Source organism: Panicum virgatum, chromosome 2N (assembly GCF_016808335.1).
Source record: "Panicum virgatum strain AP13 chromosome 2N, P.virgatum_v5, whole genome shotgun sequence".
NCBI classification, from domain to species: domain Eukaryota; kingdom Viridiplantae; phylum Streptophyta; class Magnoliopsida; order Poales; family Poaceae; genus Panicum; species Panicum virgatum.
The window spans coordinates 49,942,624-50,012,509 of record NC_053146.1 but is presented as its reverse complement, the minus strand read 5'-3'; the positions used below and the strand labels follow the sequence as shown (position 1 = coordinate 50,012,509).

Here is a 69,886-nt window from a genome sequence, read left to right as displayed (position 1 = left end):
TCCTTTTCTTGGTGTCTGTCAGGGCACATCTCCAGCTTCCTTTTCTATGCCCTTTCTCTCCACAGTTTTCACATTTGACCTGCCTTTTAACCTTGCCAGTCCTCTCAAGACATGAAGGTATTCTGTTTTTCCTCTGTCTACCGACTCCTCTCTTTTTGCCAATTGGTGGATACAGCTTGAATTCTCTTGGGACTTGGGGCCACTGGCTTCTGTCAGTAATATTTGGCCATCCAAGTTCATATGCTTGTCTCAGTCTTTGCACAGAGTAGGCCATGTCCACATATTTCTCATAGTCAGGCTGCCTTTCAGTAGTAATCACAGCCAAAGCATGGGGGCAAGGTTTGCCTATAACCTGCCATTGCCTACAGGTGCAGCTTTGTTCATTGAGGTAAACAACATGCCTTCTGACCTCCTCATCTTTGTAGATCTCAGTGACCTCAACTTAATCTGGCAACCCCTTGGTGACCTTCAAGTGACCTATGCCTTCGGAAGATGAGTTCAACTCATGGATGACAGCAGGGAGGATGACTCCAGATAAAGCTCTAGAAATCCTTCTTCTCTTCTCAAACATTATGACACCCTTCTCTCAGATTGCATCCACCATACAGTACAATGGCAGGTCCTTGAATTCCTTTATCCATGCATTCCATGACTTAGCCAGATTGTTGTTAATGTAATCACATTTGATGTCAGTAGAGAACTTTGATCTGGCCCAAAGCAATTTGTGATGCTCTTGAAGCCATGGGCCAACTCTAGCACTGCTACCAAACACCTTATCCATGAAATAGTTGTATTTACCAGGGGCATATGCCCTGGCTGCTGGCCACATGTTTGCAGCATACACATCTCCAGTGAACTGTTTCTTCATGTTCTCCATCAGGTGCCTGAAACACTCCCTCTGTTCTGCCCAAGGAAAAACTTCATTGACTGCACCTTCCAAGCCCTTGCAGGCATCAGTACATATAGCCAATCTTGGAAGACCTTGTCAGACCCGAGACAGCGGGACTGCTTATAGATATAGAATGTTCTGGAGTAAGGGATAGCTCATGGATGTATCTTACCTCTTTTGTAACTACCCGAATAGGCATAGAACTAGCTGCAGTACAAAGAAAACTACCCGATTGTGTTGTAGTAGGACTCCAACTGTACTCGGCTAGGACTTTTCATGTAACCCTGTCCCCCCGGATATATAAGGGTGGGCAGGGACCCCCTCCAAATAATCATCAACACCTAAGGCAATACAAACCACACAGGACGTAGGGTATTACGCAAACTCGCGGCCCAAACCTGTCTAAATCTTTGTGTTCCTTGTACCATCGAGTCCTAGAGCAGTCGATCCCTACCTACAAACCCTACTGCTAAGGGTATCCCTGAGCAGGCTTGGCGGTAAACACCGACAGCTGGCGCGCCAGGTAGGGGATTCGGCGAGTTCACCAACGAATTCGATGGCTGGATCAAGCAACGCCAACAGCGTGCCAAAAGGCACGACTTTCATTTTCGGTTCCTGGGGTTGCACGGCTGACGGAACGGGAGGCTTTTCTAGCCACCTTGTCACGCCTAACTCGCCTAAATGGAAAACCCGCTCCCGACTCGCTGACATCCGCGAGTCCGCGGGTCTCGATGAGGAAAGAGTTCCATCCGAACTCGACTTGGACAACCCGGAAAACATGTCAACTCAAAACCGAACTCCTGGTTTGGTCGAGTTCGACATAAATTCTGATTCCAAAAAGCCTCACTTTTCCAAAACTCTTGGAAAATACCTGGCTCATCTCAAGACAATCAAATGCCCTAAGATCAAAAACCCAGAACTACTCGCCAGAGTAGATCAAGTTTCACGATCAATTGAGGGCTGCATCAAACTTGCAAAAACCGCTCTCAGCTCATCTGCGCCACAGCAGAACCCTAAAGCACTAAACCCACCGCAGAAGAGGTCGGGCGATACGCTCTCAGGGGTCGATCGGGTAAATCCGAAGCTTGCCAACTACATTAAGGTGGCTGAAAGCATTCTGCAAAACAAAGAGCAGAAATCGGAAGGAGGAATCTGCGGGGGAGCTGGTGAGACAAACCCCCTGCTTGTTCGGATGGGACCGTCTATCTCCAGGATACCTCAGAGCCCTTCACCGAAACCTGCTCACACTTGGACTCCGAAACCAGTCGAGTCCGAGTTCGATCAGGACTTTGATTGCTTCATGAACGGTCTTGAGAACTTTGAACCATATGACGATCTTGAAGAGTGGTCAGACAACATCGAGTTGTTCATGGACGCTATGGCCAAACCAACCGAGCATGCTGACGCTCTTCGGGAACTGGCCAAGCTTAAAAAAGGAAAAGCCCAGGCCCCAGAACAATCCAGCGACTCAATCTATGACAAACCCTGGATTAAGGAGCCTGAGGGCACTCCTACTCAATCATGGCTACACTGGATGAACGAGAACGCCCTCCGTGTAGAGATGGGCATACCGCTTCTTGCTCACCCAAAGCATACATACTCAAAAATCGGTGGGCTAACCAACTCAGAATCCGAGTACTCCTCCGATCCGGAGAAACAACTGGACGACCTAATCCAGTATAGTAAACAAGTCGAGTCCAACTCAGCTAAGAACCTCAAGTCCGATCAGGACTCCCTCCCTAACCTGATTATATATGCAACGCCACAAGGACGGACGGTGCACCTTAGGAAGGCACAAGATCCCAACGCTTCTACCTCACAGCTAGCAGATCTGCCTTACCAACAGAGCACTCTTTAGACCCGTCCTCAAGCAAACAAGACCAAGAAATTCAAGACCTCTGCCGTGAAATCCTCATGGTTCGTATCGCCGAAGAACCTGAGAGCGATCCCACGGAGCGTCTCAACCTCGACGACTATAATTCTGATGATTTCAACGAGTACCTTTCCGACAACATGGAAACTACTCCTCCTACAATCACAGAAGCCCAAGTCACTACCAAGGAGGATCTACCCGCTCCTACCCCTCCCCCAGCAGTGACCGTCACCGCCCAACTAGATAAGCAGTATCCAGCTGAAGATCTCTACGAACGTCGTCGCCAACTCAACCAGAAGAGGGCGTTCAGGCGTCAGCGCCTTGCTAACAGCCTACAGGAACAGCAAGGCGACAACTACGACTACTCCAACTGCAACCTCCGCAGTGTGATCAACGTTGGGCGCGATACGCGCAACGTCATCATCTCAAGAAGAAAGGAATGGGAGGAAGTCGAGGCATATAGTCCTTCTTCCAACTACCGCATCCCGCCAAAGGCTTCCGCATCTTTCAAGAAGTACAAGCCAGCAACCACCTGTACCCGTCCTCAGGGTAAATCACGCACCCAGCATCAAGCTGAATCGTCTCAGAACAGAAACAGGATCAACAAAGTACTGCTACGCAATTGCTTTATCCACCCAAAGAGTTCTCACACGATCTTCCAGTGTGACTCACTCCGCAAGGCTCTTGGGGCACCTCTCCTGAAGGAGACCCCACCAATAAATCTAGTCGACCTCTACATCGACTAGCTCTACCCCAAATCTAGTCGACCCCCATATCGACTAGTACTATCTTCGAATAAGTTTTATTCAGTTACGTAAACCATTGCTCATGTCCAATGAGCAAGGGGTAGATCTTAAGAGTCAGAGTCTGTCACTTTACAGTTATTGTAATTTCGACAAATCCAAATAAAGTTGATTTCTTCTATATCGACTACTTGGCTCTTGCTCACACAACCAATACCCCACCTCGAAAGTCTTGCTCAGCATTAGAGCAGCTATCGAGTAGTTTTTATGGTTCTCACTCGAGTGCTTTTTTGACATTCACGTCTTGGCAACCCGACGGGGTTCGTACCTAACAGTTCTGTCCTAAAAGACACTCTAGTCCTCCGGTAGGACACCCTACTTGCCCTGCTCGAGTAGGTCTTGGATACTCTTTCGGCACCTTCATCTTGGGCAACCCGACGGGGTTAGTACCTAATAGACTTGCCCTAAGAGTTACTCCAGTCCTTGGTTAAAGGACACCTTACTCGCCTTGCTCGAGTAAGTTTTGGATATCTTTCTGATATTTACGTCTTGGGCAACCCGATGGGGTTCGTACCTAACAGTTCTGTCTTAAGGATTACTCCAGTCCTTGGTTAAAGGACACCCTACTCGCCCTGCTCGAGTAGGTCTTGGATAGTCTTTCGGCACCTTCATCTTAGGCAACCCGACGGGGTTAGTACCTAACAGACTTGCCCTAAGAGTTACTCCAATCCTTGGTTAAAGGACACCTTATTCGCCTTGCTCGAGTAAGTTTTGGATATCTTTCTGACATTTATGTCTTGGGCAATCCGACGGGGTTCGTACCTAATAGTTCTGTCTTAAGGATTACTCCAGTCCTTGGTTAAAGGACACCTTACTCGCCTTGCTCGAGTAAGTTTTGGATATCTTTCTGACATTTACGTCTTGGGCAACCCGACGGGGTTCGTACCTAATAGTTCTGTCTTAAGGATTACTCCATTCCTTGGTTAAAGGACACCTTACTCGTCTTACTCGAGTAAGTTTTGGATATCCCTTCGACATTTACGTCTTGGGCAACCCGACGGGGTTCGTACCTAACAGTTCTATCTTACGGATTACTCCAGTCCTTGGTTAAAGGACATCCTACTCGCTGGCTCGAGTAGGTCTTGGATACTCTTTCGGCACCTTCATCTTGGACAACCCGACGGGGTTAGTACCTAACAGACTTGCCTTAGAGTTACTCCAGTCCTCAGGTAGGACACCTTACTCGCTCTGCTTGAGTAAGTTTGGGATGTTTCTAGAATATTCACGTCTTGGTTAACTCGACGGAGTTCAATCCTAACAGTCCTATTCTAGAAATCAATCCAGTCCATTAATAGGACATACTACTCGATACGATTGAGTAGTTCGGGCCATTTTTGTAAACAACTACATACTATCTGGGTAACCAGACAAGGTCTATCCTAAATGGTCAACTACAAAAACCCCTCAAAGAGTATAGATAAGCCCTTAATACTCTAAAATAAGTTGACACAAGTTTCCCGCTTGCTTGGTTTACTATGGGAATCTCCGTTACAGAATCTTTTTGCCTCGAATACTTGACGGGTACTACTCGCTTACTTGAGATACAAAAAGAACTCCTGTTTTCGCTTAGTACTCTGAGTAGTTATCGAGAGCTGCCTGTCTTCTTATCTATCAAGAAACTTATTATACCTCCTAAAATACTCAATAAGAGTTCTCCCCCCAATTGGAAAATAAAGTTCATATTAGCCACGTGCTAATTGAAAATTTTTCCTTTAAAAAGGAAATTCATACTAAGCTACAGCTTCTCACACCTTTAACTGCTATTCCCTGGTTAATCCTGCGGGATTCAATCCTAACCGGTCAGTACTATGGTTATGATTCAGAACCATACAAACTCGATTTGATTCGAGAATATGTTGCCTCCTAAGGCACCCATGGATACAATGCATCATATCTACTATTATGACTGAGTGGGCCCAATGCTGCCTACACTCAGGACCCACGAGTACAACTACTTGACACATTAAGGGATTCCACAATCCTAACAAGTACTTGACTTTACACAAACATGCAGCATTTGTTCAAAGTACTTCTGGCTCACACGCCAACTCAAATACAAGAAAAGCTTAAGGAGACTCTGCTCTGCTCAAGGCTTCTACAATCTGATCAGCCACCCCGGAAGTTTCCACCAAATACTGACGGAACTGATCATCAGTACAATCAGCCTTGGCTCCTCGTCCAAGAGCATCTAGACGAGTGGTTGGCCAATAAGATTTCATCAACCCAAGTACGTGACCCACGTACTGGCGGGTGATGGTTGAAACAAACCTCTCAAAAGCTCCGGGAACTTTGCGAAGCCTCCTTACCAGTGTGAGCGGTTCATCTCCATCTCTAACTGGGATATACATGGCCTTAGCTACCTCCAGGGCGGCATCTCTAACTTCTTTCAGATCCACGAGCTCACGCTGCATCGAGTCTCGAGATTCTGACAAAGTCTTGATCTGTTGCAGCACCGTCGCTGCCTCACGGTCAGAGTCCTCCTTGATCTTCTTGAGCTTCTCTATTTCATCTGCGTTTCGGTACATAAGAATCTTTAAATCCAGTACCAAGCTTTCCTGAATCTCTAAAGATTTGGCACAAGCTGCGTACTCGATAGAAAGAAAATTTTATAAACACTAAGCAGATCTACTAGTCGAGTGCATATCAAATGCAGATGACTAACCTTTCTTAGATTGGGAAAGCTTTTTCAGCTTCCCTTCAAGAGCAGTCTTCTCAAATGAGAGCGTCTTAACCCTCTCCTTGAGAGCATCTAACTCTGTCTCATCTGGCGTCTGGACACCCCTTCGTCCTAGTGCCTCCTACAAAACAAAAAGATCAGCATACTACTCGATCTAGTATAAAAGTACTCGAAGCATTCGACTACTTACCTCCAGTAGCTTAAAAGCATGCTCCACCTTCTCTCGCGACAAGTCACTTCCCGATGTGACTTGGGAAGTACTCGCCACAACAACAGCCTTCTTGGGCACTTCTTCAATCCTTCCTACGGTATTCCCCATATTTTGGGAATCTAAAGGAAGAACATGCTACTTAATTACATTAAGAGCAAACAGAAGGATACCTTTCTACAAGACACTACAAGCTTACCCGCAGGGGTCTCTGCAGGTTGTTTATCATCGCCTCCCTCAGGAAGTTTCTCGCCTTCTTCTTCTCTTGAAAGCTTGATGACTCCACCATCCTCCGGGATCTCATTGGCCCTCTCAGGATTGGGCAATGGAGAATCCAGAAGCATACTATTGGCCATCACCTCTGCATCATGAGTACTCATCTCAGGAGTACTCGGGGGCTTCTCCAGCCCCGGTTGAGAATCCGAGTGGCTCTTAGCCCCCACGTCCTCTCCCAGGACTGCATCTCTGCAAAGACAAAGTAGTTACAAACTATTAGATTCAAAACAGATCCTACACATACAAGTTCTAACGAACTTGATAGATATGAATGAAGCATAAGTGTTCATCACACCCACAACCATAGATGAGATAACACAACCAAGGAGGTAGGGCCTATCGTCTCTAGGTACGGTTCTAGTCAAAAAGGTGATCAAAACATAGATTGCATCTCAACTAAAGGTACACGGAATCATCTCTCAGAAAGGCGGCTCACAAGCGGCCTACTTTCCCATGGTCGCCGGTGCGAGGTGCATGTTGACGCCTAAGGTTTCCCAAAGCTTTACCCCAAACGCCCACCAAGTGCTCTTACTCAAAGCTCCTCCTCTTGGTGGCCGCACAACAACTCCCATGGTACTCTCCATCGATCCTATTCCACATCATGTCATCGCTAGAACTTTTCCCTCCGCCATGCTGTCACCACACCGGGGTAATCAACCAACTAGCTAAAACACACTACCTCAACGTATCCGCAAGATATAGACTAATCACCACGAATAGATCTAATCTTACTATGAACATATGGATGCATCACATATGAGAAAGAAAGCATGCATTGAAGTAGACCAAAGTCGAGACAACTAGAATAAAGAGTATATTGATATCACCATCGTGTGTGTACATACCCCGACGAATGTTGGGGATGACTCCCGAACTCCACCATGGCACAACCTCGTAGGGAGGCCATGGCGGCTAGGGGTGGCCTAAGCCATCTCTTAGGTACACTCCAAGACTCGCGGCGGCCGTTAGCCTCCTTCGGTGTTGGCCCTAGGTTTTCGTCGAGTTCTGGGTGGATGGATGCCACGAGTTGAATAAGGTGCGAGCTATTTATGAGCCGAGGAAGCCACCGATCGAAGGGGAGGCTGAACCGCCTCAAAAACGGGCTAGGCCGGCCGACTCATGGGCCTAGGCCGGCCGGCCTACCCTCTTTCAGGCCCACCTCGGTCTCATCTTTCGTGTGTAGACTCCTCGCATCTTCTAGAGTTTATGTCCTTCACGATTGCACCCCTTTGGACGTCGTTATCTTAGAGATATCTTCGAGGAAAGGATAGGATAGAGAATCCTTCCTTAAATCTTCATTTGCTTTGCTTAATCCTGAAGTATCTTGATCTCATCTTCGTGGGCTTGGTCCTTTGGGCTCTCTTGGAGGATGGATGTGCATGAATGGGCTTCGAATCAACATGGGATTTGGTCCTTCCTTTGGGCTTTGGCCTTCGTCTTTCTCCGTGTTAGCACTCGATCACGGGCCTCATCATTTCATGCTCCAAAATAGGCCAAAAACCTGCAAAAATGAAGTTCCTCCAAAATATATGTGCAAATGTGAAAATGACCAATAATTAGGCTGGGGTTAGGACGGTTAGTGATTTTAATATTAAATTCATGCCATTATCAAGGATAAACAAGGGATAAAATGGGTACTTAAGGAGCGCCAACATTCCCCCATGCTTAAACCTTGCTCGTCCTCGAGTAAGTCCAGGAGCTTTGATTATAAAGAAATCAGTGTTGCCCCTCAATGTCCTCTCTGCACTTAGTCATACATAACAAGACATATTGCTCTCTCAAGTATTTAGCATTTAAGTTCATGTTGTGACCGGCTACTTTTTCATTATGGAAGATAGACTAGCAATTAAAGAACAAGCCACAATAATAAATAAATGCAATGTTCTCAAACTTAAGCGAACTTCAAAGCTTTACCTTGTTTCATCGTGAAGAGTTTTCAAAAGAATGCATATCAAACATAAGTGAGGTTTTCTTACAAAAGATCATGGAAACACTCGTCTCATCAAGTCGCTCAAGCCTACATTAGATTGTCTTCAACCTATTCTACTCATATATAAAAGTGGAAGGTTTATGTGGAGCTTGGTAGGTAAAAACAATCCTAGCAAAACATTATACTTGAAATATTATCAAACTAAGAGAGAGAGATCTAATGGAATTATCGAGACTAGTCAAAAAGGCCATTGGAAAATAATGTTGGACAGGGAGAAAGATGAAACACACACATTTAGATAGGTGGATATGTGCAAGTGGCAAATGGATGATCCCGAGACACAAATGAAGTTCTCGTTATCGGATTGCACATGGTTGGAAGATTTGAGTGTGGAATAATTCTTCAAAGTAACTTGGAAAATTAATAAAGCCAAAAAGAGCTAAGGAGCATTTTATTCTTCTTTTTTTCTTTCATTTTTCTATTTTTCTCTTTCTTTCTTTTTTTTCTTTTTGCTCCTTAGAACTTTTGATAACATAGAATACTTACCCAGCCATCCTCTCATGCTTGAACGAATGCTCGTCCTCGAGTATGAATAGTGGGAGAACCAACTAGTTAGTGTAAGTATCTCAAATTCACCTTCTTCGTAGAACCGCTTGAATCTCCGGGGAGCTTTGTCTCCCAAAACTTTTCTTTATATAGTGCCCTTAATTCTTTTGATTCCGTCGAAATGATAATCCATACTCAAATTGGGTTGTGGTCAAGGAGGTAATCACAAAAAGATATTTTTGGTTTAGGGTAGATATCCAGCGAGGTTTGCAAAATTCCCGAAATAGAAACTCACAATGCATGGATAAATAGGATAGCAAAAAGAAGGTTACACAAAAAAACGGAATGGCCAACTTCTTAGTCTCATACCAAAGAAATCATTCTTAATCCAACTCATCAAAATATAAGTTTGCAATCTAAAGGTTTCATCATGAAAGAATATGTATGTATAGGCTTTGGTAAGTAGAACTTTGTAAGAGATTCACAAATATAGATAGCATAGGAATTAAATTTTCAAATTAAACAATACAAGATATAAGGTCATCGGTAAACTTAAATCCAAGAGCTACATAGAGTATGTGGGTCTAGAATTTAGTCATTTAACCTCCACAAATAAAAGAACCGGTATTTAGTCAATTTAAGTTTATTTTAAGAGAGAGCAAATAGTCAAGTCACATAACATTGTGTAGGTAAAACAAAGCGGCAACTTTCAACACTTTTCCATAAGCAAGAGCATATAAGAATATCATCGTGGTGAGCTCAAGGTGATGGTGGTTATCATTTATTGAAAACAAAAACAAATCTTGGTTGTACTCCTAGTAGCCATGTTATTATAGGGAGAGATATACAAAGTTTGCATCATGTCTATGGTCGAAGGCTTATATACACAGGCATTTAGAAAGAGATGGACAAGAGAAGGTGTAGGAAAGGTTTACCTTTTGATGCTTATGAAGAGTTGTAGCACAGCCTCCCCCATGCTTAAGCATTGTGCTTAGCATGGAAGAAGGAGAGTTATCATCTTCTAGCGATCGTGATCTTCTTCTCATCAATTCCCCCATGCTTAGCATTGTGCTAGGCACGGGAGGAGAGGATGAAGCTTGTTCTCCGTATCCGGAGCTCGTCTTTATGCATCTTCACTTTTGTCACCTTTATTGTCCTTCAATTTCTCCTCTTTTCCTTTCATGAAAGCGTATCGTCATGCCTGCAAAACAATTCAAGTGCACAATCTACCCCCAAGGTGACAGTTGGGAGTAGAAACAATTGCCAACAAACCAAAAACATCCCCTAAGATACTTAACTTGCGGCATAATTAGTCTAGTGAAAATTAATCCTAATGGGTGTATGTGAATGCAAGTGGGAGGTGTGTGTATGCAAATGAGAGGAAGGTGCATAAGCAAAGACAATGTTTACACCTAATTTTAAGCACCATGCTTACAACTAGGTTGCTGAATTTCCCTTGGCCATAAAGATTTATTAACCAAAGGTAGAACACCATGTTTATCCTGAGGTCAATAATTCTTTGTAGCACAAGAAAAACCAAGCGCATTGCAAAGCTTATATACCAACCAATGCAATATGGAAGTTAGCAAGGTTTATTAAATTAGATGATGATGGTCCACAAGCAAGTTTAAACACCACGTTTACACAAGATTGCTAAGGAAAAATGCCCATGAATCATTAACATAGATATGAAAGCATTCATCATATTAAGTGTAGCAACCAAGCCAACTATATGCAAAGCATGTGTGGAGTGCAAAAATAAATATGACGGCAAGATGCAATGCATGAATAAAATAAATATGAACATGATCATGGTGATGGTCTAAAAAGAAAATCAAAACTAGATTAATTAACCACAAGCTTAGAATCAAGGGTAGTGCAACACTTCATATTTCCCTCTAAAAGGACACAAATAAAAAGACTCTAAACACTAATAGGCACACAAAAGGGGTCTACAAGTTTTCCAAGATCAAATAACAAAGTGTTCTCTCAATAAAAATTAAAACATACAACATGATTTTGTGGCATTTATTAGAGCAATGGTACAATGTTACTTGATGAGTTCAATTTAAGAGCACAATATAGATCATCATCTTATATAGATAAATAGATAAATAAAATGAACGGGTTGCCTCCCTCAAAGTGCTTCATTTAAAGTCATAGAGCTTGACTTTCTCACATACCTTCTCATTGATGTGAAGCCATGGTCCTTCGTGCGAGAATTCGAATTGTCCATGCAGCTTGTATTGATGTCACCTTTCGTAATCCATCGTGGTTCGCTCTTAACATCTTCATGCGTTGAATGTTGTCACTCATGCCTTCCTTTGCCAACGTCCTTGAGGCCCTTATTTTGTCCTAAGCTTCTTAATTCGATCATGTATGCATGATGAAACCACAGCCCAAGCTCCTCTTCATTGTTGTCATCCTTATCTCCTTCACCTTGTCCTCGTCACGTTGCTCTTTGCCTCTCCTTCGTGGATTTTCCCATGCATCCAGAATAGAACATATACAAAAAATACAGCTCTATTGAAAAGTTTATGAAATTACCTTTCCAACGAGTGGTCATTCATCTTAAAGGAGCTCGAATGAAAGAGTTAAGCCCATTTCAATTCAGCACTGCGTGCTGTCCAGAAAATTTCAGAATGCACGACCGATGTTTTGGCTATAACCGCTTGTAGGAATCTCCGATTGACTTGGTTTTTGATTCGTTGGAAATGGAATTTCATGGGGCTCCTTAATATCCAAAAATATTCTGTTGCTTTCTTCAGAGGCCTTGCAGAATTTAGATGCAATCAGTACCTTCTTGTGAATTGATCCGGAGATGTTGATGACCTTGATCTGGTGGTCTTTGAGCATCGTGTTGTGTATCCCTAGGCTTCAAGTTCATCACCATTGATCCACCAGTGAATAGCATGGCTCCAATGATGTATCTTCTCTATTGTTCTTGTATTACCCAGGGTGTCGGGATCATAGGGGGCTCAAGGTTCTCTAATCTTCCTTCTACATCGTCATCGCCTTCTCTATTGTTTGCTGTTGTCTCGTTTAAATTGAATTACTCTTTATCCAGTGCAGAACATGTACCAAACTTCCATTCCATTACAATGTGTATCAAATTCCCTTTTCAACGAGTGCTCATTCACTCCAAACGGACTCCGGATGAAAGAGCTATGCTCGTATTACTCCGGCACTACAATCTGTCCTGAAGAATTTCAGAATGTGTAACGTTGAAAGATTTTACCTTAACTCTTTGTACCGTTGTCCGAAATTGACGATTTTTGATGCATTGGAAAGAATACTTGATGGAGCTTCATAATCTTTAATTTTCCTGCATGGTACCTATCTAATTATGGGTGAAAAACTTGGTCATAACAGCGACTCTCCAAAGATGTTGATGATCGGATGTCACGACTTCTTCGGGGCTTGATTCATCACCTATGGCTTGGACAAAGAAATCTCCAAGAGACATTAGCCAAAATTGACATGGTGACATACCTTTTTCATCTTTACTTGTTTTGAGTGTGGGCTCGATAGTGGATGTTGGACCACTAACAAAAGTTAGCACCTACCACTAAAGAGCGGGTCTTCACGTAGCCATCAACTTGCTTGAGTGAGATTGGACTTGTCAAAGTACGGACGTTGAGAACTTCTCAATCGCTTTGTGTCTAGGGTTTTACCTGCATTTATGGACACAAACAAGAAACACAGGATATGCAATAATAAAATTAGAGTTAGTCCAAAAAGATAGATAGATCTCCCTAGGGTTCGTGTTGTCGATCCCCGGCAACAGCGCCAGAAAAGCTTGTTGACGCTCTTTAGCGCCCCAATTTATGTACCGCAAGTGCACAAATCGTGGTAGATTTTCCCTTAGAGTACTCCCCCAAGGTTTATCAATCCGTGGATCGACAAAGAACTACCTAAGGTTTTCCATCTAATCTAACGGATCTATCCTAACATGAAGCATAGATTGCATATAAACTAAACACTTGATAGATATGAATGAAGCATAAGTGTTCATTACACCCATAACCATAGATGAGATAACACAACCAAGGAGCTAAGGCCTATCGTCTCTAGGTACGGTTCTAGTCAAAAAGGTGATCAAAACATAGATTGCATCTCAACTAAAGTTACACGGAATCATCTCTCAGAAAGGCGGCTTGCAAGCGGCCTACTTTCCCAAGGTCGCTGGTGCGAGGTGCATGTTGACGCCTAAGGTTTCCCAAAGCTTTACCCCAAACGCCCACCAAGTGCTCTTACTCAAAGCTCCTCCTCTTGGTGGCCGCGCAACGACTCCCATGGTACTCGCCATCGATCCTATTCCACATCATGTCCTTGCTAGAACTTTTCCCTCCGCCATGCTGCCACCACACCGGGGTAATCCACCAACTAGCTAAAACACGCTACCTCAACGTATCCGCAAGATATAGACTAATCACCACGAATAGATTTAATCTTACTATGAACATATGGATGCATCACATATGAGAAAGAAAGCATGCATTGAAGTAGACCAAAGTCGAGACAACTAGAATAAAGAGTAGATTGATATCACCATCGTGTGTGTACATACCCCGACGAATGTTGGGGATGACTCCCGAACTCCACCATGGCACAACCTCGTAGGGAGGCCATGGCGGCTAGGGGTGGCCTAAGCCATCTCCTAGGTACCCTCGAAGACTCGCGGCGGCCGTTAGCCTCCTTCGGTGTTGGCCCTAGGTTTTCGTCGAGTTCTGGGTGGATGGATGCCACGAGTTGAATAAGGTGCGAGCTATTTATGAGCCGAGGAAGCCACCGGTCGAAGGGGAGGCCGAACCGCCTCGGAAACGGGCTAGGCCGGCCGGCTCATGGGCCTAGGCTGGCCGGCCTATCCTCTTTTGGGCCTGCCTTGGTCTCATCTTTCGCGTGTAGACTCCTCGCATCTTCTAAAGTTTATGTCCTTCACGATTGCACCCCTTTGGACGTCGTTATCTTGGAGATATCTTCGAGGATAGGATAGAGAATCCTTCCTCAAATCTTCATTTGCTTTGCTTAATCCTGAAGTATCTTGATCTCATCTTCATGGGCTTGGTTCTTTGGGCTCTCTTGGAGGATGGATGTGCATGAATGGGCTTCGTATCAACATGGGTTTTGGTCCTTCCTTTGGGCTTTGGGCTTCGTCTTTCTCCGTGTTAGCGCTCGATCACGGGCCTCGTCATTTCATGCTCCAAAATAGGCCAAAAACCTGCAAAAATGAAGTTCCTCCAAAATATATGTGCAAATGTGAAAATGACCAATAATTAGGCCGGGGTTAGGACGGTTAGTGATTTTGATATTAAATTCTTGTCATTATCAAGGATAAACAAGGGATAAAATGGGTACTTAAGGTGCGCCAACACTTTGCGATCATTGCTAGCTTACCCGCATCGACGGTCTTATTTATATCGGAACTACTCGCTGAATGAGTAGCCCCGATCCCATTTGATGGGTCCACTGTGGTGGAGGGGACAGTTTGTCCCACCGCAGTATCATCCCCAGATGGTGAGGTCCGTGGCATCTTAGCCGCCGCACTGGGAAAAGCAAAAACACAAATCAAAACTTGCAAATTGACAACTAGAAAGTACTTGATTGCAAAAATAACTAGCTACTTACCTGTCGCTAGTATGGGAGGAGCTGCTACGCTTCCTCGCCGCTGACCGAGTACTCCTTGGGTGCTCGGTCTGGGCATCAGCACTTGGAGTGGGGCTGTGCTCCCCATCACTCCTTTCCCCAGATGCTGCCTCATCTGCAAAACCAAGTCTGGATATCAGTATTGTTTATATGAAATCTCATATGAGCATATTAAGATTTGATTAACAGATTGAGGAAATTAGAATAACAAAAGGGCAAACAAATGCCTGGTAGCGAAGGACTACTCTTAAAGCGATCCATGTCCTCCTACAGAAAGCAAATCCTATCAGATTTACACTATGGTAAAGTACTCGATTTTTGTGAATCGACTACTCTTATCAAGTACCTGCTTTGGTGGATTCGCAGCAGAAAATGTACCAGGAACAACTGGGATTCTATTTACATTCTTCAGAAGTCGTTGTATTCGACTAAAAACTACATCATCCGAGATCTCTTCCTTCGAGTATCTTGACAGATCAGTTGTTCCTTGATACTGGAATCCAAGCGATTTCCGAGCCTGCAATGGCTGGATTCTTCGCCTCATCCAGTCAAACATGGTTGTTTCTCCAGTCAACATATTTTGCCTTAGAATGGCAATCCGCACGAGTAGTTCAGAGATTTGACTCTCGTCGACTGGTTTTTTATTCCACTCGGGCGGACTGGTTCTCGACATAGAACCACTTGGGTTTCCATTCGATTACTTTATTACTAAGGTCATAAGGGATATACACTCTATCCTTCCTTTGCCTAAGTTGGAGACCCGCGCCCCCTACTACATCTAAGACGAATCTGTTGGGCTGCGGTTTCAAATTAAAAAGAAAGCGAAAGAGCTCAAAATGGGGCTCGATGCCCAGAAAAGCTTCGCATAAATGCACGAAGATGGAAATATGAACAAAGGAATTTGGGGTCAGATGATGCAATTGGATCCTGTAGTAGCGCAGGAGTCCAGAAAAGAAAGAAGAGCAAGGAAACCCCAATCCTCGTTCCAAGTACGAGGTGAAAGCAAAGATTTCCCCCGTATTTTCATACAGATGATCTGAACCCAAGGCAGGACGCCATCGGATAACAAATTTGGGAACTAAAAGACCCTGCGATACCAGAGAATCTAAGTCAGATTGAGAACACTTACTTGTGTTCCAACCCTCATCACGGGTTGGCTCTGCAGCCACACCCTTCCCCTTGGTCGCTTTCTTGGGGGCCATCCGGAAATCTACGGATCGCTTCATGCGCATACACTAGCGGAAATCCTAGGGCGATAGTGGGGAGCAAAGGGAAACAAGAACTTTGGATATGGGAGTTTGAGAGTGAAAAAATAGATCTGAAACAGTAAAAACAAGTGGCGGCCGGTGGGGTAAAACCTAAGTTACCTCTTCATTTTATAATGGCAGTGGAACATGGTAAAAACACCCAACAGGCCAACAGTCCGTTGCAAATCACGGAAATAATGGGATTTAAAAAAGATATTCCTTTTTCTGAGATTACATTCTGGAAAAGAAAACACTCGCATCCCTAAGTCGACTACTTGACACTCTTTTCCTTAACTGGGATTACATTCCAAAACAAGGATAAGTACTCGACATAGCACAACTACTCGACATTACAACTCGAGTACTTTTTACATAACTTTACAAATGACTCGGGTCTGCGCGCACACTTCTTGGCTTCCTGAGAAGCATGCTGCAGCTAGATTGTCCCGAGGCCGTGACAAAGTGCAAACTTGTTATTCCCATTTCGGGAATAAAGATATTTGTATTCAGGGAGATAAGCTACAAGAGTATGGAGGCAGATTACAGTAATCACCTCGCAAGTCCTCTTGTAGCATCTTGTAGAGAAATTTCTCCTTCTCCCTGAACACTTTGTGGCAAGATTAAGCTTCCCCACCAGAGATGTCAGTTCTTGGGCACCCAGAAATAGGCAACCCCAAGGAAGTGACACAACAAGACCCAACCCAACGACCCCAAATCTGCCTCATTGGAAGATGCAAGGACATGATGTCCAGCATGGATCCGATGAGAGCTCTAGGGATGCAGGAGGAGGCAGCAGAGACTTCTCTTGTCACTCGCAAGTTCTCTTTTAGCATCTTTTGTTGGAAGGAACTACGTAAAATTCAGGAGGGCGAGAACAAGAACACCAAGGAAAAGCCATGGTTGCTATACTTTGGTGCTTCTGGCAACAGCCTCTCCCCTGCCTTTTATAGATGCAATGAGACTTGCTAAAGGAGAACCCGTGAATCAACAGTGCACGTTTCACGGACGTATTCATGGCAGCATTCACGAACGCAGTCAAAGCTGCAATAATGCAAATTCTCCAAATAGTAACGTCTCATTTGAGCACTGAATAAAGAGCCGTACATCCCGGGTTTTATTCCTAAAATTATTTTGGGTGCAATCAGTGTGGCGGATCCAATTGTATCATTTTTCTAGGATTTTACCCGAAAAAGAGGTCTTTTCAGATTCCGGATCTGATAAATCCTGCAAATAATCTGAATGATAAAATCTGATGCCACGACTTAAATCCTTAATTCCAAATCTACGCTCAAGGGCTACTCACAGCAAAAGGGATTTTGATTTAAGGCTCGGGGGCTACTGGATATAGGCATCAGAGATTTATTTTTCAAATTTTTTGGAAAATGGTCTGAAGTGATACTCAGCCTGATTCTGCGATTCAACCTAAGGCTCGGGGGCTACTCCATATGGAGCGCGAGTACTTCGCGCACCATATATGATCAAGATTTCTGGGCTTGAGTACCTCACAGCCTCGAAGCAAACGGAAGTACTTGAAGGACTACTCGACGTATTTGAAGGAAGGACTAGAAGGAACCAAAAGGATGTTCTGACTACTTGAAGTACTCGAAGACGCCCAGCCAAGTGCTCGACGCCTGCAGGACTCGGCTACGAAGAGCTCGGGGGCTTATCAGACCCGGGACAGCGGGACTGCTTATAGATATAGAATATTCTAGAGTAAGGGATAGCTCATGGATGTATCTTACCTCTTTTGTAACTACCCGAATAGGCATAGAACTAGCTACAGTACAAAGGAAACTACTCGATTGTGTTGTAGTAGGACTCCAACTGTACTCGGCTAGGACTTTCCATGTAACCCTGTCCCCCGGATATATAAGGGCGGGCAGGGACCCCCTCCAAATAATCATCAACACCTAAGATAATACAAACCACACAGGACGTAGGGTATTACGCAAACTCGCGGCCCGAACTGTCTAAATCTTTGTGTTCCTTGTACCATCGAGTCTTAGAGCAGTCAATCCCTACCTACAAACCCTACTGCTAAGGGTATCCCTGAGCAGGCTTGGTGGTAAACACCGACAGAACTCCTATGTCCTTTCTTAACTGAGCTATGAACCAAATCTAGTTATCCTTTGTCTCTGAGTCAAAGAAACCAAAGGCTAATGGGAACATCCAGTTATGCCCGTCAAGTGCTACTGCTGCAGGCATGTGACCATTCCACTGACCATTTAAAGCAGTGGAATCTATACTAATGTAAGGCCTACAGCCTCCTAAAAACCCATCTATACTACCTCTGAAAGCACAAAAGAATCCGGAAAAATGAACCTGATCACCATTTCTCACTGTGTCAATCTCAACAACACTGCCAGGTGATCTTAATTCAATCTCTGCCATCACCCTGTACAACCAATCAAATGAATCATCCCAGTTCCCAAACAATCTGTCAGCTGCCCTCTGTCTACCATACCACACAGTCATATAATTAATCTTTATTTTGTACTTGTCCTCCAGAAACTCCTTGATATCCTTAGCTCCCAGACCTGGCTTCTTTTCCAACAGGGGAATAGCCCTCTCAGCTACCCAGGCTTGACTTGCCATTGTACACAACACTCTAATCCTTGAGGCACAGTTGTGAATGTTATTGTTTATTTTGACATGCAAAGGATAACAAAAACCAGGTTAGATACTGCAACAACCACAAGTTAGTAAATGCAAAATCTGCTAAGTAAATATACCCTGACACAACCATCATCTTGAGTCCTAGCTCTAATAATCCAGGGGCAGCCAGCTGCCATGCAGAAACCCCTGAACCTTTTCTTATCAGATTTTTCAATTCCAAGTTCGAACTCATGTACTATAGCATGTTGTTTCACTGCCAATCTGAACTCAGGCATAGTAGGATAAATTATCCCTGCACTCATGTCTGGATTGTCCCTGTCCCAATCAAGCACTGGCTCTGAAGGGTCATTGTCATTGACATGGATGCCTGCCTCATTCATATCTTGCTGCACTCCTGGAGGGATATCTGGAATGGCAGCCCTAGCTGCTGCTTCTGCTCTCTCATCAGCAGCTTTGAAACCCATTGCCTCAAACACTACATCCTCATCAACTAGAGCATTAATTTCCCCGTCTTGGTCTTCTTCAGGGATGATTGTGAGAGTACTCCAGTCCACAACAAACTCTGGCTGCTGAGAATCATCATGGGATGTGAATGAGTCACCTGCACCTTCTGCATAATGAGGCCCATCTGCTGCACTTGTCACACCAGATGTGCCTGCTGACCTAGTACTAGTGTTGATCTGCTGGTAGCCTGGTTTATCAACTACTTCAACCACTATGTTAGCCTGCCTTTCACACATTCTAGACTTTATCATCTTCTCAAAGTGCTCATCTTTCCTAATCCTCCATTTAGCAGCACTGTCAATATCAACAGACCAAACTGCCAGAGTTTGACTAGCACCCCAAATTATCTTGAGTAAATTCCCTATATGCCACTGAGAAATGTAACTCATCCCCTATGTGCCATTGAAAATTAAAACATCCCTTCAATGCCATTGTTTTAAATTTTCCATCCCCTCTATGCCATTGCCGTCAAAAAACACTAACGGATGGACATTTTTTCATCCCTTATGTGCCATCGTTTTAATTTTTCCATCCCCTATATGCCATTACCGTCACTGAGTTTTTGACGGCAATGGCATAGAGGGGATGGAAAATTTAAAACAATGGCATTGAAGGGATGTTCTAATTTTCAATGGCACATAGGGGATGAGTTACATTTCTCAGTGGTATATAAGGAATTTACTCAATTATCTTACTGCTCATATCATTCATAAAATCATCAAATTTGTAGCCACTGTTAACATCAATCCACAAGTCGTGCCACTGCTCAGCCATGTCTAACAACCCATACTCCAGATTGGTCTTATATTTTTCGCACTTAACAACTAGCCTAAAAGCATTGCCAGGATCAATCCTGGCACAATAATGAACAGCAAAAAAAAATTGCGCAGTTAGAACTTAACACAAGCCAACTACACTAGCCGTCACCACCAAAAACAGTCAGGGATTGAGCAAATGACTAACCAAGGGGGATGCTCACTGGGCTCCATCCTTGCGCGAATCCAGTAAACTCCGCCAAATCTTCATTCTAACACAGAGAAAATCTTGTTTATTCCAAAACCTGATCTACCCGACCAAATCTCCCCTAAATCTGACGGTGAAATGAGTGAGGGAATCATCAGATCTTATCTTAAGCTCTTAGCTGCTTGGATGCGGCGACGACCCGCCGCTCATCCGCCACCGACGTAGCCGCCGACAGCTAGGGTTCCATGGAGCTCGGGAGAGGGAGGGGGGAAGGTCAACGGGTCAAGGTAACTGGGAGCGGGGTCGGGGCGTCAGCACGGGTTAAAGGAAGGACCAGGGGCACAAGGGTCATTTCACGTGCGCCCACCACGCTGGCACGGTGACATGGCTCGGTCTGGCCAGCCACGTCGGCAAATTTGGCAAAAATTTAGCTTCTAGAAGAGTGCGGTGGCAAAAACTTAGGTTCGTTTTGTACGGTGGCAATCGAGCAGGTGTATTCTGTAAGGATGGCAAAAAATTAAAAAAACCCAAGGGTTGTTGTATCGCGCACGAATCTCAAACATCGGTTGTTTCTTGAGTGGAGGACTCTGGACGATCAGGCAGGACCGCAGGAGACCGTCCAATTGGGATCGATGGGCTAAAAGGCTAAAAGTCACTAATTACAGTAATTAGCCGGCTACCCCGCAGAAAACAGTTCAGCTCATATATGTTGGAGACACAATGCCCTTATAAAATAGATGGACCAGCTGCTGAATGAAATGAAATCATAATCGGAGAACAGGGAGCTCTAATGCACATGCATGCCAATATAACTGCACACATTTACGTGTATGGACATCAACATGAGAGTAAGTTGTCATATCTGTCACAAGCATTTCGCTGTACATGGACATATTGGGTGCGATTTTACATCGCTTCAGACGATGACAACGGCAACCATCACCTGAAGGTTACATCGCTTCAGACGATGACAGCGGCAACCATCACCTGAAGGCCCACGCGGCCATCAACACCATTCTTCTCCCTTACCCCTGCACCGCCGTCCTCCTCCGCCCACCATCGCGTCGTCCGCCCACCAACTACTACCGGCGCATCCCCCGCCCTCCCCTAATCTCTCGGGCACCACGCCTCCGTCCGGGACCTGGCCCGGCCGCCGACACCCCCACCCCGGCCGGCGGCGCTTCGCCGCACCGCCTCGCCGCCCACCCGCACACCACCGCCCACTGCCTGTCGATTCCTCCACCCACCACCTTCTCTTCTAAGGCCGGCGGCCATTGGAGCTCCCAGATTCAGCAACCTTGGAACCCTAACCTCGCCGCCAGTCTCGACCACCACTCCGGCCGGCCGCGACCTCGCCGCCGGCCGCTCCCCTACCTCCCGCCCCCAGCCCCCAAATGCCAACCCCTAACCCCAAACGGCGGCGAGCAGCGGCGGCGAGTAGCGGCAGCGCAAGAAGCGCGAGCTCTTCAGGCGATGGCACTGAGTTTTGTCGCGCGTGCTATATATAGGCATCGCAGGACATATCGCCTTATTCTATCCCTAAGAAAGATAAACATTGCCGCCAGTCTCGACCACCACTCCGGCCGGCCGCGACCTCGACGCCGGCCGCTCCCCTACCTCGCGCCCCCAGCCCCCAAACGCCAACCCCTAACCCCGAACGGCGGCGAGCAGCGGCGGCGAGTAGCGGCAGCGCAAGAAGCGCGAGCTCTTCAGGCGATGGCACTGAGTTTTGTCGCGTGCGATATATAGCCATCCCTAAGAAAGATACAAACACTTGGTGATTGAAGGAGTGTTTTTTTTTTTTTTGAAACGTGAGTGAAGTAGTGATGCTGGGCTTGTTCTCAAAGCAGCAGCTCTGCTTCCTCTCCTAGAAAATAATTTAGGAACAGGTGGTTTTCTAGCTTTGACTACCAATTTCCCGGCTACTACGTTATCCTAGACCTAGAGGAGCCTAACGAGACAATGAAAACCTAATGTTACAGTCGAATGTAAGATCCCGACCTTGGCCATATCCAGGTCAACTAGCTCCTGTATGTGAATTGAGCAGGGTTCGGCCCTACCGCATCCTCAATCACCTCCCAACTAGACGGCGGATCGGCGCGTAGCGCGTGAACCCGTGCTCTGTTTGTTGATAGATTAGAAAAAAGAAAAATAATTCAAGAGAACTAGGTGTATAGCTCACGTATTTGCACAGCTAGTATTGAAAATTCAAAATTTGCATATCGTTGTGTCCTTACTTAAATATTATATTATTTTTTACCATACATCACCATATTCATTATCGTAAATTATGCCTTATTATTGGTTAAAACAATTCAAATATGATCTACCTGTAATAACAATTTGATTTGTTGAGCTTTAATAATATTATGCATATAATTATTCTTATTTTCGTTTTATTTTGATTGATTTTTGTTAGCTTTTGTTTTTATTAATAAAATATATTTGTAACTGATACATAGCTAATTGGTATTTTATATTTAATTTTTCATAATGGCATTGGTGGGTGATTTTTAATTAGTCAAAGGGGTATTTTAGTCTAATTTTTATCATAATGACAGTGGTGGATAATTTTATTTTTCTATTTTTTTCCGATTAACGTGTGAATTTCTAGGCTTTGAGAGCGAATGTGGAGGCTCCGTTTGTTGGCTAAATAATAAAATAATAGATATTATTAAGAAAATATCGGGATTATTAACTTGTGGCATGATGTTGCCACAAACAAATTGGTACAATTTTTATTACATTGTTGCTACAATCGATAATGCCATTGTTAATGAGTTATATTCTGTTGGGCTAAAATTAAGTGCTAAACTTTAGTACTTATTAGCACCCTTAGGCCCTGTTTGGAACCAAACTTTTTTCAGAAGTCCCTATTACATCAAAAGGAATCTTACTATTTTATAATATTAAATAAAATCTGTTTATAAATGTTTTTTTGATAGCTGAGTGCTTTTTCGCGAGACGAATCTAATGAGCCTAATTAATTCATAATTTACTACAGTGATGCTATAGTAACCATCCGTTAATCATAGATTAATATACCTCATTAGATTCGTCTCGCAATTTAGCCCCAGAGTTCTGCAGTTAGTTTTATAATTAACTTTTATTTAATACTTCTAAATACTAAAAAGTTCCAGAGACTTAAAAAAAAGTCCCCGGAACCAATCCACCCCTTACTATTGCTAAAGTACTGAGTCTTAGCTAAAGTTAGCCTACCCATTAGTATTCCTCTTTCGATGGACTATTGATAAAATTTAGCATTTTTAGATAATTGTTTTTGAGCAGTCTTGCTCGAGAAAATATACGTCAGCAACAGGTGTTGTAGCACATTTGCTTTAATTTTTCTAGGCGCATGAGACCATTTGGCCCGGTTCTAGAGTGGTTCTTTTTTCTTCTCTCCCTCCAATCACCATCTTTGACTCTGTGTACAGTAGGCTACAGAAACCCAACCCCTTGGAGATTGCCGATTCCAGTAGCTTTATATAGAGAAGTTTTTTTCACATCGTGACTGATCATGTTTTTCATTAAGAGAAAAGAAATTACAGACACAATTTTGATACAGCCAAGCAGAGCTTGTCCAACACAAGAGCACGGAGAACTAAAAGAAAAGAAACACAGAAAAAACACACACAAACAAAGAAACACAACCAGAACAGCAGCAAAGCAACACGGAGAAAAAGGGCACGACCCACAACACCCGCCAGAACCCTACAACTGAGCCTGCAAACAGAAGCAACAACGTCCAAGGTGCAAAGGTCAACGACCCAGCAGATGGGGCAAAGCATCTACCCGGTCAACCAAACACGGCGGCAAAGCATCCGCCCGAAGCAACCAACCATTGCGGCAAACCATCCGCCCGAGCAAACTTCCCCCAACGTGACGACGGCGGCAAAGCATCCGCCAGTGAAGAGACTCCGAAGACCAATGTGACATCCTGAGAAATTTACCAAAATAAATCACGTGTTAAAAATAAATTTTCAAATCTCTGTCATCGTTGAGCTCAGACCTTTCCCGTTCGATCTCCCGAAAAATCGGTCCCGACATCCGGATCCATCGCTGTCCCGTCTCCCTAGTCACCCACGTCCCGCGCGTCACGCCCGACCGGCGCGCGTGCGCGTCGGGCTGCGGTCGCGTCCGCAATTTCCGCCGTCTCTCTCTCTTTCTCTCTCTCTCCTTCTCGTTTTCTTTTTCTTTTTCCTTTTTCCATTTTCCTTCTTTTTATTTTTTCCTCCTCCTCCCTTCCTTCCCTCTCTCCTCTCCCGCGCGCTGCAGAGCAGCTTGCTCACCGCGCCGCCCTGCTTCCCGCACGCACACGCGTGCGCTCCCGCTCCCGGTCGCCTCCACGCGTTCCACGCGCGCGCCCACGCGCACCACGCGGACGCGCCGCTCACCTACGCGTCCCGTCCCCTGGCCACCTCACCGCGCCGCCCGCCGAGCTGCACAGCACGCACAGCGCCCCACCTCGACGTCGAGCTCCACAGCCTGCCACCCCCACATGGCCGCTGCCCGAGACGTCGCGTCGCCGCCGCGAATCGCGCCGCCGACACTCACAAGCGGCCGAGTGCCATTAATGGCGCCCCATCGAGCTCGCCGGCCGCCACCACCACCGCGCCCCTCCTCCACCGCCTTACTCCGCCTATAAATAGGCCTCCCATCACGCTCCCCACCACCGCAAACCCTTCCGCCGCCGCTAGCCCCTCCCATCGCCTTGCAGCGCCGCCGCCAGGGCCACCTCCGCCCGCCGCCGTTAGCCTTCGTGGCCAGGCCGCCCCGCTCCATTCCAGCCAGAGATAGGTAGGGCATCCGAACCCCCTCCCTCTCTCTATTTTCCCCCGCTTCCTGGCCGACGCCGCGCTCCACAGTGCCGCTGCCCGCCAGCTTCCGTGGCGCCGCCGCCTCGCCGTATCCCGACCCAAATCAAGGTGGGGGCGGGATCCCCTCGTCACCCTCCCTCTTTTTCCCCTGCTCCCGCTTACCGCCGTGCCCCAGGGCTGCCGGCCCAGGCACCGCCGGCGCCCTGTTCCCCCTCCTCTGCTTCACGGGAGGGAGGAGGAAGAAGAAAGGCAAAATTGCCTTGAGCCCCCTCCCTTTTCCCTAATTTCATTAAGAGCCCTTTTCCCTTTATGATCTTTTTACAAATAAACACTCCCTATTCTCCCTATTTAAAAACTAACCCCTCCACCATACAAAAACAATTACACATAGGTCCCTGCCCCTTTCCAGATTAGCCAAAACATTTTTAAATATTATAATCAAGTCCTTTCACTCTCAAAACTAACTAAGCCCCCGGATCCTTATTTAGCCCTAAACCCCTCTCTACCTATCATTTCATGCTCCAAAAATCCTCCGATCGACCTGAACCTTTACCACACCATTCCTAATATAATTTTGGTCGTGCCATTAGAAAACCACCCAAAAATATTACTCCTATCTACATATCTTAATTGTTTCTGGTTCGAGCTCAATGATAAAACTTTGATTTCTTTTTCTTAATTGTGTGCCTGTTTGTGTGTGTCGTAGATCACGGTGTGAATGAGTGAGAGCCCGTCGACGAGCAGTACTGCGAGCAGGCGAACGAGGACCAGTTCCGCGACCCCGAACCCGAAGGACAGTACCTTGATCAGGACTTCCCGGAAGGATTTGAAGACGGCAAGTTCAATCTCATCCTTTGATGCATATTTTGTCCCAGTTTTATAAACACAACCTATTGGCCTGTTTTACAAAACTGCATATGTTTGCTTGCTGAAAACATGGTTGGACAGCCACCCCTTAATTTGTTATAACCATTTATTGACCACCTAGATTAATGTCTGAATATGATTTATTCTGTTTGGATGTTAATCGCTGCTAGAACGCTTAGGACCTTAAACCCGGTATGACTTGTTTTATAAAAGAAAAATGTGTGTGCGTGTGGGAAGGGAAAATGTGGAAATTTTCGAAATATAAGTTTAGACGGGATGGATGGCACTTCTGTGTGAATTACCAAACGGTGTGCTCATATCTGTGTGGTTGAGCGAGGAAGGGAGATATCCATCTTTTCACAATTAAGGACCGAGTTGGTGTGTCATCTCACCTAACTCCACTATCGTGCAAACCACTCGACCGTTGTATGGGCAACGGCTTAGCATAGACCCCACTAGTTAGTCTGATAGCCATCAGGAGAGCTGAGAGCAACGGGTGATCAAGGAGAAGGGATTAGCTCTGTGTGACTTATGCCCTGATTAAACCTCAGTGATTGGTCAATGGCCCCTTGGTGGATCCCGTGATGGCTAGTCAGGTCTAGCTAAGGTGAGTAATGGCTTTGTTGGGATCTGCACCGACACTACGGTGATCGTGCTGCGGTACCCCGCTTGTGGGTAAAGTTGCACACCTCTGCAGAGTTAAAATCTATTTGAATAGCCGTGCCCACGGTACTGGGCGAGCTACGGTTTGGTCACACAACTAGTGTTTCTTCTGGGAATGGATGGGTTGGTGTGAGTTGTTTTGGAAAAGTGTCTAGCAGCTGTGTCGTGTGCTATGGCAGATGAGGAGTTCGGTAGCAACTTAAAACTTGGATCCTGTGTGGATCAACACTACGTGTTACTCGGTACAATTAAACTTGCTTTGAAAATCCTTTCTTTCAAATGAACCCCTGCATAAAAATTAGCTTTCCATAAATTAAACCCTAGCCTTATCCTTGATTTACCATGTGCATTATATTCTGTTTATACCCCTCCATGGGTGTGGTTGGACTTGCTGAGTACATTTGTACTCACCCCATTCTTAGTTTTTACAGAGGAGGATCTAGACTTCGTTCCCGAAGACGTTGAGTAGAGGTTCCGTCCTGCACCCAACTTTGCCTGTGGATAGGGTCACCCGCAGGAAGTTCCGTATGGCGCAAGACTCTGATGACCCCCTCTTCGTAGTTAATATCGTTGTGTGGGTGTTAGTTATTATCCTCGCGATAGTGGCGCTTCACTGCCCACTCCCGCGTAGAGTTATATGGTGATGTATCATCTGATGTAATAAAAGTGTTATCAGCCTCCTGGGACTAATATTGTATCACTTTTAAGTCTTCTCTTATGAGGGGACACTTCAACCAAGCACGACTTGGATGAAGTAGACGAAATGAAGCGAAGCCAGGCACAGAAGCAGAAATTCTCCGAGGAGAATAAATGGCCGCCCTCAGCAAAGCTTCCAAGAGAACACCTTCAGAAAGGAAACGACGTCACAGGCGCCATCGTCCAACCAACATGGTCTAGGTTTTCCCCCGGAAGGCTAGCTGAAAGGGAGGAAAAGGACGGAAGAATGACGCCTTCAACAAGGCAAACGTCAAAGACAGAGCATCGTCGTCATCAGTCTGCAAGCGGAACCAAAGCTTTCGCCACCACCCTTTCCAACCCAGAGACGACGGCTGACAGAGCAAGCTACGGCGCAGCCATTGACCTGGACCACACCACGGGGATGGCAGCGACAGCCACTGAGAGTGGCGAGGAACGAGGGCGGCAGCCGGCCGCCAGCACCGACAAGGGCGGCGCGAGAAGAGGCCCGCCTAGGGCAAATGTCAGAGCGGCCACCAGCGGCGGCGCGGCCAAGAGCCCCCGAACCACCCGCGGCAAGGGCCGTCCTAGGCGAGCGGCACCGCACCCAGGCAACAAAGCGGTGGCGCACACCCAAGGCGGTGGCGGCTGGAGCACCGGCCACCCGAGGCGGTGGCGGCGCAACCAAGGCTCCCGGCCACACGAGGAGGCGACGACGACGCGGCCATGGCACCCGGTCACCCGAGGCGACGATGACGGTGCGGCCATGGCCACCCGATGGTGAACGGGCTGGGGCCCAATGGCGGCGGCATGCAGCGCCCCCCAACCCAGACCGGCGGCGGCGGCGCAACTGCACCCAAGCCGGCGGTGCGCGCCCAGCCTGACGGCAGTTCCGCCCATGGGGGGGCCAGATCTGGCGAGGAGGAGGTAGAACCTGGGCCCGATTGCCGGCGACGACGTGGCATGGCGAGGCAGATGGGCGTGAGGAGGAAGGAGGTGGGAGAGGGAAAGAGAAGGCGTGGGGGACGGTGCTGGCGGAGCCAGCTTCGGCTCGGCCATGGGCCGCCGTCGCCACACGGACGGTTGCCGGCGGCGGAGGTGGACCGGGTGGGGAGGTGGGCGGCGGAGGTGGACCGGGTGGGGAGGTGGGCGGCGGCGCAGGGCGCCCCCCGTGTCGCCAACGAGAGCGACGCGGGAGGGGGCACTGTCAATGTTACTATAGAGAAGTTGAGAGTTGATTGATTGATCGATAGTTGATACAATGATGAACTTTGCCTGAAAGACTTGCCGAGTCCAAGTCTCCCGCTTCAATAATGCTTCATGCATGTGTTGGTGGCTGCGAGTTAATAAAGGGCGTCTTCAATCTTGATAGTGAGTCGCTTATCTCTGACTTTAGGTCGTCTACGACGTCGTCTCGTCCATAATTCTCAGATCCCGGACCTGAAAAGAGGAAAAACAGGGGTGCACCCCGGGCGCATGGGTCTCCGCGCACTCCCACGCCTGATACTCACCGTCTGTCCTAGATCTGCGTTCAATGGTTTATGCATTCAATTTCCACGCCTGATACTCACCACTTGTCCTAGATCTGCATTCAATGATTCATGCATCCAATTTCCACATTTGATACTCACCACCTGTCATAGATCTGCATTCAATGGTTTCTGCATCCAATTTCCTCTTCATTGAATATCTGTCTCCATCCACGGACCAACCCCACAGCCTCTGATTGCCCCACATGCATGCTTGATAGGAATCGTCGGATGCGGATCTAGAACAGGTGGCGAGGATCAGAGGCGGGCGCACAAAGACCTCCATTTGAACTGGACGGAATCACAATTTTGATCAAGTTCCTTTTCTTCTCTTCCTTTTCTCTATTGCAGAGGCACACTCTTTTTTTTTTTGAAGTTGAGCACACTCTTGCTTGTTACTGCAAAATACATCTCTATTTATAGCGCTAGCGCGCACGGCAACACAAATCACCAAGCACACAAAGTTAGCTGGCCAGAGCTCCCTGAACACGTAACAACCCAGAGCCGATCGATGAAGTACCCAAGGCTTCTCCTGCTCTGCCTCCCGGCCGTCCTGGTGCTAGCCGCCGCAGCCGACGACGATCCGCCGGCGCAGCGGCCAGGATGCAGATCGAGGTGCGGCGACGTCGACATCCCGTACCCCTTCGGCATCGACGATCAGTGCGCCATCAACCCCTTCTACGTCATCAACTATTCAACTGCACCGTTGTCAACGGCACTGAGAGGCCTCACAACGGGCCGTTCGAGGTGACCAAGATCTCCGTGCCCGATGCTAAAGCTTGGATGAAGATGGGCATCTCATGGCAGTGTGGTCCTGACGACTCGGTGTGGCTTCAAAATTTCACACACTCACCTTTCAGGTTCTCGTACATGGACAACAAAATCGTGGTCGTGGGCTACAACACGCTCGCATATATGAGGAGTGAACCAGTAAGCGATTCACACATTCAATTTATATAACCTTTTTTAAAATGTGTTATAACTTTTGTGTGTGTGTGTGACTTAATTACAATGCAAGTAGATAAACTCCAACACAAGTGATGTCAAATAGTGATACCTCTGTTACATCATTATTTAAAAAAATGAACTTTTCGTTCAATTTTTTATACCTTCATCCAGTACAGCTTTTCAAGTTTTTCTTCTTCGCCTCGTGGCTTCTTGTCCCGGAATACTACAAGGACTAACAACACACTTGTGCACCTAATAATTTTGCAGCATATCGTAGGTTGCTACGCCACATGCTCCGTTGACAGTATCTTACTATTATTAATTGGAGGCTCCTCTGGAGCTTCTACATAAAGCCACCTAGGATCCTAGGTGGACATTTTTAAAAAATAGAAAAATCCTATAAATTTTTATAAAATCAGAAACATCCAGCCATCAATCCAACAACTCTAATTATAACCCCTAATTTTTGAGTAAATTACCCACCTATGCTATTATAAAAATAATACAAATACTCCCCTCCATACATGAATATATGGTGACAAATAAGTATGTTTTAGAATATATGTTTTAGAGGTGTGATACAAATAAGGATGTTTTAGAATATTTATAAAAATAAGTATGTTGATAGTCTAGTACCAAAAAACGGTTCGTGCATCGCTACCGCTGGCTGCTGTGAAGCGGGTGTGCCAGAAGACCTTGGGTATTTTGAAGCCTACTTCAATAAAAACTACAACACTTCTTATGGCTGCGGCTATATTGTCGTGATCGAAAAGAAAGCATTCAGCTATAGCACCACATATGCCTACCAGAGGACAGAGTTCTGGGATGCGTACAAGCACCACCAAGTTCCGGTTGTGATGGACTGGGTAATTACAAGGGACGATGCATGCAGTGTTGCTACAACAACGAAGAACCACAGTTCCTATGCATGTCTTAGTAACGACAGCCACTGTGTCAATCCCACTAATGGCAGAGGCACCCGATGCAAGTGTGATGATGGGTACGAGGGCAATCCCTACATCAAGAACGGATGCACAGGTGCTCCCCTCTCTTCTCTGGAAACAATATACATATTCTGAGCAACAGGCCAGGTCTTAGCCCTTATAATATAATGCCGTTATTTTTGTTTCCTTTGCAGACATCGATGAATGCAGGACAGATCATCCATGTCCGACCGTCGGGAGCGTTTGTCAAAATACACGGGGGCACTTTAACTGCTCATGCCCACCAGGAAAACTAGAAACAAATGGTGTTTGCGTGGCAATAATTCCACCGTCGCCGCCGCCTTCTCCTACCGCTCTAAGTGCTCCTTGGGTGAAGCCTGTCGTAGGTAATGTATCTTTTTTCTATCTGCAAGAATATGAATCCGATCAAGTCATATTGTATTATGTTGCATACTCCCTACAAATTAACAATTTGTGACTATTTCTATCGGTTCACTTTAAAAATCAAACTCTGTTCTCATCACCTAGTTTAAATACACGCATCATATTGATCAGCAAGGTTGGTTAAAACAAAGATAGTGATCAGTGTGGTGAATCATGCAGGCGCAAGTATTGGGTCGTTAGTCTTGGTGATTACAATAACCTATGCATACCTGATCCAAGAAAGAAGAAAGCTACAGCACATCAAACAGAGATACTTTCGACAACACGGGGGTATGCTGTTGTTTGAGGAGATAAAATCAAAACAAGGCATTGCATTTAAAATATTCTCAGAAGCGGATTTGCAAGAAGCCACTGACAAGTTCAATGAAAACCGAGTGTTGGGTCATGGGGGACATGGAACTGTGTACAAGGGTCTTCTATCAGGCAACGTCGAAGTAGCTGTAAAAAGATATGCATGTCCATTGATGAGCAGCACAAGAAAGAATTTGGCAAGGAAATGCTGATCCTCTCTCAGATCAACCACAAGAACATCGTTAAGCTATTTGGCTGCTGCCTCGAAGTGGAGGTTCCCATGCTGGTATACGAGTTCATTCCAAAAGGTACATTGTTCCAACTCATCCATGGCAACCATGGCAGGTAGATTTCCTTGGCTACTCGCATGCAGATCGCCCTTCAGTCTGCTGAGGCACTTGCCTACCTGCACTCGTGGGCATCCCCACCAGTCCTCCATGGAGATGTGAAATCCTCAAACATCCTCATCGATTGTGACGACACGGCGAAAGTATCCGACTTTGGCCCTTCCATCCTAGCACCAACTGATGAATCGCAGTTCGTCACAACTGTACAAGGAACTTGTGGATATCTAGACCCAGAGTACGTGCAGACATGTCAATTGACGGACAAGAGCGACGTGTACAGCTTCGGGGTTGTTCTCCTAGAGCTGCTCACACGCAAAAAGCCCTTCAACCTTGATGGGCCTGAACATCAGAAGAGCCTAGCACTGAGGTTTATTTCTGTGGCAAAGGAGAATAAGCTAGAGGAGATACTGGATGATCAAATCATGAACGACGAAAGCATGGAGGTACTAGAAGAGGTTGCAGAGTTAGCAAAGCAGTGCTTGGAGATGTCCGGCGAGAATAGGCCGTCGATGAGGGAAGTTTCTGAGAGGCTTGATAGGTTGACAAAGTCGATGCAGCATCCATGGGCACAGCAGAACCCCGAGGAGATTGAGTCCTTACTTGGAGAGTCATCCATGGCCAGTTCGGAGGTTATTATCAACACTGGAAACCTAAGCATCGAGAAGGAAGCTGCCAGGGGTCTGCAATGGGGACGTTGACCAACAATTCACCTTCCGACGATCTGAGAGCGTATAATATCACTATATCGCTTGGGGGGACATACATATATCAATAATTTGTCAACTACGTCGATGATGACTTTTATGTATGCGCTACATATCGTCGCTGTCTGTATCGTGCTAAAGATGTGGTGTGCAACAGTGCAAGTAGTTTTTTTGTCGATTGATGTATTTGTCGTATTGATCATTCAGATTTTATCTACTTTTCTACTGTAAATAAATAAATTTGTCTACCTAGGTACTAGTAAATTGGTAAGTGGGACAGATTTTCCGCTGCTCTCTCAAAGACTCGAGTCTCGTGATCTCATCTCATGAACTTCGACTGAACTTTAGACCAGGGCCACTTCAGCCTGCTGCTTTGCTGCTACCACCGGCCCGGCCTAACCACTTGCAGCGGTTTTTTTATTTTTATATTTTTTATTTCTGTTTTTTACAAAAATATATTTTCGAGTTGGAAATTTACAGAAATATACCCCGGCCGCCCCGCTGCCGGGCGGCCGGATCCTGGCCGTCCGGCTGCCGGGCGGCAGGGGCTAATCTGCAAAAAAAGAGGAAACAAAATTGCGGACAGGTCCCTGAGAACCGGCCGCCCGGCAGTTGGGCGGCCGGCATTTTTTTGTTGCAATTTAGCCCTTTTCGCGAAATAATTGAACATATGTGCCCTTTTTGTAACTTTTTGCAGAAATAGACCCTAGGGGTGGGCGCTGTAATATGTGGCGCCGAGATAACACGTCTTGACGCCACAGATCACGGCGACGAGGTGCCACGCACGCACAAGCAATCTAGTGAATCTTCGAACTTGCCTTTAATATTTTCGGACATTTTCAGGGGACTAGAATACTGTGAACCACACATCAAATATAACGGTAAGAATTAAGAACTAAAAATTGCATTACACAATATAAACCATAGGAATTACATCATAATACAACGTTAATGAAATACACATCAAACATGCAGTGGCATGGCAGAACCCGTTGCAACTACGGTAAACAGATTTTGAACTAAGCTAACATGCCTTAGGTAATTTAGAAAAACACAACAAATACAACGATGCAGCATGTGACTAGCAATAGATAGTCCTAGTAGCCGTACCCCCACGTAGCAAACTGTGTTGAGCCTTCTCCGCAGTATCCACCCATTGCAGGTGGTGGTGGTGGTGCCGGAGGGGCAGGGCCCTTCTTCTTGTGACAAGGGCAGTTGCAGTAAGGAATAGTGCATGGTTCATCCTGTGAAGCGGCAGCATTGCTGATATTATCATCTTCGTCGTCTTTGTTACCCTCGCTCAATTCCTCATAATGGTTTACCTTGCATTCCAGATCAAAGATCTTTATCTGGAGGTACTCGATGAACTCCTGAACTGAATCAATTGGTGCAGGATCGACCCATCTGGTAAAACCACAGTTTTCTGGAGCATCTGAAGACTGCAAAATAAATTTCATGTAAGGTATCTCAACGAAGATAAAGAAATAAAACAACAGAGTATTACCCATGTGTGTGGGCATTTGAAGAAACGCCGACCGTCATCCATCCCGTCGGTGCACATCTGCACTAAGCAGTCCTCACCATGTCTGCATTTTGGCCACGGTTCTCTACGGTTATCGTATTGTCGTAGAGGAGTTTCATTGGTAAAATCACTCTTGTGCTGTGGCGGAAACTCAAACACTGGTTCCGGAAAGGAATCAGGTCCAAGAGGCCCCTCCCATATTATGGGGTCTCCCTTTCTTCCCCCTTTTCCTTTCCCAAAACCGTAGTAATTCTTCCCGCTAGACCCACCTCCAGACATTGGGTATACAATGAGCTTTGTTGTTTGAGTGCTGCTGGGAGTTCACAAACTTCGGAGTATTTATAGGCGCACAAAGTTCTGATACCCGGAGTGTGGAGTGTAATTGTACCTAAAAAGCCTACATGACAACACAGTGAAGAGGCTAGCTGACCGAACACTGAAAATGCTAGATTCAATTATCGAACTGACTACTCGATGCATCTCTGTGCATGCAGAGCATGTAAGTGCATGTAGACTCACAGCACTGCATTGCTGCCGCTCGGTCGATCGTGCCTAGATGCCGCCTTCCCCACTACACGCCACAGACCTTCGCTGTAGAATGACAGTTCCGTCGTCCTCGCCCGAGAGACTGCTTTGAATGTGAGCTGGTGTGGTTGCCGTGTTGTCACATCTTTTTGAAATGGTGAAAGGGCACTACTATTGGGATGTCGACTTTTGTCACGTTTGTCTGGGCAAACAATGCGACATATGCAAAACTCGTGATCGCCGTGCTGAGCAGTGGCAACCTGTGATCTCGTACTCGCAGATAGATACACTATGGTCCCTATTTTGAGCTATACGAGCGTGTCACGAAGTTTACTTTGTATGCGGTATTCGTCATCATCGTCGGCGGGATCTCGGCCGCTAACTCCTCCCGCAACTAACTTGTCCTTCATTAAATCACAGAAAAAATTCGCAAGAGATTCCCTTATTTCACAAGCATTATGGAACTCACAAACATAACAAGTTCACATCAATAATATCTATAGAAACAAATGACAAGTAAACTACCACAATCATAATCCGAACAGTCGAAACAGTCCATAATGCCGCCGGAGAAACAAGTGCAAACAACTAACGACCCCTACCATTCTGACCACTCTTACGTTGTGCGTGTACGTGATCTGTATGGTAGCTATGACGTTCCAGTGGCCCCACGTTTCTGGCAGGACGGCGTAACTGAGCCAGAGGTGTATGCAAGCTGGGATCATCGTCCAAGGCAGGCGTAGCAAACAACCGTGTAAACTCGTCCAAGGAGGCCGCGGCGTTGTCTTCAGACCACCCTACATATCACAAAAAAATTAAGTAGCATTCAAAAGGTGAATGCAATTCCGTACAAATTATTGTACGTACCCTGTGTTGGAGGAGGTGGTGGTGGTGGATAGGAAGAAGCTCCTTCATATCCTCCTGGTGACGGCATAGGGTGATACGAAGACGGCCCCACTCCAGTGAACTGTTGTGATCCTGAGTATAAATAATAACGTACGAGCCTTCGACCATAAAACATAAGCAAATAAAATTATACACTACATATTTACCTAAAGTCCCTCCAGCATGTGGCATAGAGGTAAACTAGGTTCCATGAAATGGAGCCCCTTGCGAGGCACCTGGCCCTCCATAGAGCTGAGAACCGGGGTACCCGTACCCCGTGTGGAGTTGTATTTAAATAATGCATATAAACATACAGATCGGTAAATATCACACCATATCTTCTGCCTATCGGTGGTATAAGGGAGGCTGCTGCCATGCGGAACCACAAGGAACCGACGTCAACGCTTGCGACGATCCATAGGAATCCTCGTACTCCGTCCGCGTACCAAAGGCCTGAAGCATACCTCGGGCTCTATCATGTTGAGTGGTCTAGGCCTCGAGTTGTGACGGCACGCTCATCGTAGACCCGCCATGAATCCTCATTACATTCAGTGAGCAATCTAATTCAAGCAGCCTGCATGCCTCGAACTGCAACCAAAAAAACTTAGTATACAAATATTAAAAGATCGAAAATGCCGTCAACATTTACTCACCGCCCCAGCTAATGCCTCATCCCTGTGTCGTGCATAGCGATCCTGCGAAGTCGCAACATGCGGCTGTGGATGCATGTCAATATACGTCAAACGACAACGAGTCTTCGGTTCGTACCAGGTTAGGTACATCCGAAACGAAGGCTCAGTGTGTGGACCGGTATCCTCAGCCAACTGCTCGTCTGCATCATCCCACGCAGCCACCCATGGTTGTAATCTAGTGACCCACATTGTCGAGAACGGATGCCCAGCCCTTGATAAACTGCACGTTAAATAGAAATTAGTTTCACGTTATTAGTACATGGGTGCTCATACATTTTTGTTACCTATGATCGTGGCGCTGAACACGATCCAACGCTGAAGACACAGGGAAAGACTGGCGTCGACCGAACTGCCTCATGACTCTATCCGGGCAGTGGGACTCAACTGCAACGTCATACACCAAAGTTGCAGTAGTCATCCATAGGACCTGGTCCTGTGCGCACACCGAAGATATCCCAAGCGGTGCACGTGCGGCTATAGCCGAAGGACTGTATGGCTCCCACACAATGTCTTCTGGGGTCAATCGATCAAATTCGGCAACAAACTCAGGATAAGACCGCCGGGTCTGTACATGTGCCCATGTTTTCTGCAAAAATAAAAATTATGTGTCCATAAGAAAGGTATTGAGGGAACAATGTATGACCATAGTACACATAGAATATAAATTTTTATTGGGTCCCATACCTGTGCGAGTACCAGAGAGTCCCCATGGTGGGTCTGTCGTCCTCCATGTCACCGTACAAATCCGGCGTGTACGGTGACTGGTCAATCATGGGACGACCGATCGCAATCCTCTCATAAGACCAAAGCAGTAGCAGAATTGGGCACCTCGTTAGGACAGTATTCCTATCATTCTATCGTGATGCCTTGCAAAGTCCACGATATGTGCATGCAAGAGCCGTTGAACCCCAACTATATAAGGGTATGGCATCCTCATCTGCATTGGCGATCTCCTGTGCGTATGGCAGAAGCACCCTATCCACACAGTGCCCGTGTGAGTTGTTGAACAGGATGTACCCAAATAACCACAGTAGGTATGCCTCGAGTGATCTAGTCACGCTGTAGTCATCAGCATCGGCTGCCAACAGATCCGGCTGCAATGAAGTACGAACATTGAGAATAAGAAACACATGAGTTATTTCAAAGCCATCAAATACATCAACACATCGTTTTGTACGAAATTGTACCTGAAACTGTAGGAGCCATGACTTGGAAGGGCCTTTCGACTGTGTGTGCTCATTGAAATCTTCAGGATCAATCGTGGTGGCAACACCTGCAAAACGTTCCTCAAGATCCTCCAGCCATGTAGAAGGTACCATGCGGGGCCCGACAGCGTCTCCGGTGATAGGAAGACCAAGGAGCATCGCAACGTCCTGCAGGGTCGGTGCCATCTCCCCACAAGGGAGGTGGAACGTGTGTGTCTCAGGTCTCCATCTGTCAACGAGAGCTGAAAGTAGAGACCTGTCTAGCTTCACCAAAGCACTCTCAGCAAGACGAGCCACTGTGAGAAGACCTGCCTCGCTCAGCCTGCATCATACAGTGCTCAAATGTTAATACATTATATAACAAAATATATAACAGATAAAAACAGAAAATATATGACATATCACCTGGGCACCCATCGTGGGTCTACAGCAACCAACTCTGCAGGTGGACGTGGACCCAGCACGTTTAGTTCTTGGTGTTGAACCTTCGCAAGGACCGGTGACCCGAGTCTATTGTTGGGTCCAGCAACGCAGGAGTAACCCCGGCCATACCTACCACGTAAGATCAAAACAATACAATACAATCACACACATCTAAATATTTCTAATATTTCCTTATATTTCCTAAATAATTTATAAGATTTTCTAACCATTAATAATAATTTCTAATATTTTCTAACATTTTAGAAATTTTCTAATATTATCTTGCAATTTTTAAGATTAAGTAATTAGATTGCTAATGTACTATATCAACGCTAATCACTACAATTAACTACACCTAAATGTACCACTAATCAGCCCTAATAATAATTAAAATGATTGTTAATCTACTGTTTCAACAAAATAGTTTTTATAATTTTTTATAATTTTCTAACATTCTCTACAATTTTCTAACATTCTCTACAATTTTCTATAATTTTCTACAATTTTCTATAATTTTCTAACATTTTCTACAATTTTCTAATATTATCTTGCATTTTCTAATACTTCTCTAACAATTTTCTAGTATTTTCTAATACTAAATCTAGCACTTAATGTACTATATCAACGCTAATCACTATAAGTAAATGCAACTAAATGTACCACTAATCACTCCTAACAATAATTGAACTGATTGGTAATCTACTGTTTCAAAAAAATAATTACAACATAATCTATTTATAAAATGTGGAAAATTTTAGTTACCTAAAGTCGCCGGCTTGAAAATCCGATAGAGCTTCGCCGCTTTCCCTCTTCCTCACCCCTCCTCTCCCTCCCTCCCTCTTTTTTTCTTTTTTCTGGATTTTTAGCAAGTCAAATGAGGGGAGAGGGGCAGCCCTTATATAAAGGTGGGGCGGCCGCCCCCCCCAGCCGGGCGGCTTGGGAGGCCGGGCGGCCGGTTCCCAGGGATCTGTACGTAATTTTTTTCCTCTTTTTTTGCAGATTAGCCCCTGCCGCCCGGCAGCCGGGTGGTCAGGTCCCGGCCGCCCGGCAGCGGGGCGGTCGGGGTATATTTCTATAAATTTCCAACTCGAAAATATATTTTTGTAAAAAACAGAAATAAAAAATAAAAAAACCGCTGCTCTCTCAAATACTCGAGTCTCGTGATCTCATCTCATGAACTTCGACTGAACTTTAGACCTGGGCCACTTCAGCCTGCTGCTTTGCTGCTACCATCGGCCTGGCCTAACCACTTGCAGCAGGTCCAGCCTGCCAGCTCCCAGGCCCACCCCTAACCCGGCCTTCTTTAGCCGTCCGTGAAGGCCCATTCGAAGCCCTGCCAACGCTCCCGGACCCGCACGCAGCTCTCGTCCTCCGATCGTGACAGCACTGAACTACGTTGACGACCCGAGCAAGCAGCTGCAGCGCTTCCCCGCTGTCGTCCCGTCCCGTCGCTGCCGATCACTCGCACAATTCGTCAAGCTAGCGGTCGTCGTCGCCGGTAGCTTTGCTCTAATCTAGCTCCCTTCCCGGGGGGCACACGGCACCCGCCCCGCGCGCCAATCCCACCGCTCGGAAAAGCTACCCGCCGCGGCGGGACGGGCCGGCTGTCCCTGCGCTGGGTGTCAACGACCGGTCGCGCTCACCCGGACGCAGCCAGCCGCCTACTACTAGTAGAGACGAGTAGTAGGCTCCTGCTGCCGTGCCGCGCCGCACCGCACGTCGGTCGGTCGAGCTGACCGGTCAGAGCTGCCGGCCGGGCCCTGGCCTGGCCTGCCGCGCGCGTTGCTGCTGTGGCCCGGCACTCCGGCCTCGTCGGCGTCGCGCTCGTGGCGTGTAGCGCGGGATTTTATCCGGTCTCCAGCGGCCCCGTCCGTCCCCGTGAGATGCTACGACGCCTCTGCATGTGTGGCGTCGAGTCGAGTCCTAGTGCCGTGACGCGCCCGCGCCGGCGAGCTGTCGGCTCGTGTGTGCCCCCGAAAGGAACCGGTGCTCGGCGCCGTCGCCGCTGGAGCTTGGACTCGGCGTGCGGAATGGAATCTCCTCGGAACGAAGAAAGAGTGGTGGACGACTCGGTGTGTGGAATCTCCTCGGAACGAAGAAAGAGTGGTGGCGTGTACCATTTCCGAGCACGCGTGAACTGGCGTTTCCACTTGAGCAGAGCCTCTACTACCAATAGTATATATTCTCGCTGCTGTGCTGCACTGAAAACCGGCATGGCGGCATGTTTTTGCACGTGGCGGAGTGTCATCGTACAATTAATAAGACTGTGAATTAGATAGCCGAGCCGAAAGAATGTCATGGTGATGACAATATGTACGCCTCTCACATCCTATGAAACACCTCAACAAATTTAATACACATGACACTCCTATGATTTGAGATTAGCCTTATTATTGCATATCGTGGGAACTGGGAATCAGATTTAGGCCGCGTTTAGTTCCAAAAATCAAAATTCCAAAAAAAATTTCGACACATGCATGGAGACTTAAATCTAGACGAAATAAAAAACGCATTGCGACTGCTGCCTGTAAATCGCGAGACGAATCTAATGAACCTAATTAGGCCGTAATCACACGCTAAATTGCTACAGTAATGCTACAGTAAACAACCTCTAATGCCGGATTAGTTAAGCTCATTACATTCGTCTTGCGATTTACAGACGAGTTCTGTAATTTATTTTGTGATTAATTTATGTTTAGTACTTCAAATATAGAAAGATGCTTTTTCAAAAACTTTAGGCTATCTCCAACCATTCCCCCCACCCACCTCCCCCCAAACGTACTATTTACTATATTTTACTACCTCCCTCTAAAAGATTCCTCCCCCTATAACTCCTTCTCTCCAACCATTCCCCCCATATCTATTCCCTCTATATACTATCACTCATTAACTAACTATTTATTTATCATTTTTGAATTTAAAAAAAATCATATAATATTTGTACTATCATAATACGCATTATCATCATGTTACGAGGCTCAAACGAAATTAATATCATGAAAAAACGGTGTGATTAGAGATATAGGGGGAGTTGAAACTCACTCTATATATGGAGGGAGTTTCAACTCCCCCCATATGCAGAGGGAGCTGTGGGGGGAGCCGTTGGACCGCTCGCTCCCCCCAAAGACCCCCCTACGTAGGGTGGGGGGCGCTTTACAGGGCGCCGTTGGAGAAAGCCTTACGGAGCGCAACTAAACACGGCCTTACTGGAACTGTCCAGGCCGGGATAAGGTAAAGAACGAAAGCGACCGCATACTGAATTTTTCTCCTGGTACTGGTGGACTACTAGTGCGGATGGAATCTGTGCTACCGCAAGAGTGCATGGTTCCCTTGTAGCCGGTCATCATGGGTTGGGGGACCAGGAAACTGCGGTCTTATTCTCTAAAGAAAACGGCAGTCCTGTCCTCGTTGGGCCGGGCGTCCCTACTTGAGATTTTATCGGTGGTCGTCAGGATTGTCTGGAGCTTGAGGCTCCTTAACTTTCCTTTGTACTTTGATTGATAGTGCAGTCTTCCAAGGTTTGATGAATTTTACGTGCAGAGAAGTCTAAATTTCACCTGGTGCACCATGGGCTAGTGATTTAGTTTTGGCAAATAGTCTGTTTCGTACTTAAAGGCCTAGCAAACAAGAGAGAGAAGACCAAATTCCCGACAAATCAAGAATAAAGCTCCGCTTAGATCTAATCAACTTCGCTTGGATCCATGGACTAGATTTTAAACCTAAAGTTTAGTCCATTAGGTGATCAAAATATGAAGACTACAATATAGATTAAAGTTTAGTGTTCATAGTTCTTAAAACCTATCTAATTTGGACTAAACCAACTAGCAAATTGGAAAAGACAAAACTACCCCTTACTTTGCGCATGCAGGCACATTAGCATCATAAATCCAAGGGCAAAAAGAATATTTCTATATTTCAATACGTGTTCCACCTAAAGTTCAGTCCATGAATTCAAATAATCTTGGACTAAAGTTTAGTTTAGTCACCTTTTAGTCCCGATAACTAAAGTTTAGTTCTAGTGATCCAAACGAAGGCTTCATAGTAGATAGCTAATTTTAGCTCTAATTAATCTAAAAGCGACCTAATGCCCATCCAACTAGCTCGACAGTAATTATCCAGCTATACGTGTTTCTGCGCAGCTAATAGATTGATGAAATACTGAAATGCCCATGGGCCTGAGCAAAAAACTGTTACCTAGATAAGCATGCTAAAAAAAGATATAGCCATTACCTATTAGCCAATTAACCATTAACTCTAACTAATCTATCGAAACAGGCTTTGAGTAGCGATGGCAAAGCAGAGGTAGGACTCCGCGTCTCCGCCATGGCCTTTAGTCTCAGTCACAAGACTTTAGTTTCATACTTAGGAGCAGGTCCATGCCGCATAAAGAGTACACTAAAATTAACTTTACCAGTGATTGAAGATAGTACTAGCTAGCTCGATAAGATTAGAGATAAGCTGAAATGCTCAAACAATGAATTGTAAAAGTAAAACTTTATAAACGTTGACAAACAATGAGTCAAATTCTATGCATATTTAGGGTCTATTTAGATCACTTTGAATTTTGGATTTTGGGATTTTTGTAAGGAAATCTTCAACATTTGAAGTATTAAATATTAACTAATCACAAAACTAATTACAGATCTCGTCTATAAACTACAAGACGAATCTAATGAGCCTAATTAATTTATCATCAGCACATGTTCACTGTAGATTTACTGTAGTAATTTGGTACCTAATCACGCCCTAATTAGGCTCATTAGATCCGTCTCACGATTTACAATCCATTTGTGTAATGCGATTTATTTTTCGACTACATTTAGTACACCATGCAAGTGATTTATAAAATTTTTTGAATTTTGCATTTTGGGATCTAAATAGGGCCTTAGTCTCCCACGAAAGATCTCTCTCCTCTCAAACTCACTCCCTGTGAATTGTAAAAGGGTGGCTTCACTGACTCTTAAATCGTTTTTCTACTAGATTCGCAGACCATTTTTTTATGCAGTATTCAAACTAAAGCTGGGCGGAACCGGGCAAAACGGGCTTTCATCCCCCCAGTATAGATGGCCATTTGGCCCGATACCCATGGGGGCCCGAAGTCCGGCCCATATTAGCCCGACCCGAGCACGGCACGGGCCCGAATATTATTGGGCTCGGGCCGGCACGGGCACGATAGCAGGGTCGTGCCTGGGCCTCAATCCCGGCCCATGGACGCGTCCAGGCACGGCCCGAAAAAGGGCGGCCCGATCGGCCCGATGGGTAGCACGATAGGTCCGTTTAAATACTATGTTATCCATTATCAAACCCTATTCAAACATTTTCAGGCCGCCGGGCTGCCGGGCCAAACGGGCCGGCCCGGCCCGATTAAATCAATTTCGGGCCGTGCCTGGGCCGGCACTTCAGCCCATGGGCAGGCACGGCACGGCCCGTTAATATTTTCGTGCTTAAGCGGGTCGTGCCTAAACGGGCCGTGCTTAGACGGGCTCGTGCCGGGCCGGGCCGGGCCGCCCGTTTGGCCACCTATACCCCCCAGCCCCCCCCCCCCCCCCAAAAATAGCGGTTTCATAAACACTTCCAACACCAGGGCGCCGCGTGTCCACTTCCAATTAATCATGTTTTACGAACCCAAACATCAATGTGAATTGCAAAAGTGAAAATGACGAACCCGAGCATATTTTTTTTGCACAACTCAACTCACCCGTTCACACATCTGACAAGAATTAGAAGCCCTAGTTGTTTTCACCTTCACCGAAAATGTCAAGAAAAACCACCACACAGTGACACGGAGGCGCGCAAAAAAGTCCGGGTCAATGCTTCCCTCCTCCCCTGCCCGGCCGCGCCATCCAATCCCGTGGTGACAACCCAGAGGCCACTGGCCACGGCCTGCAGCCAGCGGCCAGAGACTCCCTATCTACAAGTACAACAACAACCCGCCGCTACTGCTAGTACGCTGCGAGACAGCCGAGCAGAGCACGGAGCGAAGCGCGGCGCGGCGCAGTGCAGTGCAGTGCAGCGCGACCCCTCCTCGGAACAGCCGCGCGCGCGTGCGTGCTTGCTTGCCCCCACCCCATCCCCCTCGTCTCTCCAGCCATGGCGGCCCGCCGCGGGTGCCTCCCCCTGGTGGCCGTGCTGCTCGCGCTGCTCTGCCGCGCCGAGGCGGCGGTGAGGGAGCTCAAGGTCGGGTACTACGCCGAGACGTGCCCGGAGGCCGAGGGGATCGTCCGGGAGGTCATGGCGCGGGCGCGCGCCCGCGAGGCCCGCAGCGTCGCCTCCATCATGCGCCTCCAGTTCCACGACTGCTTCGTCAACGTGAGTGGTCCATCCATCCATCCATGGCTCCGCCCGCGGCACATCTCACCTCGCTTCGATCGCGCGGCGTGGTTTTCTCCGGGTTCGATCGATCTGACGATGGCGGGGCGCGGTTGCAGGGGTGCGACGGGTCGGTGCTGATGGACGCCACGCCCACGATGCTCGGCGAGAAGGACGCGCTGTCCAACATCAACTCCCTGCGCTCGTTCGAGGTCGTCGACGAGATCAAGGAAGCGCTGGAGGAGCGCTGCCCCGGCGTCGTCTCCTGCGCCGACATCGTCGTCATGGCCGCCCGCGACGCCGTCGTCCTGGTACGTGCCTCCCCTCCCCTCGCCCCCACGGCCCGCAGATCCGTCGCCTCGCTAACTACGCGGTGGTGCCGCCGATGCGATGGCGATGCGCATGCCGTTTCTCCTGCGGCCTGCCGTTTCCCGTGCGAAATCCAGCGTTATATCTCTCCCGCTTTGTCTGCCGTTTCCAGTCCAAAATCCATCGCCTCCCACTCCGCTTTGTCTGCCGTTTCCAGTCCAGATTCCAGCGTTTCTACTCCCTCCGCGGCCTGGCGTTTCCAGTGCAGATTCCAGCGTTTCTACTCCGCTGCCTGGCGTTTCCAGTGCACAACTTCGCGTCCATCCTGCTCCCTCCCAACATTCAGTTTCAGTTTCAGGATCCACCGTGAGGAAAAGACGAGAAAGATGGGCTAGGAAAAGCTTTTCCATGAATCGCTTTTGCCACCACGGAAGCGCTGCGCGCACGGGTGCCGCTGCCTTCGTTTCCTGCGTGACCACCAACGCTCGCCGTTGCGTCACCTTCGTGTCGACGCTAGCGCGCTCTCTGCCGCTAGTCCTGCGTCCTGACTAAAACTCACGTAGAAAATGAGCATCTGGGGATTTCCCGAGTGCATTCGGCTTGTGCCACCCTGTCACTTGCGTGTGGCCACCACGGCTATGCGTTCACGTTTATCTTCCTGGTGGAACGCGCTTCGGCGTTCTGTTTCACATTTTACCTATTCGCATGAAATCTTTTTTTCGATGATTTTCCGAATTCACAGAAAAAACATTTACCAGTACTCCTACAAAGTATAGTGTGCAAATTGGTGATAGAGACGCTAGCATTCTACCAATACATGGAGGCGCATGCACCCCAGGCTCCCCAGCTCGCTGCTCCCTTGCCTTGTTTGGAAGGGCAAGAATCCTAGCGCGCACATTTCCCGAGAAGAAAATCTCGCATGCATGACGTATTAATTGAAGTCTATTTGCAAAACTTTTTTAGGAATGAGTGTAATTTTTCGCGACGAATATAATGACGATAATTAATCGATAATTGGCTACAGTAATGCTACAGTAAGCATCCTCTAATCGTGCAGACAAATGCCTCATTAGATTCTTCAGGGTCACTAGCGCGGGAGTTCTGAAGTTGGTTTTATAAACTGATTTTGTTTGACACCGTAATTAGTAGTCAAAATTATTACTATTTTTACCACGCTACAATTCTACCACGAACTAAACAGGCCCTGTAACCACCGCAGCGGGCAGGGATGGCCTCACCATCACGCGCCCCCCATAGGCAGACAGACAGGTCCGGTCAAGCCCATTTAGGGCTAATTTGGAAAAGGAGGGGAGTAGCCCCCGGGAAATCCCTCCCCTGCGGGGGGAACCCCGTGCACGATCGTACCCCGGGCGTGCTCACCCCACGGGTGGTGTCATCCCCGGCAGCATTTGGCAAATAGTTTCCACGGGGTGCTCTCGGCTCTCCCACAAGCTAGCAGACCAGGGCGGAGCAGATTGCATTATAGGCAAAAATTTGTCTCAAACAAGAGATTAGCACTACAAAAAATCAAAACCTGCAAATACAAAATAATATTCAATTCATTTTCAACCGTTGCATTGCAAGCAAGAGTTTCCATTCATCAAATCCCAACATGTCCCATCCATCCATCACACAGCAGGATAAAATGCTTGAAAAATTCATGAAAAATTCTACTGATTAAAGTACTCAACCATTCGAGCCATGACAAGGATAATAAACTATAACAATATAGGACATAACAAATTTGTCTCTACGATCAATCTCAAGTCTTCATGACTAGGGAGAAAATAGCTTCAATTAGCGGTTATCAGAGGAACTCAAGGTCGAGGCTGCACTTGCAGGACCCGTAGCAGCAGAAGCAGAAGCACGCAGTGAACAGGCTGCCAAAGGATGAAAAAAAACAACACTAGGCATAATCAGGAGTAAGAATATGCTCAGCATGAATTAAAATTTAACTGTTCACGCAGCACACATGACATACAATGAACTGATGAAGATCATGAAGTTGCATCAGATAGAGCAACAGTTTACCATTGACTAGATCAACTACAAATTTCAAGAAAAAAAACTATTGAGATTAAAAGCACTGCTCATAGATATACTTCCTGTTTGCCGGGTTGAGTTCTACTACCCATTAACTTGTGTGACAAAGAGTTCTTAGTACGCTACTACAGGCACATCCAACGAGTTTCTAGTGTAGATATAATATTATTTATTAGAAAAATAGTGCTAGCTAGCTTTACTTTAGACCCAATATATTAATTTGGATGAATTAGGAGCTGCCTAACCAATCATATATTGTGCAGAAATTGGTAACTAATTATAAGTAGCAGCAGATCATATATTTTCACAAGGCAATAAGGAGCACCTAGCCAGGTATAGAATAAAACTAGATCATATGGAAATAGCAGCATATAGAATATAGTTGACAGCATATTGGAATAGTAGGTAAATCAATAAGGCAACAAAAAGACTGACATTGAGTACTTAACACAGGGACTACATCCAACATATACGAATTGTGAACCATCAAAAGCTAAATCAAGCTTTCAGTACCCAAAGCTACTCAATGCATTCTGAACAGTAGTACACAATACATGAGAATTCAATTACTGCAACATAAAAGTTATTAGTACTACTTGCGTAGTATTTCCCCTGGTCACCGAACATGTGCTTTACTATTTGTAAGCTTTTCTTTTTCTCAAAAGCCAATCAAATTCTGCAACAATTGAATGATGGTAACCGAATGAACTAGTATTGGAACCAGCACTCAACCTACCGGTTTCACAAAAAAATTCAGAGACGACTGGCAGCAACGATAGCCTACCGCTGCGGGCAACCACACATCTCACGTCTCAACTAAGGGCTAGTTTGGGAGTACAGACATGGATTTGGAACCACGGTACATCAGAGTTTGATTGAGATTTACCTGGAATGCGAGGTCGACCTAGGAAGGGCCAGGGAAGAGGAAGAGGAGTGCCTGTGTCAGATCTCCCGCTCACTTGTGATCTGCTCCTGATCGCAAGACTTCTTCAGTAGGATCTATAAGAAAAAGATGAGAGGAGAGGAGAGAAGAAACCCTAGCAGGGGGCAGAGAGATGAATGGGGATGGGGAGGGGGAGGGGGAATCACCTGATACGGAGGATGAAGTGGCTGCAGGGACACCGCGCGGAGGAGAACGGCCGTCGCGAGATCGTCGGAGGAGATCGGCAGGCGGCGGCGGCGGCGCTCTGCTGCTCGACCTCGCGACTCCGCGAAGCGAGACGAGGGACGGGGACTTCTCCCCGGTGTGGCGGTGTGTAGGTCGGGCGCGATTCCACGAGGTTATTGGGCTCACCCGGGCCGGAAACCCCCACAGAGCGGGTTTCCAAAGGCGCATGTTGGACTCCGCGGGAAAGAATTCCGCGTGGGCTACTGGCTCGGGGAAACGACGGGGAACCCTGCGGGGAACTGGGCTTCCAAACTGGGCCTTAACGGGGGCGGGGCACCGGGCAGGCGGGCACGGGCGCAACAAAGCCGGGAAAGGCCAGGCCAGAGGGCCGCACCCACGAAAGCCTAGGCTGCGAGCGACCCCCGGGCGGCTAGATTGGTGCGGTGGACTGGTGGTAGCAGGCTAGTAGCCTTCGGCGTCTAGCGCAGACAGCCCCCGGTGCTGCCATTCACTGGCGCCGCGAGTGGCAAGGCTGCAGGCCCCACATTTGGCGACGGGGGATTCTGTTTCTCTCGGATCGGGTGATGATGGGGAGCGAGATTTCTGCCGAGCAGGGCACTTTTCCCGTGCTCCTCGCCCTGGTCTTGGTCCTCACGAGGGTTCTCGGTACCAAGCGTACGATGTCACTTTGTCTATGCCAGGGGATGCGGTTCTCTCCCTTGTTTCCCTTGGTTCTGTTTAGTTCCCCATTCTCCTGTGCCAAAATACACTGTAGCATACTGTAATATTTTTGTTTGTATTTGATAATTGTTGTCCAATTATTGACTAATTAGGCTCAAAACGTTCGTCTCACAAATTAAAACCAAACTGTATAATTAGTTTTTAACTTTATTTATATTTAGTACTCCATACATGTACCGTAAGTTCGATGTGATGGAGAATCTTTTTTTGGATTTTAGACTTTTTGGGCAACTAAACACAGCCCTTGGCGAGTTGGCAGTCGACTGGTGGTTGCACTGGATTGGTTGATCGTTGATGCAGGAGAAACCATAGCCATACTACGTTAATATTAACATCTAAGGCCAGTTTCAGTGGGAGTGTCATCGACACAGTTATTAAGACTGAAAATTTGAGAACTGTGCCAGAAGAGTGTCATGGTATTCCATGACACTCTTCTCACATTCCATGACACTCCTCTCTCCTCTCTCCTCATACTATTGGTACATGTTAGCAAATTTAATGTTCATGACACTCTTATAACACTCCCATTGAAATTGACCTAACATATCCAATAAATAAATGTGAAAATATATTTAAGATATAATTATTCATATTTGACATTCAAAATATTATTACTATACAGTTGGTTAAACTCAGGAACGTTTGACTTAAGATAAATCAAAATACCTTAGATTTCAGAACAGGGGAGTAGAGGCACTGTACTTTCTGGCCGCTCATTCTGATTTTGTTTAGATTTTGCAAGGGAATAAGAAGCGCATCATAGTTTGCGTTGCAATTTGCAATACTAATGTGTTTGACCTCTTGATTTGCTTTGTTCTCTTGACACAGACCGGTGGGCCCAATTGGGAGGTGCGGCTCGGGCGCGAGGACAGCCTGACGGCGAGCCAGGAGGACTCGGACAGCATCATGCCGAGCCCGCGCGCCAACGCCAGCGCGCTCATCCGCCTCTTTGCCGGGCTCAACCTCAGCGTCACCGACCTCGTCGCGCTCTCCGGCTCGCATTCCATCGGGGAGGCCCGCTGCTTCTCCATCGTCTTCCGCCTCTACAACCAGTCCGGCTCCGGCCGCCCCGACCCGAACATGGACGCAGGCTACCGCCGCGCGCTCAACGCACTCTGCCCCAGGGGCGGCGACGAGGAGGTCACAGGCGACATGGACGCCACCCCGCGCGTCTTCGACAACCGCTACTTCAAGGACCTCGTCGCCCTCCGCGGCTTCCTCAACTCCGACCAGACGCTCTTCTCCGACAACGCCAGGACCCGCCGCGTCGTCAAGCGCTTCAGCGAGGACCAGGACGCCTTCTTCAGGGCCTTCGTGGAGGGGATGATCAAGATGGGCGAGCTGCAGAACCCCAGGAAGGGGGAGATACGGCGTAACTGCCGCGTCGCCAACGGCTCGCCATCGCCGGCGACGACCAAGGAGGTGGCGGCGTACCGCGTCATGGACTTCTGATCGATCGATCACGCGTCCGGCGCGGTTTGGGGTTTCAGAACAGATTGAGCTCTGATATCGTGGTACTGATATGTTGACAAGGTTTTTGGTCGTGTGTAGTGAGTTTTGCACCTATACCTATGATTGTGGTGCGCGAGCTTTTGTGCTCATTGCTGATCTGGGAAATAATTGAGATGTTGTACCTACATATATGATATAAGGGTAGCTTAGCCAAAAGTTTCCTTATGTGATTTATTAGCTCGTCCTGCTGGCCGATTTGATTTACAGAACAAATAATAATTAAATCGATTGTGCAGAGTAGACAATTATGAATAATAGGTTCAGGAATTTAAATAGCGTTATATATCTAGCATTCACTGACATGATCTTGATCTGTAGCAGGAAAATTACTGCTTAAAGCGTAGGGCAAGATGGCGTTCATGTAGTAATTCCCAGTGAAACTCTTTGAAGCAAAATGATATTATAACCTCACAGTGAAAAACGAATAGTCATGCCGACGAGGATCGTCGAGGTGTGGTAAACTTTGGTCACATGGCGCACAGCCGCAAAACGACTTGTGGAGTATTTTTTTAGTGGATAAGTGCTTTCCAAGACTCAAAGAGATCGCAGGCGCTGGTATCCCAGCGTTCATGTGTACCCCCACGAACGTTATTGCTTTCTATAAAAGTAGGGATTTTCCTTTTCCAAACAAAAAAAAGAAAGAGATTGCAGGCCATGATGTCCTCCGCATCATAAGGCGTACTACTGTCCCATGAAATAAGCATATTAGTAGAGAGCATCTCCAAAACACTTCAGTTTCAACTATTTATTTAACTCTGCCTCTCGATAATGATTCCACTCCATATTAAATATCTCACTCCAACAAACATCCAGTAACCACACTTCAAACCTAATAGCTACATTCAACTCTCCCTCTGCGCGTGGGATCTATACTTGGCTGGCCAAGTTTGGCTAGCGAGTGGACCAATTTAGAGAGTCTTGGCGAGTTGGGTAGTTAGTCTATTGGATAGTTATTTTGATGTTGAGTAGTCAAAATTTAGCAGAGGACCAATTATAGTTAAAAAAGTTTTACTTTGAAAAAAATCTAAACGCAGCCATATTCTGGAACCAAGAAAGTAGAAGATAGGATGCTTCTTAAGAACTCCTACTCTCATGTAGGTAGAGACACTATTTTTACCTTTTAGAGACATTTTAGGTTGTCTTTATGTAATTGTAGAGTCATTATTTACTATGTCGTAGAGGTACCACTATATCCAGTGTCTCTTTGATAGAAGAGACACTTTGTTAATTGTCTCTATATATTATAAAATAATTTGTAATGACATACTAATATGTCTTTACCCTCTAGCTGCACTAAAAAATATTGGAAAACATGTGAATGATGTACCTTTGAAGTTTCGAACTCAAGACCTCACACCATATTGCACAATCCTCAACCTGCTAGCGATCTCAACCTTACAACAATTGTTACTCATATACTTAGTATAATTTCTGGTTGCAGGCGGGGCGGGTTGCGGCTGGCCACTTCATGTCCGCACCAGCCGCAAGGACGCCTGCGGGCTCATGTGGCAGCCCGCACGCCGCCGCGAGTCTTTTGCGGGCTTTGTGGCAACCCTCATCGCCGCGTGCCATCATGAGACATGAGCTGGCTGTTACGCAGGCGAACATCAGAGCCTGTTTACTGGGTGCACCCATGCTTGCACATTAAGCTCTGGAATCCGGAGAAATGACGAATCCAATTTTTCTAGCAAATCGAGTGACCACGAATCTCTTCTGCCTTGTGCCGCCGGCCGCCGCGTCATCTGCACCAGATCGAGCTCGCCATGCTTGCAACTCTCAACGAGATAGGTGCTTTCTGTTCGTGAGCAAGTACCCTGATTGCGGCTGTGATTCTGAACAAGATCCCCATCAGGCACGACAGAGTTGTTCCTGACTGAAGCCACGTCCAAGCTCAGCTGAAGAGGGTCCACGTTCGACGACGCGTCGTGAGCTCGTACGGATGACGAAGATGTCAGTGCGCGACGGCGAATGCGTTGTGGTCTGGCGGCCGTTGCGGTGTGAGGAACGAGAGTACTCTATCCTGCTTGTGATGAGTGAATTGTCAACCGTGCGGTGTGATCGTGCGCTTGGTCTTTGAAATGCAGGTACACGGGCGTCGAGTGTCGACGGGGAGCTGCCGTGGAGGTGCTGTGGTCGATGGACTGTGCGGTGGACGGCGGTGAAGGGCAGCCGGGACCGGAGCTCGGACCGGGCGGCAGCTGTGGCGTCCACTCCTGGATCGAGGGCGCAAGCGGCGACGGAAGGCAGGTTTCTTGGTTTGCGCCACAAAACCAAGGAGGCGGACGGCGGTTGAAGACGCCAAGTCGTGGAGGCACGGGCGTCGGTCTCGGGACTGACGGAGGCGACGGGCGTCGACGGCGTCTAGGGCCTCGCTGCGGGCGAGGAGGTGACGGGCGTCGGGCGGCGTCTAGGGCCGTCAGAAGGCCGAGGCGGGAACGGCGTCTAGGGCCACGGCGTGGAGGCGGGAATCTTCCCGCGCGTGAGGTTTTGGCGGTTTTCTCAAAACCGGCCATCTACCCGGGTTTCGCGGACCCTCCAAAACCGCGGACTGGATCTTCATCAAGACGGCGGCATCGCGGAGAAGACTTCGTTTCGAAGAAAGAACCTTGGCCGTCGGATGAGATCGTTGTACAGGGGGTGTTGCAGGCCAACCGGTCTGACCGGTCCCTGGCACCGGTCTGACCGGTCTAACCAACCGGTCTGACCGGTCCAGCGCACCGGTCTGATCGGTCCCGCGGGTATAAATACCCTTTCACTTGTGTTAGGTTAGGTGTGGCTTTTGTAATCTGTTCGTGGACTCTCTGTTTCCCAGGCTGCCGCCCCTGTGTTCCTCTTCCTCAGTTCATCTCTTTAGGGTAGATTTTAATGTTGTTTGTGTGAGAACTCTTGTGGATTTGATTGGGAAAGGAGGCCCTAACCTCCTCGTGCCCTCTGGGCGATTTGAATCAATCCATCTCCTCATTTTGTGCCTTGTTTGATGAAATTTCGATTTCGTTTTTGGTGCACTTGATTGCGAGGAGTCCATGAGTTCTTTGCTGTGATTCCCGTGCTCCCAACTCTAACCTAAACCCTCTGGAATCACTGGCGTGTTCGAACTCGAGTTCTTGAGTGTTTGAGAAAACCCCAATCCCTTTTGATCTCCCCCATAATTCTCACGATTCGTTGATCTTTGGGACGAGATCTTTTGGGGATATGCTCACGGGGTAGGGGCGAAGCAATCCCCCAAGTTTCATCGGTTTTCGTGGTCGTTTGCTCGGGATTCACCGTTTGAATCCAATTTCTTGGGGGTTTTCTGGGTGCTACCGGTCAGACCGGTAGGCACGACCGGTCAGACCGGTCCAGCGCACCGGTCAGACCGGTACAGCGCACCGGTCAGACCGGTCCAGGCAGATCAGTTCTGCAGTTTTCCCGATTCGCTTCCGATTTGCTTAGTGGTTTCGCTCGCTCGTTCGAGGCCTTTTGTGTTGGTTTAGCTTTTCCATAGCTATTCCAAACTTTGGCCAGAACGCTTGAGGGCTTGGGTGATTTTCGGGATATAGGCCGACGGTTTGAATTTCGAAAGAAATTTTGATCGGCTCCCATTCACCCCCCTCTGGTCGCCGGCTTCGGTCCCACAATTGGTATCAGAGCTTGGTTGAGGTTTTTAGTACCTTAACCGGCTCGAAAACCACTCGGCGACCATGGCGAGTCTTGGTAAGATCCCAGTGTTTTCCGGCGAGGACTATGCCTACTGGAAGGTTCGCATGAGAGCCTTCCTGCAGAGCATGGGAGCCGATGTCTGGGAGATTACCACGAACCAGCTCTACGAGGTGCTGGCTGTTCGGACCACGCCTCTTAAGGTGACCCAGCACGAGGCTAACGCCAAGGCCGTCAATGCCTTGTTTGCTGGCGTTTCTCGTGCGGAGTTCTCACGCGTCCAGGGTTTTCAGGAAGCCCACAAGATTTGGACGTGCCTTGAGAACTACCACGAGGGTACACCTCAGGTGAAGGCCAGACTGTTCGAGACTCACCGGCGTGAGTACGAGAACTTCACACAGGAGCCGGGTGAGAGCATTGACCTGATGTTCAGTCGTTTTCAGTCAATTATGAACAAGGTCAATGCGAACAGATCTGCTGGTGCCCTTGAGTACACAGAGCACGAGAAGACCCTTAAGTTGCTTTACGCGCTTGACCGCTCTGTGTGGGATCTCAAGGTGAACACGATCATTGAGTCTGCAGGCTATGAGACTCTGACCGTGAACGAGCTTTTTAGCAAGCTCAAGGCCACGGAGGTGGATAACCAGACACGAGCCAAGCTCAATGGTGCCCCTCCTTCCAAGAGCGTCGCTCTTGTGACTGGCCCAGGTGGATCGAGCTCTAACGCTAACTCTGCTCTTGGCTTTTCTCTTGCCTCTTTGCCTTCTGTTTCAGATGAGCAGCTGGAGACGCTGGGCGACAACGACTTGTGCCTCCTGATCAGCAAGTTCCAGCGCATCTACCACAACAGGCAGAGGAAGAAGAACCCCGGGTGCTACAACTGCGGCGATCTGAACCACTTCGTCGCCGATTGCCCCAAGAAGACCGGCGGTGGCCAGAACAACTCCTTCGACTACTACCGCCACCGCGACCGCGACGAGGGAGGCTTCAACAAGGAGCGTCGGCGCCACAAGCACCGCAGTCGTGACCGGGGAGGACGCTTCGACAAGGAGTCGCTCAAGAAGTGCTTCCAGTACAAGGCCAAGAAGCGGGAGAAGGCCTTCCTGGCACAGCTCAGCGACCTCGACAAGAGCTCCGACACCGACCGCTCTTCTTCACCGACCTCCGACGACGACGACAAGAAGAAGAAGAAGCGGGACAAGGAAGTCACCGGCTTCATCGGCCTTTGCTTGGCGGCCGATCGGCGCAAGAGCTTCTGCACCATGGCGGGCGAAGCCGATGGTGCTCGTGCGTCTTCAGGTGGACATGCTACACCGACGCACTCCGGCTCTTCTCCTGGATCCGAGAGCGATTCAGAGGTAAACTCCACGATCGACCTGCTTGATACAGAGGTTAGGGAGTTGTACGCCGCTCTCGACAACCAGAAAAGGCTGCTTAAGGAAGCAGCTAGAGAGCGTAGAAAGCTTAGTGCTGAGCTGGCTTGTGCTAGGGAGAAGTCTAGTGAGGATGAGTGCGCTGGCTGCATATCTCACATGAATGATCTTGTTGCTCTCCGTGCCAAGCATGATGAGAACGTCGCGAACTTAGATGTTGCTAAGATTTCGCTTGCTGACGTGTCTCATGAGCTCGCTAAGGCCAAGCATGAACTAGAACTGGTTAAGGATGCTCCTATTGTTAGCGATGTGCTTGAATGTGAGGAGTGTCCTATCTTTAAGTCTGATATAGCTTCTTTGCAGTCTAAGTTTGCTACTGTTGTGTGCGAGCTAGAGGAGATGAAGTCTAGACCAGTTTTGCTTGGCGCTTGTAAGCTTTGTCCCACGCTTAGGTTGGAGCTAGAGGAGAAGAACGCTTTGATCAAGTCTTTTGGAAAGACTAAAGTCATAGAGTTTAGCCCACCTATTGACTGCTCTGTTTGCCCTGGTTTGATCTCTGATTTGGATAATCTTGCGGTAGAGAAAGCCAACCTGGAGAATGAGAATACCTATCTTAGGGCGATTCTTAGTTGGGTTTCTGCTAGTGAGCCGCAGTTGGGCATGATGATCAAGCAGTTCAAGCGTGGTGATGGGTTTGGGGTCGGTTACACATACACGAAGTCAGACTTTGACAGGTTGTATGGTAAGATTGGCAAGGCTGCTGGAAACACTGCTAGCATGAGCACGCAGCCTTCGCTTGTTGACCCCGCGGATGGTGTGCTTAAAGAACCACCGAAAGCACCTCCACAGAAGCAGGTATGGGTTCCAAAGCCCAATGCGCTGAGGAACCCCCTCGACACGCTCCCTGCTGCCACAGCCTAGGTTGCCCAGAAGAAGAGGGCCGCTCCTCCCCGTCCGCAGGATAGGCCTCCACCTCCCAAGCGTGAGGTGAGGTACCACTGCGAGTTCTGTGACAGGGAAGGTCACCTGGAGGAGTTTTGCTTCAGGAGGAAGCGGGCTGTGAGGCGAGAGCAGGAGAGACGGAATGCGGACATGTACTCTGCTCGGGTGCATGGTCCTTCTCGGCGTGGTGGTAGGCAAGATGCTAGGGCGAGCCGTGTAGGTGGAGGTCAGGGAGACGGTGGTGGTTACCGTGCTCCAGCAGGTGGTCGCTTTGCCGGTCGTGCTCCTGGTCGTTTTCAGTACGGCTATGGACCACGGGACCGAGGCTTTGGAGGAGGTTTTGAGGCTCCACGTTTTCCTCGCGGTAGTGTTCGTCAGTCACGCGGTAGACGGGACGGGGGATACGCTTTGTCTGGTTTTGCTAACCCTTCTGTAGAGCAAATGGCTCGACACTGGTTTGCTTCTCACTTTGCTAACCCCAGTGTTGAGACATTTGCTCACCCTTTGTCTCACTACTGATGTGCAGGTCGGAGGCTTGGAGAACAGGTGGATCATGGACTCCGGTTGTTCGCGCCACATGACCGGAAATGACAAATGGTTCTCCAGCCTCACCCCGATGCGCTCAAAGGAGTACATTGTGTTCGGGGATAATGGAAGAGGAAAGGTACGTGGACTTGGCGCTGTTCGAGTTTCTGATCGCTTTACCCTGAGAGAAGTTGCTTTGGTTTCGAATCTTGGTTTTAATTTGCTCTCTGTTTCGCAACTTCTTGATGAGGGGTTTGAGGTTCGCTTCAAGGAGGGCTGTTCGCGTGTTTTGGATTCCAGGGGAGATTTGGTTTGCCGGATTACACCTCGCGATCGAGTTTTCTTGGTTGACTTCTCTGGAACTCCTTTTGGCCCTTCTCATTGCTTGATGGCTGGTCCTTCTTCTGATTTGTGGAAGTGGCATAGGAGACTAGGACATTTGAGCTTCGATTTGTTGTCAAGACTGAGCTCACTTGGCCTGATCCGAGGATTGCCCAAATTGAAGTTTGAGAAGAACCTTGTTTGCCATCTGTGTCGCCACGGCAAAATGATTGCCGCTTCTCATCCGCCTGTTAATCAGGTGATGACCGCTCACCCTGGAGAATTGTTACACATGGACACAGTTGGTCCTTCTAGGGTGATGTCTATTGGTGGGAAGTGGTACGTGCTTGTGATTGTGGACGATTTTTCTCGCTATTCTTGGGTCTTTTTCAGGAGAACCAAGAATGAGGCTTTCGAATTTGTTCGAGACTTGATCTTGAGGTTGAAAAACGAGCTACCCCAGGCCATGCGAGCGATCCGCAGTGACAATGGCACAGAATTCAAAAACGCTCGTTTTGACGCTTTTTGCATTGATCAAGGGCTTGAACATCAGTATTCTTCTCCCTACACTCCACAGTAGAATGGAGTTGTAGAGCGGAAGAATCGGACGCTGGTTGAGATGGCGAGGACGATGCTCGATGAGCATAGGACTCCTCGCAAATACTGGGCTGAGGCGGTTAACACCGCTTGTTACGTGTCCAACCGCATTTTCTTGCGTGCTTTCTTGCACAGGACTTCTTATGAGTTGCGGTTTGGACGCCAGCCCCGTGTTGACCATCTCAGAGTTTTCGGTTGCCGGTGCTTTGTGCTGAAAGATGGAAATCTTGATAAGTTTGAGTCTCGCTCGTCTGACGGTGTCTTTCTCGGTTATGCTTCTCACTCTAGAGCGTACCGTGTGCTGATTATTGATACTAACATCGTCAGAGAGACTTGTGAAGTCACTTTCGACGAGACTGCACCGTGCAATTCTTCTGTCTTTGAAGTTGCAGGAGATGATGAGCTCGGCACCTCCATCTTTGAAGATGAGGTGGAAGAAGCTGCAGATGGCGAGGCTGAGGCTACCATGCGTGCTGTGGACCCGGCTATCTCTGCTACGAGCTCGGACGATGACGACGGCCCCGATCCGACTACGTCTACTTCACGGGGGCTGTTCGAGGAGGTGACTCAGGCTTCACCAGCTGCACCTGAGGAGGCACCAGCTTTGGTTGAGGAGGAGGCGACTTCGACACGGGAAGCACCGCGACACATTCAGCGCCGCCATCCACCTCAACAGATGCTAGGTGATCTCAACGAGCGAGTCACCAGGTCCAAGGTAACAAGTATTGCTGGCTTTGCTCATTCAGCGTTTGTTGCCTCTTTTGAGCCCAAAGATATTGGACACGCTCTTTCTGATTCTAATTGGGTCAATGCCATGCATGAGGAACTTGAAAATTTTGAAAGAAACCAAGTTTGGGTTTTAGTCGAGCCTCCACCTGCTTGTAATCCCATCGGAACGAAGTGGGTTTTCAAAAACAAGCAGGGTGAGGATGGTTTGGTTGTTCGAAACAAGGCTCGTCTTGTTGCCCAGGGGTTTTGACAAAAAGAGGGTATTGATTTTGAGGAAACCTTTGCTCCTGTTGCTCGTTTGGAAGCTATTCGAATCTTTCTTGCATTTGCTGCTTCCAAGGGTTTTAAGGTTTTCCAAATGGATGTTAAATCTGCCTTCTTGAATGGTTTTATCGAAGAAGAGGTTTATGTAAAGCAACCCCCTGGTTTCGAAAATCCCAAGTTTCCAAACCGTGTTTATAAACTTCAGAAAGCTCTTTACGGTTTGAAACAGGCACCTAGAGCTTGGTATGATAGATTGAAAACTTTTTTGCTGGCTCAGAGTTTTAAAATGGGATGTGTGGATAAGACTTTGTTCCTCATGCGATCAGGCACTGATTTTCTTTTAGTTCAGATATACGTGGATGATATTATCTTTGGTGGCTCTTCTCACGCTCTTGTCTCCAAGTTTTCTGAGCAGATGTCCAGGGAGTTCGAGATGAGCATGATGGGTGAGTTGCAGTTCTTCCTCGGGCTGCAGATCAAGCAAACTCCTCAGGGCACTTTTGTCCATCAAGCCAAGTACACTAGAGACTTGCTGCGGAAATTCGACATGAGTGACTTGTCTCCTCAGCCGACTCCGATCAGCACATCTACGGCGCTTGATGAGGACTTGGACGGCGAGGCGGTGGACCAGAAGGAGTACAGGAGCATGATCGGCTCTCTCCTGTACCTGACGGCGACGCGACCGGACATCCAATTCGGCGTCTGCCTCTGCGCGCAGTATCAGGCTTCGCCGCGCACCTCCCACAGGCAGGTGGTGAAACGCATATTCAGGTATTTGAAATTCACCCCTGAATTTGGTCTTTGGTATTCTGCGGATTCTTCTCTGGTTTTGGTGGGCTTTTCTGATGCCGATTTCGGTGGGTGTCGGTTGGATCGCAAGTCGACATCCGGCACTTGTCAATTTCTCGATACATCTTTGGTGTCTTGGTCCTCTCGCAAGCAGGCTAGCGTAGCGCTTTCTTCCACAGAAGCTGAGTATGTTGCCGCTGCTAGCTGCTGCTCCCAGATACTTTGGATGAAACAAACCTTGCAGGATTATGGCTTGAGTTTCGGTAGGGTTCCCATCTTTGTAGACAACATGTCAGCCATTAGCATTGCAAAGAACCCTGTCCTACACTCCAGAACCAAGCACATAGACATCCGATTCCATTTCCTGCGAGACAACCATGAGAGAGGACACATAGACTTGATCCATGTCCCTTCAGAGAGGCAAACTGCAGATATCCTCACCAAACCGCTAGAGCAGGACACCTTTGCTCGCTTGCGAGGGGAGCTTGGGGTTTGCTACCCCTTTTGATTACTGACTTTTCTTTGGTTAGCTTTGTAGATTTTATTTGCTTCTCTTTGTTTTTTTGGGTTTGGTAGTTGCATTGTGCATATGCATTGTATATGTTTGCATTTTGCATTATCTCACTTGTACTAGCATTCTTGTATACATTGCTATGATCTTCTAGTGTCTGCTAGTGTGAGTTGATAAACTTGATCATGTATAGCTTGCTCCATTGTGTATATGACATCATCTGAGTTAAACTATTTTGATTTGAAAATCTGAAAACATGATCACCCTGTCTTGGCTACTAGCATGTTAGGGCGTGTTGAAGTGCTTTGCTATCTTTTTCATGCTAGTGTGCCTTTTCGTTCAGCAATTCATACTTGAAATGATCTAAATCTGATAAAAATTGATTGAACTGCTCATGAAATGGATTGAAAAGATCCAGGTGGGATTGTTTGTCGCACTGATCGAGCTTTCGGGACGGCTCACTTTGCACTTGTGAGAACCCGGGCAAGGCTGTGCATGACTGAAACGAGTGCTTTAAGCTTCTGATTGTCCTTTGGCATAGGCTTGGCCTCGTTGCTAAGTAAAGCATGACAAGCTTTCAACCCCTGGCATTAAGAATTGATTGAGATAAATTTGATTGAAAAAGGAATGTTGGCAACTTATTTTGGCTGGTTTGGCTCTCCTGTATGAGTTTGAGTAGCACTGCTTTCCATTCCCTACATGTTAGTGCTAGATCATGGGTGATGCTTTTATTTCTCCTAAACTGAACTTGCCTAGCTCTAGACTGATTTGATATACCCTGTTGAGCTAGATGCAGGTCTGGTTTATGGATGCACACGTGCTTGGGACTAGATGTTGCTCATATCTTTGTATCTCTGAATGCTTTCACTTACACCTCCTGCATTGCATTCATGGCATAGCATTTGTTCAGGGGGATTTTTTTGCTTCAGGGGGAGCTTTAGGTCTTTTTAGGCTTGATGTGTGCATGTGCCAACAAGGGGGAGAATTTTGAGAGAAGTGATCGAACAAGGGGGGAGACTTGTTTGATTTTTGAAAAACTTGTTGTGCACAGGGCTTTGAGAGTGCATCATTTTGGGAGAGTTGCACTTGTGAGAGGGAAAAACTTTGCTTGGGGAGTTTCTGCTTTGGTTTTGGCTCCTGGTTTTCTCGTTTTCCCTCTGCTGCTTGCATGACTGCGTCGAGCGTTACCTCTGTCTTTGAGGAGTCATGTTTTGGCTTTTGATCGATTGCGTCGAGACGTTGCCCTTGTCTTAGGGGATCGATCTTTGCTTGAGGAAGTGACTGTTCTTGCCTTTCTGAGCTTTTTGTCACTTGCTTGAGTTCTTCTCTTTCGTGCTTCTTTGTTCTTCTTTGGTTTCACTTCTCTTGGTTCGTTTGTGGTGTGTTGACAATGCACTCATCAAGGGGGAGATTGAGGAACGAGAGTACTCTATCCTACTTGTGATGAGTGAATTGTCAACCGTGCGGTGTGATCGTGCGCTTGGTCTTTGGATTGCAGGTACACGGGCGTCGAGTGTCGACGGGGACCTGCCGTGGAGGTGCTGTGGTCGATGGACCGTGCGGTGGACGGCGGTGAAGGGCAGCCGGGATCGGAGCTCGGACCGGGCGGCAGCTGTGGCGTCCACTCCTGGATCGAGGGCGCAAGCGGCGACGGAAGGCGGGTTTCTTGGTTTGCGCCACAAAACCAAGGAGGCGGACGGCGGTTGAAGACGCCAAGTCGTGGAGGCACGGGCGTCGGTCTCGGGACTGACGGAGGCGACGGGCGTCGACGGCGTCTAGGGCCTCGCTGCGGGCGAGGAGGTGACGGGCGTCGGGCGGCGTCTAGGGCCGTCAGAAGGCCGAGGCGGGAACGGCGTCTAGGGCCACGGCGTGGAGGCGGGAATCTTCTCGCGCGTGAGGTTTTGGCGGTTTTCTCAAAACCGGCCATCTACCCGGGTTTCGCGGACCCTCCAAAACCGCGGACTGGATCTTCATCAAGACGGCGGCATCGCGGAGAAGACTTCTTTTCGAAGAAAGAACCTCGGCCGTCGGATGAGATCGTTGTACAGGGGGTGCTGCAGGCCAACCGGTCTGACCGGTCCCTGGCACCGGTCTGACCGGTCCCGCGGGTATAAATACCCTTTCACTTGTGTTAGGTTAGGTGTGGCTTTTGTAATCTGTTCGTGGACTCTCTGTTTCCCCAGGCTGCCGCCCCTGTGTTCCTCTTCCTCAGTTCATCTCTTTAGGGTAGATTTGAATGTTGTTTGTGTGAGAACTCTTGTGGATTTGATTGGGAAAGGAGGCCCTAACCTCCTCGTGCCCTCTGGGCGATTTGAATCAATCCATCTCCTCGTTTTGTGCCTTGTTTGATGAAATTTCGATTTCGTTTTTGGTGCACTTGATTGCGATGAGTCCATGAGTTCTTTGCTGTGATTCCCGTGCTCCCAACTCTAACCTAAACCCTCTGTAATCACTGGCGTGTTCGAACTCGAGTTCTTGAGTGTTTGAGAAAACCCCAATCCCTTTTGATCTCCCCCATAATTCTCACGATTCGTTGATCTTTGGGACGAGATCTTTTGGGGATATGCTCACGGGGTAGGGGCGAAGCAATCCCCCAAGTTTCATCGGTTTTCGTGGTCGTTTGCTCGGGATTCACCGTTTGAATCCAATTTCTCGGGGGTTTTCTGGGTGCTACCGGTCAGATCGGTAGGCACGACCGGTCAGACCGGTCCAGCGCACCGGTCAGACCGGTCCAGGCAGATCAGTTCTGCAGTTTTCCCGATTCGCTTCCGATTTGCTTCGTGGTTTCGCTCGCTCGTTCGAGGCCTTTTGTGTTGGTTTAGCTTTTCCATAGCTATTCCAAATTTTGGCCAGAACGTTTGAGGGTTTGGGTGATTTTCGGGATATAGGCCGATGGTTTGAATTTTGGAAGAAATTTTGATCGGCTCCCATTCACCCCCCCCTCTGGTCGCCGGCTTCGGTCCCACACGGTGCCCGCTGGGTACCGCGACCAGAGCCGCGTGGCCTGCTCCAGCGATGCGGGTTTGCGACACAGGCTATGCGGGTTTGTGGCGCGGGCTGAGATAGTGGTTTCGCGGCAAAACCCGCCCCACCTGCATCCTGAGTATAATTCTTATGAGTATTCTATAATACGCCTCAATGATCTAAATAATGTCTCAAGATATTAAACGGAATGACTCAAACTATACCTCTATGGAGCTAAGGTCAAAAATTAAAGTGTCTCAAACTTGCCCCTAATAATTTGTATTGACATTTTACGAAATAACTTGAAAAAGTGCCTCTATGATTAAAAATGTCTCAAATATTGTCTCAATACATGTGACACTTTAAAAAATACCACAAAAATGTCTCTACATTACATTATGACATATATGTAAATACAAATTGTGAAATGTCTATACAAAAGTGTCTCTACATTAGATTTGTGTTGTAGCGTCTTGTTTTGTATCACTTCTCGTCAAGATTAATGTGATTAGCAATTCCAACATGGCCAATTGACGACTTTAAGCCTTTGATGCAGTTGGTCACATTTTGCTAGATTGTAGCACGGGTAGTGGTCTATATGTGGTTAGCAATGAGTTACGAATATATGTCCAGTTTGCTCCCATCTCACACTCACAAGCTTGTTGCCAAAGAGTGAGTCAATCACTAGTTGCCGGAAAGGAAAAAATATAAACAAGAAGGACAAATCGTCATGGAAGTGTATGACAAATCTCACAAGCGGAGTGGAGAAGATGCAACGTATTTTCCAGACATGCACACACACGACATGACACACAACTTGCACGCAGCTACTTTTGGGAAAACGGTGAGCTATCTAGTCATAGAAATCCATGTCTACGACGAGCTCTGGCCCTACGTATGGCGCCCCAACAACACGAAAATCCTCAGGCAACTCTGCTTGTTCCAGCACTGCAAAACCTGAACAGACGATTCGATCGTATGTTTATTTGTCAGAGATCGACTAAAGCATGCCGTCTTTAATTTGCAGACAGGAAATAGAGAAGAATTCTCTACTAATAACCTAGTAGTAACATGCTCATGTAGAAGCATTTTGAATATATGTACCTGGGAGAGAAGGGACGGGCATGTCGGAGAAGTAGGTGGACGGCCGGCCGAGGTCCTCCGCGTACGGCGGCGCGAGCACGTCGAGGAGCGCGCACGGCGTGACGGCGGTGAAGGTGTGGATGTTGCCGCCGCTCCGGGGGAACAGCACCGACGCCCTGCACGGCGCCTCCCGCAGCTCGTCGACGGCCACCACCTTGGCTAAACCGCCTGCAAGTAAGGAATCTCCTTGACTTTTTAATCAGCGTACGTGCAGTGGCTTGTCGAACACTAATAAGATCTCATGGCCTGTCCAGTGTCCATCTCTTTCATTTTGCTCTATTTTATTCCACTCCCTTATCCCAAAACAGGGTGGACTTTTGGATTGTGCGGTGGAATACCGTCACGTATTTTCTTTTCCTAGAATAATAGCGTCAGGCGTAGATACTACTAGCTGTGCAGCTGTTTTCATGAGCTCACAACCAGGTACATGCTGCAGCCGCTCAGGATTTTTCCACAGCCCCTAGCTTCAGACCTCTCGCGTTTCCTGCAACATTCTTATTCAGACTTTGCAGACTCTGCAGCTCAGGGTTTCATTCACACACGAAACTCTGCCCTTTTTTTTGGTGGGGGAGGGACGACAAATCGGGAATTAAGAGAAATCGATGGGCAACATGCGAGGCCACAGCCTAGAGCAGGTGAGAGCGAGACAGGCTAGTTTACCCTTTCTTGCGCCGGAGCGCGGCGCGGTGACCCAGTCGTAGGAGCTGACGCGCATCGAGCCGTAGAGCAGCTTGCTCAGCACCGCCATGTGCGGGTGGTCGTGCAGAGGCAGCGTCGCGCCCGCCGGGAAGCAGAACACGCCCATCTGCAACACACCGCCGCCGCCGGGACGGACGCGCCGTCATGACAGGCCATCTGCAAAGCCACTACAAGCTGCCGGCCGGCACGATCACCTGAACGCACGTACCGAGAAATCGTCGCACTCGTGGATGTGCACGTACGTGATCCGCGTGAACCCCCGCGCCGAGAGGAGTCGCCGGGCCGCCGCCCTCGGGCTCGCCTCGTCTTCCGAGGACGAGGACGACGACGACGACCCCATCTCGCCTTCCTCCCCGCCGGTGCCCGCGTCGATCCCGACGTCGTCCGCCTCCATCCCGTCTGCACAGTTACAGACACCCACGCACCACCATACACAGTTACAGACACTGATCAGTCAGTGATCACACGTCGATGGATTCGAGGCAAGACGCGAGGCAGGCGCGACGTACACGTACCGAGGATGCCCTGCAGCCACCTGACCTGCGAGAGCGTGAGGAGCCCTTCCTTCTCCGGCGAGAACACGGCGTCGCACGCGTCGTACAGCCGCTGCACCTTGCTCCGCCGGTCACCGTCGGCGTCGTCCATGGCGCGCTGCCGTCACGGCCGCCACAGGCTGACCGACGACCAGTGGCGAGATCGAGCGAGCACGAGGCGAGACCTGTGTGCGGGCTATCCGTGCAGGGGGGTGGTATGAATGAAGCTTTGTGCTTGTGCGTGCGTGCGTGCGAGCTTTGCGTCCGCAGGTGCCGAAGCCGGACGAATTCAAGGCGGGGAGCGTACGGTTACCGGCGGTAGAAACCGTGGGCTACGCCCGGGCCGGCATTAACAGGAGGCCACCTGGCTGCCGGCTCGCCTGCTTGCCTGGCGCGCGTGCGTGCACCGCGCCACCGCTTGCCCGTGTACGCTGTTACCAACCGCCATGTCGATGCATGCACACACCGTCACGAAACTACTGTATGCAGAAAACAACCATGGGCGAAGCTTTTGGTCGCTTGGAATCGGGACACGGGGGGCCGTTATTGGGTGGGCGTTCCGCAACATGCTACTAGCGAACGAAAGTTGCAAACAGTTAGCAACGCACATGCATACAGATTAGCTAGTAGTGTTCTCGTTTCCGCATTCCCATGTCAAGCTTCTCTGGATTGTTTTTGCGCATCCTTAGGTAGCAACGGTGCTTTGATCTTAGCACAAAAATGATTTTAGCGCGCATTTTTTTCTCGTTTTGGGATAACGGGTGAGGAGGGTAGAGTACACGGGCGGGGAAGTTGGCTTATATGAAGGCAAAAGTAGCATAGAGAAAATATCATGCTCATCAATATAATTGAATTGTAGCTCAGAGCATGATCTGTAATACAAAAAACACTTTGGAAAAGATCATCAGCCATGCGCGTACACAATGATGAATGAAAAAAAGTTTTATATATATCCTCTACTTTTGAATTATGCTTTTAAGAATTTTTTATTATAATTCATAAATACAGGTAGATCTCTCTATATTCTGAAATTTCAAGCTACAAATACAAAACTTCAACATTGAATGTGACAAGCTTTTCTCATAGTTAACAAGAACTTTCTACATCCTAGATTTCAATTCACCAATTCAAAGGTCCATACACAAAATTTATAAACTTTCAAATCGTGTACACAAAACTATTCTTATATACCTAACTTTGATTTCATACATGCAAAACTTCACATTCGGGAATAGTGGGTGAATGGGTAGAAAATTGGGCGGGGACAATTTCCACATACATATGAAAGCAAGAGCCTTGCTTCAAAATATTTTTCTTTTTTCTAGACATAATTAGAGTAAATGTGTCTCAACTATTAATTCTAAAAAATACTTTGGAGCATTCATTCTTAACTTCATACTCGTGTGTTTGAAAAAAGTATACTTCTAGACAAAAAAAAAAGCTTTATAATTCAAAAACTTTGCACTCCCGAGTTGATGAACTTTCAAGTATAATTTTATAAACTCTATACTACCAACTCCAAAATTTATAATTCCTAGAAATAAAAATATATTCAATAAAAGCTCACATGCATGGCTAAAACAAATATATTGAAGATACTATCCTTGAATTTTTACTAACTTTGAACTCATGTAACCCAAAACTTTGTATTTGTAGATCAGAAATTTTACCTTACGCAACCTTGTATTTGATTATATATAACTTTATAATACAATATCAAAAACTTTTGACTCCATTATAGAAAACTTCTTCCTCATACAGGCAAAACTTTCCAGAATCCCCCATTTGAATGTCCATATTCAAAAACTTCATGTTCATATTCACAAGAACTTATGAGCTATATGTACAAAAAATTTATGTTCACGGTTCAAAAATTTCAAAATGCATAATTAAAAATTGATTTTATACTCTTTACATAACACTTTATAATAGAATATGAAAAACTTTTGAGTGCGACATACAAAACTTTACAGACTCCCAAACTTTAAATGTACATATTCAACTTCATAGTATTTTAAAAAAATTATAGACCGTCACTATATATATATATATATATATATATATATATATATATTTGAAAAATTCCGCGTGATTAAAGTAATTTTTGTCATTGAGTTTTGAATTCTATACACGTCTCTTTATATAAGAATGTGAAAAACTCTTGACTAATATATGAAAAACTTTGTAGAATTCATAACATCAAATTTATTGAGAAACTTCATATTCGAATTTGCAAAAGCTTATTATGAATCACATGTGCAAAAGCTTACCATTTGTAGTTCATAAAAAAATTAACTGCAGGTTTTCAAAATCTATATACACAATCCATTTTCAAATTCTATACACAACCCATTAGAATAGAATACAAGAAACTTTTTACTACTATATTCTAAACTTCATGGGAAATTTATCCCTGTGACACTGCAAAAATCAGATCAACCTTGTATTTGATTATAAATAGCTTTATAATACAATATCACAAAACTTTTGACTCCTTTATAGAAAATTTCGTCCTCGTACAGGCAAAACTTTATAGAATCCCAGATTTTAATGTCCATATTCGCAAGAACTTATAAGCTATATATGTACAATAAGTTTATGTTCATGGTTCAAAAATTTCAAAATGCATGATTAAAAATTGTTTTTTTATATTCTTTACATAAAACTTTATAATATGATACGAAAAACTTTTGAGTGTGACATACAAAACTTTATATACCTCATAACTTTAAATGTACATATTCAACTTCATAGTATTTTGAAAAAAATTATAGACCATCTCTATTAAAATTTATATATATTGTTTGAAAAATTCCAACCGCGTGATTAAAATGATTTTGTCCTTGAGTTTTAAATTCCATACTTGTGTCTTTATATAAGAATGTGAAAAACTTTTAACTAATCTATGAAAAGCTTTGTAGAATTCATAACATCAAATATATTGAAAATTTCATATTCGAATTTGCAAAAGCTTATTATGAATCACATGTGCAAAAGCTTACCATCTGAGTTCACAAAAAATTTACCGTAGGGTTTCAAAATCTATACACACACTCTACTTTCAAATTCTATACACAGCCCATTATAATAGAATATAAGAAACTTTTTACTACTAAAAATTTATCAAAAATTTATCCTTGCAACGCTGCAAAAATCAGATTTTATGTAGAACACGTCATCAAAGTCAACTTTATCTTCACCACACGAGGAAAGCATGATTTTGGTGTACAACATTTGAAATCCAATAAAAACTAATCATTTGCAGCTGACATGTTTAAATAAACTACCATTTTACTCTCTATTGGGCCCACTTGTCATCATCTTCTTCACCTCTATTCTTCCATCTTCTCTCTCTCCATATGGCCTTTCTAGGTCTGGATGGTCAACTTTGGCGGCTGCAGTTGTTGACAGCTCGTATAGGTGCTAGCGACACATCTACTGCGACAATGATGACGGAGTTCATGGTGGGGCATGGGCAAGCAGCAATGGTGGGAGCTCGAGAGGGGCAGCTCGCGGTGGACGGTGGCGGGGGCCGGGGAGCTAGTCGGGCAGCGCGACTCATGGCGATGGTCATGGCGAGGAGCATGAGCGTCGTGGCCATGTGAAGGAGTTGCGGAAGGAACAGAGCATCTCACGAAGTCTTACACGGAGGGGAAGGAGAACGAAGGAAGATGTGGATAGAGATAAAGCACCATTTAAGCATATAAGCTTACGTTCATCTATTATATGAGGTATTCCTGTTCGCTGCTACCTGGTGGCAGCGCACGCGCACCCAATAAGAAAATCGGGACACGGTCTGTTTCCCATGTGAGTGTATCTGTCGAGTTCTGCGACTTGTTACAATTCCAGAATTGAAAATATGGTTAAAAGCAGGAGCACAGCACATTTTAAGCGAAATATTAGTATAAAGCCGGGATTCTGAATTCAACGATCATCGCTGGTGGTACTCACTAGTATATAGTATAAAGTGTGACAGAACCGCCAAGTTAAAGCGCTTAATTAAGCGTAATCGCTATTATTTAAACGCATCAGGCGCATTAGCTTAATTAAGTTTAACCTGACAGCCTGTTTCCAACCCACAGGCCGATCGAAACACACCAGAAGTCTCGCACGACGGCGAGTGCAGACGGTAACAGCATGAAACAATTTTACAAAATAGTAATAAATTTTAAAATGCTTACAAAACAGCTTTCACTTTAGAATTAACATAAGAAATGATAGTAGCGGAAGATAGAGTCTAACCTGTGGAAAAAATTTCAATGGAAATCAGAGGAAATAAAATAAAGCAAAACTAAGACGGCACGAGAACGTCGTATCGAGCCCACCGATGTTTATCCTGGTTAGCTTCTATACCTGAAACAGGGTAAACAACAAACCCTGAGTATACTAATACTCAGCAAGTCTTACCCGACTATTGGACATACTTAGCCCACATATCTAGACATGCAAAGCTTTTTAGCTGGTGGTTTATTTTGCGGAAAAGCGACTAACAGTGAATCCTTATTTTCAATAATTTAGCTCAAGAATTTCATATAGATAGGCTATCAACTAATGTTTGCATATCTAAAGCAATCATGGTGGAGCATTAAATAACAATTTAAAGTAATCATCATCATATATCTTTCATATTTCATCTCATTACTACGAGGCGACAAAGAGATCAAGGCCCTCATATCCACGAGACACGGCGAATCGATCCGATTTAACCTTGCAAGGTGGACCTAACCAACACGGCACGCATAAGCCCTGTCAGACCACACGCACCAACCATTTCCCTCCCCGCCTCGAACTACAGGAACCAGCCCAACGACATATAGTCAGCCGAGCCCTACGATAGACCACCAAAAATAATACACGCAACCCATTTCTCCGCGGCCACTTGACTACTCTAGGAGTTGGGTGCGGGTTCCTGTACTTTCAATGCAAGGCAGTACTAGGCTTACCAATTTCGACTACCTTCTACTTCCGGCATGCGGTTAGTACATTTCAATCCCCGATCAGCACTGCCGACAACGACCGGTACTTAATCGACACAGACGGGGCTAAGACACGCAGGAACCCTGTCCTGCTGCCATACCTATATATCACCATCATTCCCCGTCCGGTCTCAAGTTTCCATTATTTCCACATTGCATTCCATATCTCAAATACTAAAGTATAAAGATAATTATATGTCTCG

At 47.0% G+C, this 69,886-nt stretch overlaps 4 protein-coding genes, 1 long non-coding RNA gene and 1 pseudogene across 5 annotated transcripts; 2 read left to right on the top strand and 4 right to left on the bottom strand.

Annotated features, from left to right (window-relative positions):
- The first annotated feature begins 29,206 nt into the window (after nt 1-29,206).
- On the top strand, nt 29,207-32,558 carry LOC120658885 (annotated as a pseudogene).
- Nucleotides 32,559-35,821: 3,263 nt separating this feature from the next.
- On the bottom strand, nt 35,822-36,588 carry LOC120658884. Its single transcript, XM_039937021.1, has 3 exons — nt 36,316-36,588; nt 35,993-36,251; nt 35,822-35,927 (listed from the first exon to the last, which is right to left on the bottom strand). Exons 1-3 carry the CDS (start codon nt 36,447-36,449, stop codon nt 35,829-35,831), a joined length of 492 nt encoding a protein of 163 aa, XP_039792955.1. The 5' UTR covers nt 36,450-36,588; the 3' UTR covers nt 35,822-35,828.
- Nucleotides 36,589-36,885: 297 nt separating this feature from the next.
- LOC120662709 (protein MAIN-LIKE 1-like) lies at nt 36,886-37,516 on the bottom strand. Its single transcript, XM_039941801.1, has 2 exons — nt 37,219-37,516; nt 36,886-37,125 (listed from the first exon to the last, which is right to left on the bottom strand). Exons 1-2 carry the CDS (start codon nt 37,420-37,422, stop codon nt 36,886-36,888), a joined length of 444 nt encoding a protein of 147 aa, XP_039797735.1. The 5' UTR covers nt 37,423-37,516.
- Nucleotides 37,517-43,597: 6,081 nt separating this feature from the next.
- LOC120660971 (peroxidase 17-like) lies at nt 43,598-49,936 on the top strand. Its single transcript, XM_039939640.1, has 3 exons — nt 43,598-43,968; nt 44,088-44,279; nt 48,998-49,936. Exons 1-3 carry the CDS (start codon nt 43,750-43,752, stop codon nt 49,619-49,621), a joined length of 1,035 nt encoding a protein of 344 aa, XP_039795574.1. The 5' UTR covers nt 43,598-43,749; the 3' UTR covers nt 49,622-49,936.
- LOC120660972 lies at nt 46,078-47,502 on the bottom strand. Its single transcript, XR_005669777.1, has 3 exons — nt 47,410-47,502; nt 47,207-47,319; nt 46,078-46,157 (listed from the first exon to the last, which is right to left on the bottom strand). It is a non-coding gene; the product is annotated as an uncharacterized LOC120660972 (long non-coding RNA).
- Nucleotides 49,937-62,975: 13,039 nt separating the features above from the next.
- On the bottom strand, nt 62,976-64,972 carry LOC120658883 (plant cysteine oxidase 1-like). The gene is made up of 5 exons (XM_039937020.1): nt 64,690-64,972; nt 64,383-64,573; nt 64,136-64,280; nt 63,437-63,643; nt 62,976-63,289 (listed from the first exon to the last, which is right to left on the bottom strand). The coding sequence occupies exons 1-5, from the start codon at nt 64,817-64,819 to the stop codon at nt 63,186-63,188; spliced, it is 777 nt and encodes a 258-aa protein (XP_039792954.1). The 5' UTR covers nt 64,820-64,972; the 3' UTR covers nt 62,976-63,185.
- Nucleotides 64,973-69,886: the final 4,914 nt, after the last annotated feature.

What these genes read in the sequence shown, in the direction of transcription:
- LOC120658883 (XM_039937020.1), bottom strand. Translation starts at nt 64,819, where the DNA reads ATGGACGACGCCGACGGTGACCGGCGGAGCAAGGTGCAGCGGCTGTAC. An exon ending in ACGAGTGCGACGATTTCTCG is followed by an intron (nt 64,281 to 64,382) that starts GTACGTGCGTTC and finishes GGTGTGTTGCAG; the next exon opens with ATGGGCGTGTTCTGCTTCCC. An exon ending in GCGCTCCGGCGCAAGAAAGG is followed by an intron (nt 63,644 to 64,135) that starts GTAAACTAGCCT and finishes CCTTACTTGCAG; the next exon opens with GCGGTTTAGCCAAGGTGGTG.
- LOC120658884 (XM_039937021.1), bottom strand. Translation starts at nt 36,449, where the DNA reads ATGACTACTGCAACTTTGGTGTATGACGTTGCAGTTGAGTCCCACTGC. An exon ending in GTTCAGCGCCACGATCATAG is followed by an intron (nt 36,252 to 36,315) that starts GTAACAAAAATG and finishes TTTAACGTGCAG; the next exon opens with TTTATCAAGGGCTGGGCATC. An exon ending in ATGAGGCATTAGCTGGGGCG is followed by an intron (nt 35,928 to 35,992) that starts GTGAGTAAATGT and finishes TTTTGGTTGCAG; the next exon opens with TTCGAGGCATGCAGGCTGCT.
- LOC120662709 (XM_039941801.1), bottom strand. Translation starts at nt 37,422, where the DNA reads ATGGCACCGACCCTGCAGGACGTTGCGATGCTCCTTGGTCTTCCTATC. An exon ending in CATGGCTCCTACAGTTTCAG is followed by an intron (nt 37,126 to 37,218) that starts GTACAATTTCGT and finishes ACTTCATTGCAG; the next exon opens with CCGGATCTGTTGGCAGCCGA.
- LOC120660971 (XM_039939640.1), top strand. Translation starts at nt 43,750, where the DNA reads ATGGCGGCCCGCCGCGGGTGCCTCCCCCTGGTGGCCGTGCTGCTCGCG. An exon ending in TCCACGACTGCTTCGTCAAC is followed by an intron (nt 43,969 to 44,087) that starts GTGAGTGGTCCA and finishes GCGCGGTTGCAG; the next exon opens with GGGTGCGACGGGTCGGTGCT. An exon ending in CCCGCGACGCCGTCGTCCTG is followed by an intron (nt 44,280 to 48,997) that starts GTACGTGCCTCC and finishes CTCTTGACACAG; the next exon opens with ACCGGTGGGCCCAATTGGGA.